This window comes from Barbus barbus, assembly GCF_936440315.1.
Source record: "Barbus barbus genome assembly, chromosome: 33".
Lineage (NCBI taxonomy): Eukaryota > Metazoa > Chordata > Actinopteri > Cypriniformes > Cyprinidae > Barbus > Barbus barbus.
The window spans coordinates 6,412,274-6,473,221 of record NC_136761.1 but is presented as its reverse complement, the minus strand read 5'-3'; the positions used below and the strand labels follow the sequence as shown (position 1 = coordinate 6,473,221).

Sequence of the window (60,948 nt, the reverse complement as noted above, 5' to 3'; positions counted from 1 at the left end):
AACGGCTCTCGTGCAAATTGAATTTGACTACTCTGGTTAGGGGTCGTCTTGCTCGCGGGAGCACTTTGCTTTTGTGAGACATCGCTAGACTCTCTCTCTCTGGATGTCAGCATGGCCCTCCATTTGTCTGGAGAAAATACAAAAATCAATAATTTAATTTCACTTTTCAATTAAGTGAACTAACAGAGGTTAGTCCCTGTGTTCCTTGACCACAAATTCCTCCCATGCCATCCGTCTGAATTAGCGCTCATTGAAAATAATGACCGGCTCCGCATGTCATGCATTATCTGGAAATGTAGAGCCCATAGGTAGGTAACATCGTTTGACTCGTGCTAATTAATACCATGTAGTAGATTTAATGGGCCTTCCTGTCTTTGTTTATCTGGTGATTTATTTCAGGTTAACGGGGCTCAGCGTTGTATTCAATTATCAATTTAATTACCGTTTCCAAAGATGTATAAATAATGTTTTCATCACGGATGCACGGTATTGACAGGCATACCGAGGTCAATCATGTTACATTATTCACTTAATAGATCAGAGGCAACGGTGAATGATATTAATAGGGATAAGAAAGCTGCACTAATGGAATCTATGAGGAAAATGCAGTTCAGATGATATTTCTAGACAAAAACCTTGAGCTTATTAAAAATATGACAGGTGACAGGAAAACTGTCTTTATATAGTCAAACTCTTTAAAGCTGCAGTCCGTAAGTTTTTACTCTTTGTCGCCATCTCTGTTTGAAAACCTGGAATTGCAGCTTTTGGCGGAATTATCTTCCGTGCGTGGGGTTGAGAGTCGGCACGGCTTCAGCGCGGATGACTAATGTTTTGAGGTGAATGTGTAGCAGTCGGTCACCGCACCGGTGTGGATATTTACTGTATTTCACAATCACAGATTCTAGCCTATGTCTTGGAATATATGACCCAAATAAGATTTTTCACCGTATATTGCCATCTGAACAAGTAACAAGTCTGCCACGTTTGTTCTGACCAAGTGAGGAAAAAAGCATTACAATAAATCGCGCTACCAATGGTGAATAAATCTAACAATCAGTTAGCTCATATCACATCTAACCGTGCAAATTATTATTAATGTTAACAACATCAGCATTGCGTGAGTATAGTGTGTATTAGCTTGTAGATTTCAATTTCTGTACAGTCTAATCTAACTGTCATACCATTCAAATTTCATATTCAGAAATTCTTTTAACCCTAAAAGCAAATTATGCTCTCTTCAAACTGGTTGTCTTTAAAATACAAATCTTGTGTAATCCCAAGATATCTGTAATCAACTGGAATATAATTTAATTTGATTCATATGGGTTTCATAAACACATAATCCCTTCTGGATCACAATCTGCCGTCAAAATTATACATTTAATTATTCCAGCTGCTGTGAGAAAAGGCTATAAACGATATTTTGTCCAGACCCCAGTGAGAGGTAGGTTTAGGGGTGGGGTTAGGGATAGGTAATTCGTATGTATTCATACTAATTAGGGAACTTGTAAAATACGTACAATTTAGCACCAATCGTGCAAACGTAATTTTTTCTCGTAAAATATGTATGAATTTTCATGAGATCAGGTTGGAGAGACGTATTCCTTCAAAATTTAGGTTAGTGTTTAACCAGTGTGGTTTTATCAATTGCCAAATGTTAAACTACTATCTAAATATGCTTAGTTACAACATTACACAAGTACCAATAGTTGTTACTAACCCTAAAGAACTGAAATTATTGTAATATTGTAATTAAAGTACTTGCAATTTAAATAGTAAATTAGGGTTGTATTTATCTATTGACATGTATCTAAATAATAATAATAAAACTGAAACAAGCTATTACAGAATGTGAAAATGTAATCAATGCAACACCATGTTATCAAAAAGCCTCATGATGCCAATCAAATTTGATGCATGCCTGAGAGATCAAACAATTATTTAAAGCATTTTAGATCATTTATAAAGTATAGGCTATGTATTTTTATTTTTTGGCAAATTGCTTTGTCCTTCTCTTGATAGATTAATTACAAACTGTAGGCCATTAGTGATTGTGGTTGTAATGTAATCTATTACATCATATTGGATTACTTTTTGATTACTTTTGACCTCGATAAATAGTATAATTTAAATATAGCATAATATAAATTGTAGAAAAGAGAAAGGGAAACATATTCTATTCATTGTTAACAATATGAAGCATATTAAACATTACGTTACATCAAAGTTTCCCAAACTGGGGTTTGTGAAGAAACTGCAGGGGATACGTGAGTTTAATGAAAAGCTAATAATTCAGTAAATAAAAAAAAAATAAAAAAAATAAAAAAAACATTAAAAGCAGTAAAAAAAAAAAAAAAATAATCTGTGCCAGTCAATTCTGCTTTACAGAACTATTTCAAGTCCAGACTATACCAAATACATTATGAGACGACATTCAGACTAGTGGTCAACCAGTGTGGCTTTTTCAATTGTCAAATCAATCCGAAATATGCTTACAGCATTACAAAAGTATCCCAATAGTTATTTACGGTTACTAACCGTAAAGCGCTAAAATTATTTTAATATTACAGTTAAAGCAATCGACAACAATCCAAATAAAACACAATTAACCAATGTCAGAAAACCATGATGCAAATGTTACTTTATTAACTTACAGTAACTTAGGTTAAAGAGGTTCGGCTGAAATGAATGATTAAATGACTGAATGAATATGGATTCCTTGCATTATATGTCGATAAGGAATGCAAATTTATCAATTGTAATGTATTTGAAAGACAAAAGCCTATGTGTTGCACATTAAATAGAATAATAGAGTTACTTTTACATTTAACACTTTTATCCAAAAAAGCATTTTCATTTCAATTTGATCAGTTCTTGCCTTCTCTGAGAATCAAACCCAGGACATAAGTGTTGCTAGTGCATTGCTTTACTGTTTTAACTACAGAAAAGCCTTAAAAAAAGTATATTACAATGTATGACATATTGTATATTACATTGAGCCTACAGTAAGTTCAGCATCTGTGATTCTTCCAGAACAATTAAATCAGTCACAATCAAACCATCAACACCATATCTGGACAATAACTCTTCTAGCGTTCTTGTGTCGCTGTCGTATAAAGAGCATTTTAAAGACGGAGAACAGATATTAAGTCTGTGATGTTAAACCCAGACTGATGGCGCTGGAGAGCGGTACACGACTCTCACAAGCCAGGGGCAACACAGAAATGAGTCATGGGGGACCCAGACAGACAGAGAGAAAGAGAGGCGGGGGCTGGACGCTTCAAAATCAGCATCGAAAAAACAAAGTGATTGCTGCTAGTTACTGGGTGCATCTTTTTGTTAGAGCTGCACTATAAAACATGCTGTTCTTTACATGCTGTACAAATAATGATGTCTGGTTGACCCATAAACCACAAAGAGAACAGAACAGACCATTTATCTAGTAATGGTTATGCAACTGCATGCACAATCATATATATTTTAGTTCTGTCAAATAAGGATGTTTGAGATGATGAAAATAAGAAATCTTGGCAACACTTTAGAATAGGGAACACTTATTTACTATTAACTACGACTTTTCCCTCAGTAAATTCCTAATTTGCTGCTGATTAATAGTTAGTAAGGTAGTTGTTAGGCAGGATTAGGGATGTAGAATAAGGTCATGTAGAATAAGGCATTACTATGTGCTTAATTAGCACTAATACATGGCTAATATTCTAGTAATAAGCATAAGAGACCCTAAAATAAAGCGTTACCAAAATCTTTAATATAGTTATAGTTATAGCATGAAATTAACATGAAACACATCCAGCTTTCAACTACAAATTGTATATAATGGTTCTAAAAAAGCCAGGTGTAACAAAGTAATATTTTCTAAAAAAAAAAAAAAAAAGTGTAGTGTCATAATTTTTAAAGTTTGAAACAATGAACTAATACTGAAAGTTGAACAAATATGAACTTTTTTGCTGTTAAAACATCCTGTAAAAATCCAAATATGACTTGAAAAATCATTTTCTGTCATATAAATGTCTTAAGATCTCTTTAAAAAAAAAAAAAAAAAAAAAAAAAAACCCCACGCTAAAATAAAACAAAAAGCTGATTTTGCCCCCCAAATCAGTGGTTTTATTTTTTTATTTTAGCTTGCTTATGTTTTTTTCTTTTCCAGTCAATTATTTTTAAAGTAATCTTTGGATTTTTAAATCCACACACATATTATTTAATGCAGAATCACTCATTTTGAAAGTTTTGTCCCCCATACTTTATAAAAATATAAAATTTGGGCAACAAATATATTTATATATTTAGGGGGCAAAATTTTCAAAATGAGAATGATACTGCATTAACTACATGCATATAACACAGAAAATATGGTGCAAAAACCCCAAACATTCATTTTATATAAACATTTATAGCACCGTGCCATTTTTACGTAAACACAGGATTTTTCTATTGAATCTTTGCTGTATAGTAACTCAATGTTACATTAATGCGCTATAATTTTGCTTTAAATTAAAGCACTTGACTGGGACAGAGCTGTGATAGATGTACAGCTTCTGTCATTATATACTAATTAAATAGTACTGCAGGCATCATTTTAAGTGTTGTCATTAATTTCCCATGCATTTATTAATGACCGCACAGGGAGAGAAAGAAAGACGGGGGGAGAGGTACAGAAGGGGGGAACAGGTTTTTGAGTGTTGCTTTAAATGAACAAGACAACATGCCAATGAGAGAGAGAGAGAGAGAAGACACAGCATCTCAGGTCACTGTTTGCTGTTCTTGTGGTTGTTAGTGGAGAGGAAACTAGGTCAGTCTGGTGGATCCATCGGGTGGATGATGGCGAGGATTTCAGGGTAAGGGCTCCAACAGACTTTTTTTGGGGTCGGAGGTAATTGGCCCTTTCCTCCTGCAAAAAGGCAGAGTGGCTAAAATTTCTGTCAGCTCGTGGAAATCCAGTGATGCGGGACCAAAATGTTTTTTTTTTCTTCTTTCCAATTGCATTCTGTCTAGCAGAAGAGTGTCAGAGAAGGGAGAGGAAACAGTAAGACATTTAGATAGCCAATGTGGATCCATTTTTAGAGATTCATAGTTAAATACTCCCAAACAGCATGCAGTTCCACCGATGTGGCAATGTGAAACGCAAAAGAAACCTGATGGATTTTGAAAACCTATGATATGTTAAACCTCACAATAAAGCAAGTATCATTGTTACTATTGCTCATACTTATTTTATTAAACGTTAGTGTGCATTCTTCAATTATTTTGTGATTTTTTTCTCCACCTTTCAACATTTTTTGTGCATTTCTAAGCAGTGTGCACATATTTCACATCTCAAAGGTGACTATTGTAAACAATATTACAATAAAACTAGTGCTGTCAAAAGATTAATCGCAAGTTTTTGTTTAGATTATATATATATATATATATATATATATATATATATATATATATATATATATATATATATATATATATATATATATACACACACACACGCATATACATACATACTCCGTGTGTGTGTGTGTGTGTGTGTGTGTGTGTGTGTGTGTATATATATATATATATATATATATATAAAATTTTACATATATATACACATTTATATTCTTATTTTTTATATTATACATAAATATATAAACAACATGTTTCTTAAATATATACATGCATGTGTTTGTATTTATATATACCCACAATAAATATACACAGTACACATACATTATCTAAACAAAAACTTTTGTTTTTGATGCGATTAAACGCAATTAATTGTTTGACAGCACTAAATAAAACAATCATTATGAAATAAATGGTGTTCTTTGTTCCATTCATCAAAGAATTCTGAAAAACAAAAATAAATTATCTATCCATCCATCCGTCTATCTGTCTGAGAATTCAGATATTTGTGGAAATAATGAGCTGTGAGATTATAAATATACACAATTTCCCACATATATGATTTTCACAAAAATATTAAGCACTACAAGTGTTCTCAACATTAATAATACATGTTTCTCAAGCAGCATATTAAAATGATTTCTACATGTTAAAATATAATCAATCAGAAAACAGTTATTGCAAATATTAGTTATAGCCTACTATTTCACCATATTGCCGTTATACTGCATTTTGATCAGGTTTATGCAGCTTTGTTGAGCATAAGAGACTTCTTTCAAAAGGAAAAAAAAAAAAAAAAAGTAACTCCAAACGTTTTTAATGTAATGTAGTCCGATTACACAGTCAAAACATAAACCAGCATCTCATTTTTAATAACAAAAGAAAACCTTGCTTGCTTTTTCTTATGAATTAATGCAGATTAACGGTTACAAAAAAGAAACACTGGTTAAAACAGCAGAATATGCAGCTGTTAAATACAGGGTGAATTCAGGTAATTGTCAATAAGTGTCACCTGCATTCACCCTATTAAAAAAATGATGATGTACCACCAGCATTCATTACATGAACCGTTGCAGTGGCATTATAGTAGGATTTCACCTGTGCCACAATGCCACCAAGTGGAGGAACACAGAAAGCCCAGCGGACAAAACGAGAACCTGCTGATGTTAACGCGATATAATAAAATGCGCTGTCGTGTTTAATGACGGGCAGATTTATCACCACATATGGAATATAAAACGTCCAATTCCCCACGAGGAATAAAAACACTTCAGATTGCAGAGGAAGATCAACCTTTATTTATTGAAACTGCTTGCATACAAAATATATTGCACTATAACCAAACAATGTCAACATAAAACCCAGTCTGTTCTGCTATTATTATGTACAAAGAAATTATTACCCAAAGTGCAGTAACATACAAGGTCAGTCTACCTCAGTTCAGTATCTACAGTATTTCATGTTTAGTTTTTTTTTTTTTTCAGCTCTTTTTCAATCACATTAGCCTACGATGTGTGCAAGAGATGGTTTTACAATTTGTCATTTTAATATACATTCCAAAAAATAAATAACTAGAAAACAGTCTGTTTGGCAACGCTTTCAAAGATTCGAAACAGGTTTTTTTTTTAACGTTTTTTTTATTTTTATTCAGACTGTGGCGAACTGCGCCGTCTTGCCAGTTTTACTGCCCGCCGTGGACGTGCAGGTTTTAAAAATACTGAGAGTAAACCATTTAACACCTTATTTTGAAGGCTAATTATTATTATTATTTTTTTTTTTAAAGAGCCACACAAGAGGGGCATCCGGGGCCGCCTCCGTCGAGAGAGAGTGGTTTGTCTTTCAGAGCATCCTCCGCCAGTCACAGGTTCTTTTCGGCTTTCGTTTCATTTTCACAGGCAAATCACTTCCAAACTGGTGTGTATAAGCTTAACAGGTAGAGCTGGTTATTCGCCAAGGTGACTAGCGAGAGTACAGGAGCGCAAAGAGAACTAGAAACGTAAAGAAAAAGAGCAAAGAACAGTTTTCTTGCTGTACAGTCAAAGGAAAAGCAGCAGCAAATAAAAAAAAAAACTACCATGGCTATCGTCACAGTAGGTTTGGAAAGAATCGTTGGTTCAGAACAGCATCACGTCTTCTCAAATGTAAACTAAAGTTTAATGCACAAGCACTAATCGGATAAGACAGACGGTTTTCATATCAAAGTTAACATCGCCTATTCCCCCTTCTCATCCCTCTCCAAGCAAATTGAGCTGCAAAAGTACAGTAGACTCAAGATTAGCGACGATATCTAAACTTCAGTTTAGTTATGTTGACAGCATACATGTGATTCACCTGCCGAGGAAGTCTTATCACATTCTAGTTTATTATAGGTTTATAGATTATAAAGTACTTGCAGAGTAACACAAACATGATAAGTGCACATTTAAAGTTCAATCTAAAAAGAACAGCAACAATCTCTTAACAGATGACGTAATATACAGTATGCAACCCCACAGTTCAACATTTTCAGTCTATGATGAGCCGCTGTTAGGACACAGACAATGTTACAGAGATCTGATAGAAGAGCTTCACACCTGATGCTGAGAAATACAGCAGGAGAGACGGCAGTTTACTGTGGCCAGCATGAACGGAAACCAAAACGAGCATTTCCACCCTGTTTGTGAGAAAAAAAAAACGTCCCAACAAGTTCACCTTGCGTGGGAGTAAAATGACAGACGTGTTTTTTTTGTTTGTTGTTGTTTAAAGAAAAACTGCATTGCCACCTCTATTTTAAAAACAAAATCAGAATTGTCCTATAATGCAAAGATATGCTAAATGACAAAATTACCTCATTCTCTGATGTTGACGTCACTGAACTAGCATTGATATTTGTCTCTGGGTGGTCGGTTACAACTTATGACTTCCACAGTTGACTAGTTTAGTTAGGTTAATACCTTTACTACACACAATTCAGCTATTGCAAAACATCAGAATTCGGCCGACTTGATAAAATCCTGCTTTTCAGACACACAAAATGTTGGTGAAATACATGCAGCACAGAAAAAAAAAAAAAAAAAGAAAGATTTTTTTTTTTTTTTTTTTTTTTTAAGTCGTCGGCTGAGATTGCAACACGTTGTTCACATCTTCTTCCCTGATTTATACATCCAAATTTATGATACTATCCACACTAGTTAAAGGCACAGATCCAGACAGGAGCTTTTTTTGTTTGTTTGATATTTTTTGTTTTTTTTTATTGATTTTTTGCTAATGATGTGGCTAAGATCTCACATCAGAATGGGCTCGAGTAATCATGGACACCAAAGCACGTAAAAAAACAACGTATGCCGTGAGATGTGGCATAAACTTGGGCCCCGAACGCTTGAGTTCATCCTCCAATGTGTTTCTTTCACTTTTGTTTGGACTTTGTGGAAAAAACAAACTTTAAAAAAACCAATTGCTTGGAAAACATTTCAGGATTCCATTTTGAGAGACATTTAATCCACAGCTTCTTATGTTTCGTAGGTAGTTGTTTAGAAAGTCAATTAGAAAACCTGTAGCTTCAGTTGTGATTTAGAGACCGGTCTCTCTAATCCGTGAAGACTACCGAATTCAACACACCATACACCAAGAGACCTCGTCTTTTACCCCAACTAACAATTACAAAGTGTGCTTTATGTCATGTCTTGCGACAGCCCTACTGACCTGGTTCTCTTTGGCCTAATGTATCTCTAATGAAGAAGCATCTGGATTGGTGGAGCTGAGTGGGAGAATGGGGGGGAAAGGGGCCACGTTATTCTCTACGAAACGCCGTTCACAACGGCTTGGCTGTCTGGGCCATCCTGCTTGTCTTTCTTCATCCCTCGGTCCTTTATGGGTCTCTGCCGGTTCCCTCCGCTGTCTCCTGCCAGAGCCTGGGAGCCTCGGCTGGTGTGGACGCTCCTCTCGTTATTGCTGTCGATGCGGATCTGATGAACAAACAGAAATGCACAAAATGTTAAAATTAATAAAGTTTTAGCCAAGCTATACAAATAAAAAACATGGCCCTGTCCAATGTTTTTTTTTTTTTTTAAACAAATTACATAATACAGCTGTCATTTTTTTATTTACTTAATTTTTTTGTTCAAGAAAACTGCAGATTTTCTTGAACTTTTCATTAATTCTTCTACTGTTTTCATTTGTTCTATCGCATGCTATTTGCTCTTTATTTTATTACTTGCATATTAATAACTTGATAAACCTGAAAAACTAAATTTAATGAGAAGTTTTATTAAAATTTAATTGAGAAATATTTAATGCCACGTAGGCTTCAATCTGAATTTACAAGAATATTTTGAACCTTTTAAATACAAGTAGGTGTTATATATATATATATATATATATATACATACATACACATACATACAGTGGGTACGGAAAGTATTCAGACCCTCTTAAATTTTTCACTCTTTGTTATATTGCAGCCATTTGCTAAAATCATTTAAGTTCTTTTTTTTTTTTTCCTCATTAATGTACACACAGCACCCCATATTGACAGAAAAACACAGAATTGTTGACATTTTTGCAGATTTATTAAAAAAGAAAAACTGAAATATCACATGGTCCTAAGTATTCAAACCCTTTGCTGTGACACTCATATATTTAACTCAGGTGCTGTCCATTTCTTCGGATCATCCTTGAGATGGTTCTACACCTTCATTTGAGTCCAGCTGTGTTTGATTATACTGACTGGACTTGATTAGGAAAGCCACACACCTGTCTATATAAGACCTTACAGCTCACAGTGCATGTCAGAGCAAATGAGAATCATGAGGTCAAAGGACCTGCCTGAAGAGCTCAGAGACAGAATTGTGGCAAGGCACAGATCTGGCCAAGGTTACAAAAAAATTTCTGCTGCACTTAAGGTTCCTAAGAGCACAGTGGCCTCCATAATCCTTAAATGGAAGACGTTTGGGATGACCAGAACCCTTCCTAGAGCTGGCCGTCCGGCCAAACTGAGCTGTCGGGGGAGAAGAGCCTTGGTGAGAGAGGTAAAGAAGAACCCAAAGATCACTGCGGCTGAGCTCCAGAGATGGAGTCGGGAGATGGGAGAAAGTTGTAGAAAGTCAACCATCACTGCAGCCCTCCACCAGTCGGGGCTTTATGGCAGAGTGGCCCGACGGAAGCCTCTCCTCAGTGCGAGACACAAAAAAACACCTGAAGGACCACAAGATGGTGAGAAATAAGATTCTCTGGTCTGATGAGACCAAGATAGAACTTTTTGGCCTTAATTCTAAGCGGTATGTGTGGAGAAAACCAGGCACTGCTCATCACCTGTCCAATACAGTCCCAACAGTGAAGCATGGTGTTGGCAGCATCATGCTGTGGGGGTGTTTTTCAGCTGCAGGGACAGGACGACTGGTTGCAATCGAGGGAAAGATGAATGCGGCCAAGTACAGGGATATCCCGGACGAAAACCTTCTCCAGAGTGCTCAGGACCTCAGACTGGGCCGAAGGTTTACCTTCCAACAAGACAATGACCCTAAGCACACAGCTAAAATAACGAAGGAGTGGCTTCACAACAACTCCGTGACTGTTCTTGAATGGCCCAGCCAGAGCCCTGACTTAAACCCAATTGAGCATCTCTGGAGAGACCTAAAAATGGCTGTCCACCAACGTTTACCATCCAACCTGACAGAACTGGAGAGGATCTGCAAGGAGGAAAGGCAGAGGATCCCCAAATCCAGGTGTGAAAAACTTGTTGCATCTTTCCCAAAAAGACTCATGGCTGTATTAGATCAAAAGGGTGCTTCTACTTGCAAAGGGTCTGAATACTTAGGACCGTGTGATATATTTTTTCTTTAATAAATCTGCAAAAATGTCAACAATTCTGTGTTTTTCTGTCAATATGGGGTGCTGTGTGTACATTAATGAGGAAAACAAAAAAGAACTTAAATGATTTTAGCAAATGGCTGCAATATAACAAAGAGTGAAAAATTTAAGGGGGTCTGAATACTTTCCGTACCCACTGTGTGTGTGTGTATATATATATAAATTTTACTGGTATAAATATGATGTTGATAAATTTGAAAAACATTACCAAGACTTTTATAAATAATTGAACAAATAAACTAAATAAATTGTTTTAAAAAGTGTCTAAACGCAAATATTAAATGATAAACAAATAGGTCAATATTTAGCCATGTTTAGATTTAACTACCAACTGCCTTGTTAATTAAGTTAAACTTTTCTTGGAAAATTTCATTTATTTAAATATTATGCGTATTGTAAATACTGTATTTAAATTCAGTATTTGTTATGATTACATTCACTAATAAGCAAAATAACTCATCATTGGAATATAGAAGACCAGACTGATAGATTGAGTGAGACCTGCAATGTATCTTCCTGGGGTCTCAGCTTCGAGTCTCTGGAACTACGAGAGCGGGACTCATTCCAGTGCATGTCTTCAGCTGAGTTAAGACAAAAAGAAACATCATTAAAAATCCATATATGGTATCAAAAATAAAGAAAAAAAATGTTAATGTAAAAAAAAAAGCTGATTAATGTAGAGTTGACTGACACACTCTTAGGGTGTGTTCACACTTGTCATGTTTTGGTTCGATTCGAGCAAACTCTAGTGCGATTGCTCTGTTAGTGCGCTTCATTTGAAAAAGTGCGAATGCTGCCATGCAAACCCTGGTGTGCACCAAACAAGTGGACCGCTCAAAAGATGGGTCTCGGTCGCTTCCAAACAAACTCTGGTGTGGTTCGAATGAAATATGAACGCAACATGAACCAAATACTTCTAAACTAACCAAAAACAGGATTTAATGACAAGATGTGACGCTATGCGACACGATTTGACGATGCGGATCGAGCGGTGTAACAAAAACTAAATGAGCAGAGTGCAAACGTGGAGCAACGAGGAGGTAAAGTACCTTTCATGAGCTCTTTGAGAGTTCACAGGTGGTAAAGATGAAATCATATGTACACGCAACAATGAGTTGCAGCATTAGTTGTATTCGATTTAAAGCGAAGCCAAGCAGACCGATCGCTAAATGGAATACTTTGATGTCATACACCGATTGGTCTGCACAGTGGCGCTTTAAGTCAAACACAAAGATTGTTTGGGGTGTTCAGTAAGTTCCAACCAAACCAAGTTCAGTCGCGAAATATACGTCATTCAACCAAACCAATCAAGTTGTGAACATATCACTATGCCTTCAGGTTCGCTGTCAAAAATGCCAGTGTGAACGCTAAGTGAACCAGGACCAAAGGTATCGCTTTCTTTTTTGGTCCAGACCAAATTAACTAAAGGCATATTTACACAGCAAAGGCGGCACTGAAACCAAATCTGAAGCGGCATAAAACCACGAAAATGTGCATTTACACAGACCGTTTAATGCTGTTCTGAAGCGGCATAAATGCATTTACACAGGAATTAAAATTGTGGGAAACATATACCTTTTATAATAACTACAATTTTAAAAACAAATGCTATAAAATTAAATAAATATAAAAAAGAATAAATAATATAAAACGAAATAAACTAAATAAATAAAAACAAGACATTTTAAAATGTAATGACATTAAATTTAAATTTCCTGCGCGTGCTACAGTGTATCTTGCGCTGGACGTTTGTCACAATGTTAGCTTCTGCAGAATGTGGTATTGACAGTTATTTTCTTTTTCTTAACAAAATTGTTCCAACTGGAAAAAAACACTTAAAATAAATGATGAATTACTGCATCGGGAACATCGCCGCACGATTAAAAGAGGCCGAAATTTGTTTCAAAGAGCCAGAAAGTCACTCAGGCGTAGACACAACAAACGAAAATTATTGATACTAGCGTTAGCTTTCCAGGGGAGACAGCAGATGTCTCCAGACCGTCGTGTGTGGGTGAAATGTCGTCCGCAAGGAGATGTTTTTTTGGAATGTAATGGTACACAATTACAGTGATGCTGACTGGGTTAAGCATTTTAGGATGAGTCGAGATACTTTTATGTCCTTGGCGAATGAACTTAAACCAGCTCTACAAAAGCAGGTTACAAACTGGCGAAAGCCAATTGATTACAGACGACGACTTGCCGCTGTGATTTGGTGGTTTGCTACACCCTGTGAGTACAGGACTGTGGCTGAATTGTTCGGCATCGGCGAGGCGACATTGTGTAAACTCATTCGTGAAGTTTGCCGTGGAATTAAACTATTAATGCTCAGAAAATACATTCATCTTTCATATGGCCCTGAAATTGAACACACATTATCTGGTTTTGCCAGTCGAGGAATGCCTTTTTGCGTGGGTGCTATTGACGGTACACACATCCCAATCATATCACCGAGAGAAACCCCCGCAGACTCTCATAAATCGCAAAGGCTGGCATTCAATAATCCTACAAGGCGTAGTAGATCACAAAATGTGGCAAGTAACTATACAGGCAGTTTTCTTTCCTTTGGTTAATTAATTATTTAGGCTAGTAATCACAATTTGCTGCACATGATGCTAGGGTACTGGCAAATTCCGATATTTATTGTCTTGCTGAGCATCAACAGGGTGGTTATCTTTACAATTTGTGAACTATAGGCTGGAGCACACATTATCAGTCTTAATTATTTACTAGAATGATTTATATTTAATATTCATGTTTCATAGCCCATAAATGTTCTTTCCTGTAATTCATCTATACTGCAATAGTCAAACAACATCTTTGAAAATTGAACCATCCATTAAATACTATAATATTTTTTATTTATTTGTTTGATTTAGCTCTCAGGGCACATTAATGGCTTGGAGATTACTCTATATGTAATCGGTGACCCGGCCTATCCCTTGAAAAAATGGCTGATCAAAGCCTTCCCTAACAGTGTTACACCCAGCCAAGAAAAGCGACACTTCAACCATCGGTTGAGCTCGGCAAGGATAGTTGTGGAGAACGCATTTGGACGCCTTAAAGGAAGGTGGAGATGCTTACTGAAGAGAAATGACATTAACATTAACACTGTGTCAGATGTAGTGCTAGCCTGCTGCGTTCTGCATAATTTCTGTGAATTCCACCATGAGCAATACCTGGACAACTGGGTTAATTTCTTCCTCTGCTCTTATTAAAAGAAGCTCTTTTACTTTGTCGGACCAGTTGTTTCCCCTATTGGTAGACATTATTATTATTATTAACGTTAGCTAAAAGATATGGAGCTAGCTTACGTGTTTTTGGCTCGAACTGACAGGCGTCCTTTGGGTTGTCATGACAACGACGCTGCTTTAGAGCGGCACTGTTTCGCGTTTCATTTACACTGAATCAAAACAGCATTGCGTCGCCTTTGATACTAGGGACTGAGGTGGGTCAGACCCGACGTATTTTAGGTCTGCTTTTATGCGGCATTGCGTCTTTACACTGAATTCTGAGCAGACACAGATCCGCTTTAGAGCAGCCTTAAATCGGCTGTGTAAAGATGCCTTAAGAGAACCAAACTGCATGTATGAACGCACCCTTAATATCAAATACTCATAAGAAACATTGTAAAAGGCCTTAAGGGAGACGGCTCAAAAACGGACTTTTGTATCCTCCTCTTCCTCTCCCTCCACGACCCCGGGGCCCTCCACCCCTTTTGCGTCCATCAGGGGCCCTTTTGGGGTAACCCATGGACTCCTCATCTGTAGGGGCCAGGGACCAGTCACTGAGCTCATCTCTGTGGTCGGATTCGGTCTCAGATGCATTAGAGGCCTCAGAGTTGGTGCCTGGGACAAATAAAGTCCATAACGAAGAAAGTGATTAACATAATTAACATTATGCTTTAACTAGTGCTCCACTGATACTTACATATCAAACCAATGGCTTTTATATTAGAGAAAGTAATACTATTATATAAACTTTATTTCCGAGAAAAGGTTTAGAGAGAAGGGTGATGTTCCACATCCACCAAGTTGAGGCCGGTCATACCTGAAGCCAGTGTAGGGCCCCGTCTCCCTCTCCCTCCACGACCGAAGGGTTTGCCACCACCTCGTGAGGGTCCCATTCCATTATCAGCCATGAAAGGTTTTTCTTTCTCGGGTCGTCCCGGCAGAGCTCTAGGCCCTCCACCGATCTGTCTGAGCTGTTCATCGATCTGCAGTCGCTCCATTCGCAGCTGATCTACCTCCTGAACCAGACCAAACAAATATGAAGAATGCACCATCACACAAGAACAAAGAGTAGTGAACATCACATGATTATCTCTGGGGTATTTAGTATGTCGCCAATCAACAATTGCTGCTTTGTAATGAGTACTAATGTGCTCTGTGAGGAAAAGCTGTTCAACGTGAAGAATAACTATACTTTTACATTTTCAGAAGAAAATGTGGTGTTTATTGGAGCAGAACTCATACAAACAAATGCTATGGTCACAAAACCAAACCCAGGTGTCATTGGTATATGGGGGACAGATTAAAGGAAATCTTTTGAAGAAAGACGTTTAAGGTAATACATTCTAAGAAGTTTGTTAATGTTCCCAAGTGCAATTCTTTAAAAAATATAAATATATCGGTTCTTGTAGAAAACTTTCTAATCAACTCATTGAAGAAAAGCACCTTAAAAATAATAAGATATTTTACATAAATATTATAAAATGTATTATATTTCCATTGTTCAAATAGGTATATTTTGTTAAGGTTTACTTTTGGGGTAAAAAAAAAAAAAAGAAAAAGCAAAAAGGATTAAGAATATCCCAAGGATTTTTTTTTTCTTTTTTCTTTTTATTTTATTTTACTTAATTTAGAAAATAAGAAGAAAACAGCAGTTAAAAGGAATTGTAGTCTTCAGATTATTTCATGGATTCTAGTCATTCCTTCAATGTAAGACTATGGGATTTTTTTGTTGTTGCCATTTTTTGCCTGCTAAAGAAGAAACTTCAAAAAGAAGAAAGTCAAGCCAGACAAGTTATGCACCAGAGTTTAATAGTTTGGGTTGAAGGTTTACTTTAATCAATAAGTATGCTGGATAATAATGGTCTTAGAAAACTTTAAAACTGGTTCTTACCTTTAGATAATTCAGATGGTAGTCCAGCAGAATCCGTGCATTTGAAATGCTTTCCTTTGTCCCCACAAACACAAATGGGACCATTCCCTGTGGTTGTAATTCAAGTCAGTATGAATGATAATTTGAATATTAATTTATATATATGTGTGTGTGTGTGCGCGTGTTTATATGCATGTACAACACACTGAGCTTGAGTTTTGCTTTTTCATTCTTAAAGCAGGCTTTGAAGTATTTAGTAAAATCAGTATTCCTAAAATTGATTAGTCGGCTATAATACAGTCCACACCAATTACTATGATTTAATGTATTTTTTCAGCATCATCACTTTGGCCGCCCATAAATACAACAACGAGCGTTTTCAGCAACCCACTCACTGACCTCCTCTAATGGAGAAGGCTTTTTGTCATTTTCCGGTTCCACTCGAACTCTGACAACACCAGATTTATCCACAACCTCTTGAATCAGCTTCCCACTCTTGCCAATGACTTTTCCTGCAGGACAGGGTAGAAAATAATTTAGTGATGCACATTAACCATCATGATGCAGGACAGCAGGTCCAGTCCGTGAAGGAGAAAGCGGTTCATTTCGTTGTCCTCACCGACTAAATTCTTAGGTACTTTGATAATATCTTCAGAAAATTCCAGGTAGCTTCTGGCCTTCCGTACAGCCTCCTGGTCCTGGAATTCAAACACGAACGTCAAGCCAGGCTCACATATTCTAACAGTCATCACATTTAATTGTGTTTACCTTTATCAGGAAGTCACCAATAAAGCAGTTACCTCTCCATAGATGTGAAACGTGCAGGTCTCTTCATCGAGATCGATGGTTGTGACCCCAGGAATCTTTCTGGCCTGCTGGATATTCGCCCCATGGGTGCCTATGGCCAATCCCATGAGGTCATCACGCACCACAAACTGCTCATGGAACCTTGAGGCTAGTTGCCGAGAACTCTGGAGGGGAAGAGGTCAGTTTGAATCTTATCAGTGTTCTGATATATACTCGGTTTGTTTTTACTATTCCAATATTCCTTTTTTATTAACCTCAGTTATCATTGAGTTCATATCAATGCACAAATGTACTTATTAAAGGTGCAATAAAATATTTGTAATGCTTTATATACACTTTTTCTGTAATAACATAATTTTTTTTTTGTAATAAAAATTGTTAATTTTGGTAATTCAAACCATAGATAGTCATGGCCAAAAATATTGGCACCCTTGGTATATATGATCAAAGGCGGCTGTGAAAATTAATCTGCATTGTTAATCCTTTTGATCTTTTATTTAAACATCTAAAGGGTCTGGAGTGATTCTGGATGAAGGAATGGTCTCTGATCTCTTGTCAGGTGTTCTCGAACCTCATCAGACATTATAGGAGAAAACTTAGAGCTGTTAAACTGGCAAATGGAGGTTTCAAAAAGTATTCAATAAAAGGGTGCAGTTAATTGTGGCCAATGTGCATTATAGAAAAATATTTATTTCATAATGATATTTCCCCCCCATTTTAAATTCTTATTATCCAATGAAAGGTTAGATTTGTGTGAATTTTTTAAATAAAAGATCACAAGGATTAACAATGCATATTAATTTTCACAGCCTTCTTTGATCATATTTACCAAGGGTGCCGATATTTTTGGCCATGACTGAATAAAAATAAAAAAATTAAATTGTGACATGCTTAGTTCGGTTTTGGCTCAAAAGGAGGATGCACAAGCATGCGTGGTGTGCATTATTAGATTTTGAGCACATCTCCACATGTGAAACTGCTGCGCTGCGAGTTCAAAAGCCATCAGCAGAGTACACTACCAGGCAAAGTCTGTTTATGAACATAGTCCAGATACACAAGTAATGTTAAAACATTACGCTGGCACACATATATTTGCAAAGCATATTTTCCAAATGAAATGCATTTATAACTGCAGCATAACTGCATTAATACAGCCGTTTTGTTAGATTATGGATATTAAGAATGTATTCAATAAAACAGAAGTCAATGGTGAAAACTAAAAATTCCAAAACAAGATAAAAAAAACAAACAAAAAAAACCACACACACACGGATCAAAGACTAGACTTTTGATGATCGCATCAAATTAAATTTACAGAAGTGATTTTATACACAAAGCATATTCAATTCAAGTACAGTGTCTACTTTAAACTCTAATAACTTTTGTGAAAATTAAATGTCAAAATATGTGTGAAATAATGTTTCACTGTCATAATATATTTATGTAATGATACACCACACTTATTCTGACCTGCACTTATTAAAAAGAATAAGTGATCATACTATATTTTATTACATTTCAAATGATTAAAAACATCTGACAAATGGGTAGAACCCATTCTGATTTGAAGGATAGTGGCAAACATTGGTAAAGATTAAAAATGACAATGAATTTGTATTTGTGGGCTACACTGGGATCCTTAAATAGTATTTTAAATGTCATTAATGATTCTGGTTGTAAATATGCCTGACAATATTTTTTGGTATACAAACTATTGTTACACTGAATGATGATTTTTTTCTGTAAATCATGGTAAAAATGTATGATAGTCATTATTTCTTCGCTCAGACATGACATTCAGATGCATGTTTTGATGCTTAAAAACCCTTGTCTTTGAGCCATATGCAGTATACCCACACACACACGCACCTTAGGTGCCCATAATTTTACCATAAACACAGCATTTGCACACACTTTAAGAACTAAAACAATACCTATATGGAACCTATGCATCTGTAAATATAGCTCTGCATATCAACAGAGTATCATATTATGCCAAAGCAGGGATATGGGCTATCGCAGCTGTGCATATGCACGTAATACCCTTTTACACCCGTTAAATATAGACTGTCTCTACTGCCACTCCATGCATTTGTTCCCAGTGAAATGCTGCAGGACATTCTACCAGTAAGAAATAAACCAAGGAATTGATGAAAATACTACCAGCCTTCATCGAGACAGCAATAAAATATAATTACACTACTGTGAAATAAAACAAACATATGTTTTGGACTTGGCATATGACTGTTTGAGAGCACTGTGAGTGAGTGTAAGTGAGCAGGGTGAACCTGACACTAAACGTCAGGCAGTACCTCCAGCTGTCGGGTTGCTTCCTCATTCCTCAGGATCAGCGTCAGCTTTGTGCGCAGACTCCTGAAGTGCATGTCACTCAACATGGATATTCGCTTTGCTGTAACCTCATTAACAGACTGACAGAGAAAGACAAGAATCGACTTAGTAAAACTTACAAACGTGAAATCAGTAATCCTTCAATTGATTTGAAACGTTGCATATTACCAAAATAACCAACTGCTTTTCTTCCGAGTCATAAGTGACGTTAAATGCTCCGATCGCTTTTTTGAAGTCTTTATGTGCAGAGTCTTTCGCACACCTATCAAAAAAACAAAAACAAACTCTGGCTAAAGGGTTGGTTCACCCAAAAATGAAATTTCTGTCATTAATTACTCACCCTCATGTCATTCCAAACCCGTAAAACTCATCTTCGGAACACAAGTTAGGATATTTTTGATGGAATCCGAGAGCTCTCTGACCCTCGATAGAGAGCAAGAATCCTTACACGATCTATTTTACCCATATCCTTGCTATGTTTCTGTGCATCGATCATGGTAATATCATTGCTGACTATGGGCGCATCAGAGAGCTCTCGGATTTCATCATTATCTTAATTTGTGTTCCGAAGATGAACGAAGGTCTTACGGATTTGGAACGACATGAGGGCGAGTAATTAATGACAGAATTTTCATTTTTGGGAGAACTATCCCTTTAAGGCACACATTTTATACAACAGCATCCCAGTTTGAAGTCAAACAAAGAATCTTCCTAAACACTTAAAACTCAGAAGATGAACTTACATCTGTCTTAAGTCTTCAGGAACATCTAGTCTGATTTTGAGAAAGGTGATCGTTGACTCTGCTTTGTTGGGGTTTACAGGTCGTAGCCTCTCTAATGTGACGATTTCATTTAGCGTTGCATCACAGGCTGCGTATTCTATCACATAAAACTATAAGTGCAGGAGAGAAAAGCAGGATATTGGTACAACACAGTAGACGGGAGGGTATATTTTGTTTTAATTTTAACAACCATTTTTATTTTGCTTGTACGTGTGTATAATCTACTAAACTAACATCTACTCGAGTAGAAGGGAATCTGGTTACCTCTCCTTTCACCATGCGAACTTTGGCTAGCCACCATCCACAGGGCTCTTTATCATTGGCCCTGGAGTAAACCTGTGGAAGACGCAGGGAAATTCACAAAAACAGGGCAGTGCATTTGTGTAATATTTGTTTAATTTTAAAGAACATTCTCTGTGTTTAGCAATATATGTAACCCTTGAGCACAAAACCAGTCAAAACAAGTCGCTGGGGTATATTTGTAGCAATAGCCAAAAATACATTGTGTGGGTCAAAATTATAGATTTTTCTTTTATGCCAAAAATCATTAGGATATTAAGTGAAGATCATGTTCCATGAAGATATGCTGTACATTTCCAACTGTAAATATATCAAAACCTAATTTTCGATTAGAAATATGCATTGCTAAGGACTTCATTTGGACAAATTTAAAGGCGATTTTCTCAATATTTATATTTTTTTGCACCCTCAGATTCCAGATTTTCAAATAGTTGTATCTCGGCCAAATATTGTCCTATCATAACAACCCATACATCAATGGAAAGCGTATTTGTTCAGCTTTCAGATGATGTATAAACCTCAATTTGGAAAAATTGACCCTTAAGACTGGTTTTGTGGTCCAGGGTCACATCTGATAGCACCTACCTCCACTTCATCACTCTCGTTGATCTCGTTCTGAAAGCTGGTCGGAGGTGGAAACCGAACATCGTGGAAAGGAATCTGTCGTTCTGGCTGCCAACTGCAAGACGATAAAATATAGCAACTTATTTTTTCATTTTACATTTGATATTTTTCCTTTGTCATAATTGCATAAGGAACCAAAACAATATCCCCTTCAGAATTCATGAAGTTATACATTCATTTACAACATGTATATGTTTATACTGAAGACAAAAGATATGTAAATCTCAAAATAGTCTCACAATTAATGTTTCGGTACTCACTTGTTCTCAAAAGACACTGTGACTGTACTCTCATGAACATCCTTAACAAAGGCCTGTAAGAAATTAATGAACATTTTGGAGCTTCATAGGTGTCTATAATGTCCAACAACAGTCAAAAAGTGAATATTAACTAAAATACTATGAAAGAATTACAATATAATTATGATATATATAGCAATGAATTTACTTGACTTTCACATTATTACTTTAGCGGTCCATAAATGCACCCAGGGTATAATTTATAGTTGATCATTATTATAATTTTTCTTTAGAGTGAATCATAACTAGGAAAAAAAAAGATTTCCCAGCTTTATTAAGTAATTTTTCAGCATTGCATTAATTTCAGTGACTGTTTCCTGGTGTGTTAAAATCCCCTGATATTCCCAGGTTTGCCATGAACATGGAAACGGTGATTTATTATTAGCTGTAATATATATCTCATAACTTCATTGCCCTGAACATATGGATGATGGCATTTGAAAGCATTCAGGAATTACAGCCATTTAGTTACATTAGGTCTTTATGATGTACAATGAAATACATTTTCATCATTAAATAGAGGACTCTGTGTACCACACCAGAACCGAGCCAGCACACTGACACATTCCGGTGTCAACACCGGGTAATAATATGCATGCTATCAAATTATTGCGATGAATCTTTAAAGCCTGTTCATGCAAACCCTCGTCGAAGAGGCCTTGCGTTATAGGCAGACTGGGCCTACTGCACCATCGTGCATTGAGATCTGCGTTTACGGCGGACTGAATCATATTTACCAGACATTATTTCCATCATCCGGTGAGTTAGACACACACAGGAGGCATATAGCACGACATCTGAAACCCACCTTGTAGAAAGCTCCGCTCGCTCCTCGCACTTCCACCGCGAGCTCGTCCATGACGCCAGTAATCTAATACACACCCGATCACAGCTGCAGCAGAGGCGCGCGCTCTCTTAATCGCACAGCGGCGCTACGCTCGGACGCGGTCGGAACTACCGTGTGTGGCGATGATCGTGCTCGTTTTTAAAGAAACGAAAGCAAAACATGGATGTGTAGACGCTCTGCAGCAGCCGCTGTTGAATGCATTGATGTAAACACAAGAGCCTCCCTATTTCCCCCGTCACGTGACACGGGCCCGCTTCCCTTCACTCGAGAGGACACGCCCCCGTCACGTGACAAGCATCGGTTTAATTTCTTCTGGAATTATGTATGGCAGCGGCTATTTGCAAATAGCAGTATTTTTTGAACGATATGCTATTTACACTAAGTGCAAATAGCTATAGATTCTATTTACACTATGTTAAAATAGCAAGATTTTCTGCTATTTATACTACTTATTGCAAATAGTGGCAATTATCTGCACCTCAGTATTGTAGTACATTATAAAACAGTACGTAATAATAATGTACTATGTAATGTGAGTGTAAATTATAATTTTAATTAAAATTTATTAAATGGATGCCACCTTATTGGGACAATAAAGCCCTCCCTACACCTACCCGATACTTTATTTTCAACTTTTTGATTATTTCCTTCATTTTTATTGAAAATAAATGCCTTTCTGATGCGATATGAGATTTTAAAAGGGAGAAAAAAAATGTTTGGCAAAAGGTGGGCTCGAACTCGGGTCGATCGCGTCAAAAAGCATGCGCCTTACGGTCTACGCCACTCACCAATCACACGTTAGTGGGCGGAGTTAATGTAAATAGCCTTTGATTACCTAAAAATACAATTATATTAAAATAAGTGAGTAAATTAATTAAATTAAATTAACTAATTTCCCCCTTTCCCATTACTACTTTTTTTTTTCATTGATCAACAACAATTATACAACAAATTTAAATAACAACCATTATGTAATTTGAAATTTACATACATTTATGCAATAATGGCATTTACCCAAAGTTGAAAAATAATAAATTAATAATAATAAATAAATAAATAAATAAATTTGAAGCATCCTTAATTTAATAGTTCACCCGAAAGTGAAAATTTACTCACTCTCAAGCCATCCAAGATATATGTCAGTTTGTTTCTTCATTTGGAGAAATTTTGCATCACTTGCTCACCGGTGGATCCTGTGCAGTGAATGGGTGCCGTCAGGATGAGAGTCCGAACAGCTATGCTAATAAAAACATTACAATAATCCAGAAGTAATCCACACCCCTCCAGTCCATCAATCCCAAACATGTTGTTGGACTTTGATGTCAGAGGACAATAGAAGATGGACTTTTTCACTGGAGGAAGACTTTGATTATGGGTTTTTTTAGGCCTGAAGCAACGTTTTATATATATATATATATATATATAAGATCTTGATGATATATACATTTCTTACAAAACACACAGATTTTCACCACACAAGATGCTAACTGATGGACTGGATCCATGTGGATCTCTAGTGGATTATTGTGATGTTTTTATCAGCTGTTCTGACGGCACCCATTCACTGATGCACTGGTGAACAAGAAATACAATGCTAAATTTCTCCAAATGAATAAACAACCTAGATCGTGGATGGACTTTCAGATACTTTTAATTTTTTATTTATTTATTTTTCAGTCAACTAGTCTTTTATAAAGCCAAGAAATAAAATTTTACCAATGACTGTTAATACATTTCTGTATTTTACACTATAATGTAATGGAGTGAATGCAAATATTTCATGTCAAGTTTTTTCATGTCAAATTCTGGGATAGTTATATTTTTCCCCCCATAGTTTTTCACTCAATAGGATTTTCAGTGTAATATGGCTAATGACTACTCTTTGAGTAAGGACACAAATGGCTTTATTATTATTTTTTCAAAAGGAAAATTCAAAAGAACGTTATTCAAAAACATCTTCCAACAACATTTTACTGTAAGTAAGTAAATGTAAGTAAATGACCATTTTTGGCCTCCATTGTCATATGTTTTCATTAAAAACCTTTGATTAAAATGATGCATACTATGATGTCATTGTGATATTTGCATACTGAATCATGATCATGATCATCTATCTACAACAGGTTGGTTTTCAGTTAGTAGTGTTTTAAACTCTTCCCCTCTTTTTAAGCATTTTTGAATGTGCTTTAAGGTAATAATGCTAAAGAAATACACAATCGTATATGTTTTAATCTGTGTAATAAGAGGAAAGTCCCTCGTTTATCCAGTATATCTTTAAAACAACATTATTGTAACATTGTAAAAAAAATGTTTTGTGCATATGACTCTGTATGTATGAATGTTAATACACACAGTAATGGCATACAGTTTTAACAGTTTCAAATAAACTCTTCATATGTTGAATGGCAGTTCATGTATACACCCAATCAGGCACATTTATTGCATTTTTATACCTGTAATGTTATAATACACCACTGGATGTCAGTATTGTATAATGACTGTTTCACGAATCCAATCACAGTGTTACACAATTTATTGCTCTGTTTATTATGTGTATATCATCCAGACACCATGTAATAGATTGTACAATATCAGGTTTCTCAACACTTTGATTATAAAAAAATGAGATTCAGTTGTCAAAAATGGTGAGTAATGTTCCCTTCATTTTACTCAAGACTCAAGAGATTGAATAAAAATATTTTTGTTTTAATGAAAAAGGTCCAGAGGCCAGGTGTTACTTGTGTTAATCAACAGCAGAGACAACATTTGGTCACTTCACACTCTCTCTTTGTTCCAAAACAATTACAACACATCCACATTGGTTTGTCCACTGTACTCTTGGACACATAAGAACATGAAATCTGACTGTGTCTGACCACATTACCCTGAAGAGGAGCGAGAATGACGTAGGCAAGAGGAGAAACATGTGGCTGATGTGAGCGATACATCCCTGGCCCTCTCAAGCCCCCGCTGAGCGCGATCAGATCAGCTATGTTTGCTCTTGTCACCGGGGCTCTGGCAGGGTGGGCGGCTTGTAGGTGTGAGCACTGAAAACTCTCTGTGCAGACGGCAGGTGGCCTGCCAGAATACATCAAGCAATCATGTCTGCTTGATACAGGAGGTGAGGAGGTCTATCAGAGAAAGAGCCACAGTGCGGGATGAAATATACAAAATGTGTACTTGGTCTAAAAAAAGAAGAAAAATTACTCCAGGAAAAGTAAAAGCAGAGGTAAACAGGAATAAAAGCCACCTTTAAAGATTATTTATTTTTTGTTTATTAAATAAGAAGAATTTATTATTATTATTATTATTATTATTATGATCTTTTGAAACAAATATATGTTTGTATTAAAAATATATTTACAATCAAAATATATGTACTACAACAACAACAACATCAATAATAATAATAATAATAGCAATTATTATTATTATTATTATTATTATTATTATTATTATATGCTGTTTTCAAGCAAATATTTTTATTTTTAAAATATATATTTGCAATCAAAATATGTATACAAAAACAACAACAACGATAATAATAATAATAATAAATATTATTATTATGAAAGAATATTCTAGGAAAAGTAAAAGCAGAGGTAAACATGAATAAAAGCCACCTTTAATTTAAAAAAGAAAAGAAAAATAATGTTTTATTATTATTATCATTATTATTATGCTATTTTGAAACAAATATATGTTTATATTTAAAATATATTTGGAATCAAAATGTTTGCAACAGCAGCAGCAGCAACAACAAAAACAATAATAATAATAATAGTAATAATAATAATAATAATTATTATTATATGCTGTTTTGAAGCAAATATGTTTGTAATTAAAATATATATTTGCAATCAAAATATGTATACAACAAAAACAAAATAATACAAAAATAACTATGTAATAATAATAATAATTATTATTATTATTATTTACATATTTATTATTTAAATATATGCACTATTTTTTTTGTTATAATTATAAATGTTGTAATAACCCCCCCCCCCCCCCCCCCCCCCCCCCCGTTAAATTCTTATTATCCAATGAAAGGTTAGATTTTTGTGAATTTTTTAAATAAAAGATTAAAAGGATTAACAATGCAGATTAATTTTCACAGCCTTCTTTGATAATATTTACCAAGGGTGCTGATATTTTTGGCCATGACTGTAGGAGGAAATGTTACTACAGTAAAGTAACATACTGAATATCTACAAAGGACAAAATATTTTTATTTTATTTTGTTTTATTTTGAGTTGAACATGGACAAATTAGTAAAACACGTTGTTAGTGTCCACAAGATTGGACAAACTAAAGTATTTCTTTTATTTATTTATTTTATTTCATTTTGAACTTACTGGATAAGATTCCTTTGATACATTTAATAAAGCAAATATCAACAACATCACACCAATGAAATATTTATGAAATATTAATCAAAACAGGTGTCCAGCTGCAGCCTGACTTTCATCATGTCGTGTTTAAAAATGCATGAAGGCTTTTTGCACAGATATTTTATGTTACATCTCCTCCAAGACATAGCTAACGTTCATCCCTTACTACAGCCTAACAGCAAATTTAATATTTCATTTCTAATCCCGTCAGACGTCAATCAACCATTTCAAGATGAGAAATTGGAATGATTGTCACCTCGATAGATGGACAGACCTTTGAAACACGGCTGAAGTGACAGACACCCGGGGACAAAAAGAGCCCTTCTAGACTGTTAGAATGGAGCAGAAATTGATGTCCAGTGTCTAATTTAGCTGACTTGTCCATCACCGGACTGTGATCAGGGCAATGTGAGGCCAAGGCCTTGTCATTTTTCCCTTTGTTGTCCATCTGATTTGCTTCATAGAGCTCGTCTGCCACTGTCACACATGTACAAGTGAACCCGGTGAAAACCTGTCCACCAATGTTCGAGAAGCAGACACTTCTCAGAGCTCTCCTGGGGACTGAAGGTGTCTTAGCAGAGTGCGACTGCTCAAAGCTTAGCTTTTCTTAGCCATTTTTGAAGGTGAAACACCTTTAGATCTGCTGGGGATCAATACGGCATGGAGCAGAGTGGATATCGACGGAAGAGGTTATTTTGTAGCTAGGAATATCAGAAAATGGACAAATATCTGGAGCAGGCTATAAATGGAGCACACACGCACACAAATACACAGCAACACTTGAAGCGTTGCGTATTGTACCTATACAGAAAAAAACGACGAAAGAAAAAGGAGAAACCCTGGAGCTAGCAGTAGTCAAGCCTGACTTCTCAAAATGTGTTAACACTGACAGAAACACAAAAAACATGGACTTACTGCACAGCTTCACATGGTAGCAAATCATCTAAAACAGTTTTTTTGTTTCCATATTGTAGACAGAATAAAAGCAATATATATCCTTTGTAAAAAAAAATTTCAAGTGCTCAATTGTACTTCCGATACTTGCAGATATTATAATATTAATGAAATAAAAGGCCATTTAAGTGTACTTAAGGAGAGACACTTTCAAGACTATGTTTCTTAACACACTTACACTTTTAAAAAGAGCACTTTGTAATAACATCAAATTAAAAGTATTACATTCAAGTGCATTTTTAATCATTGTTTTAATAATCATTTTTGATGTTTTGAACTACACTTATTATGGTGCACATGCAAAATACCTCTCCTCTTCATGTAAGTTATGTTTTCCTTACTAAATGATGCATATCCTACATACAACGTCTCTAATTTGAATATACTCATAAATTGATTTGCAGCCCAGCATACAAATTAGTGCATAAATTTTATTTAAATCTCTGCCTGGAGAAAAAAACATAATGAAGGATTTGATTCCAGGACTTTGAAATTACAAAATGTCTTAATATGGTATCTCAAATTTAATGTGTACATAAAATTTCACATTTTGCTTGAAATCAAGGTAAATAAAGTAATATATGCATAACATCCAATTTCCCATTTATGATACATGAAGGGGCATTGACATATTTTTGTACATTTATTGATACTGTGTCTAAATGTGCGTATGCAATTCTAAAGTAGCAGACAAATGTTTAACCATTCCAGAAAAGCATGCTTTTACCGACACAGTGCATGCTAACTAATGAAAAAGGCTGCTATTTTACCTGAGGCAAAACATGAGCTATCAGATACATAGATTTTAAGCTACAGCCGAGTAGATGCCGAGTAGATGCACTCAATGAACACATTTTTGAGGATATCAAGAATGCATTATTGATGTAAACTTGGATTCATAATTGAAATGAACAATGTATTATGATTGCTATGTGCTCTGTTACCCGTCTTTTGCAAGTGGCAGGCTGGAGCCAAATCAATTACTGTGCAGGAGACATTATGATGTGGATTACTGCAGTGAAGCATAGTGCTTGACCACTGTCCATATTTATGCCAGCACAAATTCAATCACAGACAAGAATACCAAGTCTAGTTTATCCCAAGGCCTGCATGGAATCTGCAGCAGCTCGATTTCCATAGAATTCAATCAACTATTCACAAAATTCTGCAGATCTCCACTCCTTAGGCGTTGCTCTGCTAAATATCTTGGCCAAAAGAGCTCTTCTGCCACGTCATTTTGAAGGGCAACACAGAAAACTAATTCATCATGGGTTCCCTTTGAAATTTCTAATGGCTTTATAGGATAGTGGTTTTTGATTTATGAGTAAAATAAATTCTGTGATTAAAATTACGTTTTATAGTATACAGTACCACCTTGGCACACCCATCCAAAATCAATCATAACCTGAGTCTATCCTCATCTATTTAAACATTTCAGAGAGCTGTTCTTGCTACTGTCAACTTAGGTTTACTCACTGAAGGTTATTATGTGCTACATGAGCCTATCACACTCGTAGCTGTGCGATATGGCTATCTATTAGCATGGCTGTGATTCGGTCGTAGGTAATCACATCGTGCCGATACACAGCCGAAATACGGCTACAAGTGTGGTATTGCGTTTGCGTTTGACTGCACGAGTGTGTAAATACATAAGAAACAACAACGGAGTGTCTTTAAAAAAACTCTCTTTTGTGCAAACTACTTCCTTCCGCCACGGATTCTAATCTCAAGTTGACGATCTGTGCCAGTGTCAATGAGAAACATGGCGGAATCGATGGATGCAACGATATTCCACAATACTTACAGGTAATAAGCAGTGGCATTGTCAGGCTTTTTTATTTAGAAAAATAAGCTGTTTGAATTACATGTGACAGGATTATAGCATAACAATTAATGACAAGTTTTTTTTTTTTTATACGATACAGTTTAAAGTTGCTTCATAAATGAATCAAAAATGAATAAAAACGCAAAACACTCCTGATGTGCATTCTTTGCTCTTCATTTTCTATAAGCAGTGTTAACAAACCTTGCTGTATTTTTAGAGTCATTTATTAAAAGAAGGTACACCGCCATCTTGTGCCGACAAAAGTGACTTTATTGCACCTGATGTGGTAATTAAGCACGATTTACTAGTTTGAAAATAAAAACAACTTCCTTGTTTACAACTCTGTTTCAGTCTCTTTCAATATAAAAGTCTTCACTGCTGACTCATTCATAAATACAGTCTAATGGCGGAATAATGTAACTAAAATCACCAGCACGAATAAACACGTTTCCCAATGCTAAATACTATTATTATTTATATAAGATATTATTTGTTGAATAAAAATATTTATTAACAACAGCCATCATAAAAGTTGCTAGGCAATTCTGTCAAGGGCAGCACTTCGATATAAGGCATTAAATTTACATAAAATATAACGTGATGAGATTTTGCCCTCAGCCAAAACTATTTGCTCTTGAATAAATAATAGATTCATGAGACCAAAGACTGCCCTTTAGATTTACTCAAAACAAATTATATCTCATTTGAACCACTATTAAGAAATCAAAGGCAGCGCCAAATTCCTGAGGACCTAGCCAAGGTGAGGCTGCTCTCGGTGGGTTCATGAGTGCTGAGCGGCCGCTGATGCTCTGGAGCTCACCGCTCCGAAAACATTGAAGCAAATTTTTAAATATACTTAACCTTTATTAACAAACTGGATATTTGAAGTCTAAACAAGAACAGTCTCATCTAAAACTGTACACTTACAATTATGTAAATGTAAAACTACATTCCAGGACACAAAAACAGTATTATTTATCAAATTATAGTGGATTTGGGTGTCTGCCATGACACTCGCTGTGAGAAATACTGCAAGTGGAGTGATAAAAACGGGGAAACTGTTGGAGTTCCGTTATCAGAAAAATAACGCATTCCTATCAGCCAGTCAGATACAAGGACCAACAAGAACTGTTGTATAAACAAACATTTTGAACTGAGATTGAAAAGCATTTAAAACACTGTATAACAGGTTACTATATGAAGACAATTGAAAATATCTTTCCTGCTGACAATCTAATCAAACATACAATTTATTGCAGTTTCCAGGTGAAACGAACACTAGAGGCAGTAAAACACCAACAACTTTTATTCCTTTTCACACAAATTATGATTACAGGGAAGATTAACCATTAATAAACCTTATTTTCACAAGGTTCCTTGCAAAATACAATGTTATCAACTCAAAACTCTTTCACCATAGTGCATGATTTATAAACTAATACATTTTGACATTTGCATGAAATAACCCGACTCCGTATGTATAGCTTTTTGATGTAGTAAACTTGCTCAGTAACTCACCCGGTACAAATTTTCACTTATGTTGTAAAATGCTCAAATAGTCCTGTGAAAGAGTACGAAAAAAGAATCAAGATAAACTGGCCTGGTTGCATCAGCAAATGCAGTTTTATATCACTTCTGCTTTTGTTAACACCAGATCAGGTATGGGGTTGGGTTTAGTGTATGTGGTATGTTATTTTCAAATGTGATTAACCCCTTAGCACCACTCACCGGAAACTGAATGAGCTTTTACTGCTACTCACTGGACATCTTTGAAAGTGTTGTGAAAAATGCAAGAAGCAGCGTAATATGATTTTGCAGAAATGTCGCATAGGCACGTCTTTCCAGTGAGTCTGGGTTGATTGTGTTTTTGTTTAGCCTTCCAATGCAGGAGACTCATTAGTTGGCAATCTGAGAACCTGTCTAAGCTAATTGGCCCAGAGAACACATTTACAGATCCATCCTAGGAAATGATGTTTCCTGTTTTTAGTGTGACTTAATGGGAGAGCAAGAGTTAGTTTTGTTTTTAAGGCAGTGAAGGTAGATGAAAAAGCTGATCTAGAAGAATTTATTTTGGTAAAATTGTGTGGATGAGAGTTTATTTTATTTATTTAGTTTAATTTAGGTAAAACACAAGGCTATAATCGCACAAGGAACTAACGACACAAGACTAATGAACAAAGAAAAATGGACCACAAGAATTCCACCCACCATTGACAGAATTGTCCAGCTTTTCGTGTTTTCACTGTTATACAGAAGAGGTGCTATTACACATCTTCTGAAAGAGTATTGAATGTCTGGATGAAAACTGGTGAAGAAGAAGCAGATACAAGCAAGTGCATATGTAAGCATATGTAAAATAACAGAATCATCAAACATTAAACAGCATATAATTCAAAATCGCCTAACGTGATCCACTTTATTTTACAATGTGGAAGCAAGCTGTTTTTTGTGCATATGCAAGACTTCCTGTTCATTAGCCACCATAGAAAAGTCTCAAGAAGAATAAGAAAGTGCAGTAAACTGTAAAACTGTTTTCGCTACAAACCAGTGTGTTCAACCAAAGTTTAGGTTAAGGTGAATGGAGGCTTCAGGGCTGGTTTTTGAGGCAAGCCTGGACTGTGGTGCTGAGTCTGAGGTACTGAAGACACAGGCAGGGTAACTTGAGCAGACATGGCAAGTGTGTGAGTGGCTGAGACATTAAACTCAGGGTCAGCCTTCAAGACAAGACCCAACAAGAGGAGCCACCGTCACAGGACTTAGATCAGCAGGGGCCTTCTGAAATGTAGGGCCTTCCCTGACAAGACTCGTGACTGAACACTCGGGGACTGCAGGGGTCTTTTGTTGATGTGAGGGTGCTAATGGCAGCCCCCGGCGAAAGCTGATTCTTGGTTGAGGGAGTGTGGTTCTCTGAAATCACAGCCATCGTGTAGGAGGAACCACTCAGGCATAGAGTGAAGTTAATAAACTTGACTAATGACCATTCTACTCGTGGCAAGCAAGACTTTACCGGATCATTTAATCCTTTCCACAAAAATCAATTGCCATGGAAATAAGAGGATAAAACACAAAAATTCTTCACATAAACCTCTATGGGGTTGTTTCATTGACAGAAAGAAAGGTACTTGAATGCTCACTTTATAATTAGTTGAGTATTCTGTAACATTGGGCTCAATAAAGAGTGGAATGGACCCAAGTTCAGGGCAGTTGACCAAAACCAAAAGCCTTATGGTTAGGAGGTTCCTAAAGCCATCACGAACTTTGCTGCTGGTTACAATTATGAAATTGTCTCATAATAACAGCTGTAGAAATTGTGTCCCATCAGAACCCAAACCAAAACATGGAGGATTTTTTTTACAAAGCAGAGGTCAAACATACCCTTCATCTTCTGTCTCAAGGGAACAGAGAATGCCTTGAAGACCTTGTTTGACCACTGATGCTCCAGGCTTTGAAGGGTCACTGCAGGGAAATCATTAAAGAATATGCCAAGGTGAACAAAGATGGATCGGGTCATCATGCTGAGCCACTGGCACAAAGATTGTTTAGATCAGTTTCTGACTTGTCCGTCTGCTATTATCCAGTCTGTTTTTCAACCAGAGGCTTGGAGATGACGACAGAATGTGGATCTTAATACTTCATTTTGAGTTTATGTAAATGTACTTTTTTTTTTTTTCTGTAAGCGTGATCTCTTGAATTATTCATCCACTGAATCTATTGAAATTTGGGCAAATTTGCTTTTTGGAGGAGAGAGTTGTATTTAAATCAAACTTCAAGTTCCTACAAGCTATGAAGTTTTCTATTATGTCCAACATTTTTATGGCAGCAAAGTATTTTGAAACACATATTCAAATGCACCCACTTAATCAAATGCCTAAACACTTGGGTTTATTTTTAGGCTACTGAGCAACTGTCTTGCAATGAAACAAATGTCTAGAGGAGCAGTGATAATCTGAAATCAGTCTCTTTGTTTTCCAACAATCTGCCAATGGCGATTCAACACACCTGCAGTTTAGCATCGCAGCATGCGCAATCAGAAAGCGCAGCCATTAAACACATGGTCTAATCAGTGCAGGATAATCAAAGGCATTGATTTAAAGTACCGTTGAGATGAGAAGAGTGGCCTGCGCTCAGCAGACCTCTATATTTGAGCGGTTGATATATTTTCAGTAGCTGTGGTTTATAGTGGTTGGAGAATATCTGGGTTCATAAAGTTGGATGGTATTTAAGGTTACGTTAGCTTTAATTCTCTGTCCTCACAGTAAGCTCCCTTAGGCCCTTGGGGTGTGAAGGCCTCTCTTGATGCTTCATTGCTTGTCTAATTAAAACTGTTGGTGCAGGGCCCTCTGCTTCATAGGAGGAAAGAGACTCAAAGATTGGCTTTGTAAAAATTTTATCATACTAAACTTGGTAGAATGTCATTTATTATGCATCAAACGTACTGAAGTGATTCACAATTGAGACTAAATCTAGAGTTTATAGGCAATATTACTAATGAATTGGTACTTCATAAATTAAAAAAAGCCTCACATCCACAGTTTGTGATTGTTTTCTGGAACAATTTATGTCATAAGTATATGAAAAATTCAGAATGAGCTTTTTATACAAAAAGTGCCTCTCGGAAAACAAACTTACACTGCAATGTTTTTATATGCTGCAGTATGAGTTTCATGATAAACTCGAACGAAGGTCAAGTGCCTAATCAAAGGTGAAGTGTGCAATTTCCAGAGCAGAAAAATACAGACTGTTTACAAACCGGTTTCATGAAGGTCCTACCCAAAACTCAAGCGGTTGGTTAATACAACTTTTCTGTGTCAGGTTGATTGATATACTTGAACAAACAGGGATTTGTTTTCTGTTATGCTGTTTAATACATCCAGATAATATGACATATACCAGTTCTTGTAACTGAGACAATTGCTCTCTGGTTTATCTCTCTAAGAGTGTTGTTTATAACAGCTGTGCCTCTACATAACAAGGTGCATTTGTAAGAATCATTGACCCAAAGACTGAACCCAGAAGTAGGCCAAGTTGTGTATGTATGTCACATTTATAGAAAAAAGAAAATTATATAATAAACACTATATAAAAATGACACTATGTGCTCACGCAAATTACATAGCAAGCGCAAATACCTTTTTTTGTCCTGAAAACTTTGCTATAACATTTTCATCCTTTCTGCTTGATACAACAGATGTTTAACGAAATACATTTTTCACTGTACAGAAACATTGATGTGATGATTGTGATAATAATTTTTAAATAATTTTTAATTGTTCATCTGTAATTCTGTGGTACCAGTTAATTTGTACTATTTATTTTGGTAAATAATTAGGTCAGGTAAGTTTCAGAACTTTATCATTAATTAATTAATATTGATTTAGTACAGGTAAGTTTTTGTACAATTATTTTAATTAATTATTTTGTATTTATTTATTTATTTATTGCTTTTGCAAGGATTGGAACATTCTAGAAGTCTCTGTAAAATTCTGGAATATTCCGGAATAAGGAACATTCCAGAACATTGTGGGACTAGCCATAAAAGACAAGATCATCCAGGGTACACTTCTGAAGTGTTCACTTTTGGTAACTGTTTATGTTAAAATATTGGTTGGTAGCTCATGCTAGTTGCATGTTCCATGTAATTTGTATGCATGAGTAATAACAGGTTAGCTTGTATAAGTTTTCAACACACACACACACACACACACACACACACACACGCACACACACACACACACACACATACAGTGGTGTGAAAAAGTTTTTGCCCCCTTCCGTTTTTTTTAAAAAAATATTTGTCACCCTTGAATGATTCAGATCATCAAGCAAAATGTAAAATTACACAAAGATAACCCAAGTAAATACAAAATGCAGTTTTGAAATAATTATTTAATTTATTAAGGGAAAAAAAAGCTGTCCAAACCTGCCTGGCCCTACGTGAAAAAGTAATTGCCGCCTAAATGTAATAACTGGTTGTTCCACCCTTTGCAGCAACAACTGCAATCAAACATTTGCAATAACTGGCAATGAGTCTTTCACATCGCTGTGGAGGAATTTTGGCCCATTCTTCTCTGCAGAATTGTTTTAATTCAGCCACATTGGAGGGTTTGAGCATGAAAGGACTGTTTAAGGTCATGCCACAGCATCTCAGTCGGATTTAAGTCCGAACTTTGATTTGACCACTCCAAAACCTTAATTTTGTTATTCTTGTGCCATTCAGAGGTGGACGTGGTGTGTTTGGGATCATTGTCCTGCTGCATAACCCAAGCGCGCTTGAGCTTGAGGTCACAAACTGACAGCCAGATATTCTCCTTCAGGATTTTCTGATGGAGTGCAGAATTCATGGTTCCATCAATTATGGCAATTCATCCAGGTCCTGAAGCTGCAAAACAGCCTCAGACCATCACACTACCACCACCATGTTTGACTGTTGGTATGATGTTCTTTTTATGAAATGCTGTGTTGGTTTTACGCCAGATGTAACGGGACACGCACCTCAAAATTTGTCTCATTAGAATATTTGCCCAAAAGTCTTGGGCATAATCAAGATATTTTTTGGCAAATGTGAGACGAGCCTTTGTGTTCTTTTTGGTCAGCAGTGGAGTTAATTGTTCACGCAGGGCCAGGTAGGTTTGGACAGCTTTTTTCCTCATTTAAAACTGCATTTTGTATTGACTTGCATTTTCTTTGTGTAATATTAAAATTTGTTTGATGATCTGCATCTTTTAAGTGAAACAAATGAAAAACAAAAACAGGAAAGGGGCAAAAAAAACTTTTCACAGCACAGATACAGTAGATAGATAGATAGATAGATAAATAGATTATAATATTATATATACATTATATATAGAAACATTACAAATCAAAGTAAAACCAAAAATGTTATAAAAATTGTACTTTCCTGTGTGTACTTTATCATAATTGTTTCACAACATAAACATCATTTTGTTCTGGCTACCCAAGGTCCAAAAAAGACACTCTGCTGAAGTAGGACAGAGTTTTATGTAAAAATCATACCGAGGTTATTTTAAATGATACCACACATGATTTAGAATTCACACTGAACATTATATATTGACTTAAGAAACTTAAGGTGACCCTGGTCTAGTAGATGAGGAGGAAAGTGGAGGGATATGGGAAAAGCATGAGAAGGACTATTAAATGGGAGCTCTCACGTAATCCTGCCCAGTGGAATATAAACCCAGGCGTAGGTTTATTCTTTTATTGAGTAGCACTAGTTTCCTCTGAAACTTCTTGGGCCCATGAGACTCCAGCCTTACATATTTCTTCGCTGTTCAAAGTAGACCTTGATCAAAAGATGAAGACAGTGAAGTGTCAAGAAAGAACAGCAGCTGTGCAAATCTATGACTGAAGTGTACTCCTATTTTATCCTGAAAATCCTGTGGAGTATAACATCCAACCCTACCACAGGAAAGAGGTCAAGGTTTGATTAGCTGGCATGTTAGCTTTTAGCCCCTACTGATAGATGTCACAACTACACCATATGGCTCAAAATGAAGAAAAAATAAGAGACATATTTTGACCACAACAACCAGCGAATTTACACTGCCCTCCAAAAGTTTGGAAACTGATAAGGGACAAGACAAACTACGAAAACATAATTTATAAACAGTTTATACACAGAAAAAACTAACATTTTCGATTGATCAAAATATCCACCATTAGCAGCTATTACAGCTCTGTATAATCTGGGCATCCAAGCTGTCAGTTTATTCAAACATTGACTTGATACTGTATATTACTCCAAGCCTCCTGAAGGATTGCCCAAAGATGATTCACACTGGTTGGACACTTCTTACGGACATCACGGTCCAGTTCCTCCCACAGTAGCTCAATTGGGTTGAGGTCCGGTGATTGGGGAGGCCATTCCATAACAGACATGATGCCAGCTGACTGTTTCCTCTCCAAATAGGATTTGCACAGCTTGGAAGTGTGCTTGGGGTCATTGTCTCGTTGGAAGGTTTAGGAAGGTTGGGGTGTTTCCAAACTTTTGGAGGGCAGTGTAAGCCTATATTTAATCAAGTCAACAAGATGCAAATTTAACCAGCTGCATCCATGGGTGTTGTGATGTACTATTTCAATAGGCTTTGGGAGTTTGTCTGTATACCAAAGAGAATATGTTCTGTGAGTAAAGAAAGCAATGATAGCCATGCCACAGGATACTAATATGCTGAGGCAAGCACTCTGATAGGGGTTAGAGGAGGCTGTAGGTCTGGTCATGCCTGTAGGCATAAAGAGCCCATTGGGTCACTAACATTAATGAACATTATATCAGCAGAACAAGAACAAACCTTCATGCACCACTGTTGCTTGAAGACACATAAGGATTGTGGCCACTCAGCATTTTGAAACATACATTTTCTGACATGCATTAGTGAAATAAAGTGGTGGCCAAAATGATTAGAACAGTAATATTTTCAGCAGCTAAAAAATGCTTTTAAGTCAGTTATGTCTATCTTTTGCTTTATTGTGTCAGTAGGAAATATAAGTTTACATTTCCAAACATTCATTTTGCCATTAACTGTACAAATCCAGTGAGATTTTTGTTTGCTCCACACAGAGATCTGATCTCATCATCATCCTGTCTCTCTGGAATGACATGAAGAAACGTCTAAAATCCAGAAGAACTGTGGCAACGTCTTCAAGTTGCTGCAAGAAACCAACCTACAGATAATTATTTGGATTAACGGCGTTGATTTTGTTGCAGTTCGAGTAAAACATGTTTTGGAAAATGTATATTTTATATAAAATTTGAAAATAGTATTTATATGCATTTTTGTTTATTGTATAGTTCACCCCGAAATGAAAATTTTGTCTTGTTCCAAACCTATATAAGTTTCTTTCTTATACTGAACACAAACTAAGAAATTTTGAATAATTTTGAAGAGCCAAATAGTTGTTGGCCCCCATTGACTTCCATAGTATGGAAACAAATACTAAGGAAGCCAATAGGGACCATCTACTGATTACCAGCATTCTTCAAACTATCGTATTGTATGTTCAACATAAGAAAGAAACAATATGAAGGTGAGTAAAGGATGACAAAATTTTCATTTTTTTGGGTGAACTATCCCTTTAAACTTCTATAACCGTTTTTTTCAGTTTCACATAACTACTGTATACATATAACTCAGTGCCATAAAATCCCCTAAAACTATAAAATATTAAATAAAAACATTATTAAGCTAAAATATAGTGCCTATATTTCATCGCCACACAAGGTGCATCAGAAGATTAACAGTATTTTACTGTAAACTTGCATGAAATAAGTTTGTCTCTATTACAGTTTTTTCTCCATCCATACTAACAAATCCAAGTAATATTCCAAGTAAGCATCCTACATGTGTTGCTGGTCTGAAATAAAAAAACAAAAAATCAAAAAGATGCGTGAGCTCTGTGACGTAAAGCATCAAGCGAGCATCCTAAAGCATATTTTGCTGACACAGGGCTCAAGCCTGTGAGAAATGAGATATTGGGGTCCACTGAAGATGGTAGACTTAATTAGGTGTATCAGAATAAATGCTGTGTTGTTAGCACAAAAAAAGTGTCTGTTTGGCCCAGAAAAAAAAACAAAAAACAGGAGGCAATCACTTCCACTGCTATTACCATAAACTGTTTTGAATTATGCAAAGAAAGGAACATAATTAGTTCCTCTGGAGCGAAAGCAGAGACAGAGGTGGATATACTGTCCCACATCTTTGCAAACAGAAAAATAACTGCTCATAAAAATAGACTGCTTTCATGTGTGTGTGTGTGTGTGTGTGTGTGTGTGTGTGTGTGTGTCTGTTTGTGTGATGCACAGACAGCAGTTCTCTGGTGCACCCAGAACAAAGTACAGAACAATAAGACTTTTTCTGGATAGATCAAGGGGAATAATTTTTTTTAAGAAGCCTGACTTCATATGCTGATTTCTCTGATACATTAGTCATTGTACAAAGATCCCCAACCCCTCATGTTTTGAAACAAAAGCTTCCCCAGCTTAACCCAGAAAAAGGATGACAAGCATTAAGTTATTTATTATTTGAATAGAGAACAATGGTTTTGTTTGCCAGACTTGCACCAGGTTGCATCAGTTTCTGTTATGCCATCTGCAGTTCTCACCCTTTGTAGACCTCAAGAGCGAGACCTTGATAGTCAGATCGGCGTTCCGAAACTCTGTTTTACTTTGATACCTCATACCATTCTCATAACGCTCAACAAACTTCACAGTCTCAAACTTTTAAATATAGTCTTCAGCCAGGTGAGGTGAGATACCTGACAGTGTGTGACTGAAAAACAATGGTGTCTGTGATAAAAACATAGAAAAATGTTTGTAAAATCTGATTTTAAACACACGTGGTGTTCATTTGGGTGTTTTCATAAAGTTTCAATTTAATGACTCTAAAAGTTACTGTGGTGTACTTGTCAATCAAATAAAAAGTACACAATTTTCATTATACCTTGAATACTTTTAAGTGTACAAGTTTTTAAATATAGTTTATAGGTAGAGCTATCTTTATTCAAATATTGTACATTATTCATGCTTAAATATCAACCATTATATTTTATTACATATCCTTTTTAGTGAAAGTAAACATAATAATATTTACAATTAGTGGGTTTAGAAATGTATGGACATGTGTGAATGACGCTAATTCTGGCAGACATCTGTAACATAAAACTAGATTCCTAAAAAGACATCAAAGCGCACAAGAAAAGCATAATGCAGAAATGCTGCAATAATTTTTCAACAATTTATGGACATAATATTACATGTAAACATAATATTACATGGGTGGTGATGGCGCAGTGGATAAGACACATGCCTTTGGTGTGAGAGACCCGGGTTCGAATTCACTGTGAGACACCAATGTGTCCCTGAGCAAGACACTTAACCCCTAGTTGCTCCAGAGGCGTGCGACCTCTGACATATATAGCAATTGTAAGTCGCTTTGGATAAAAGCGTCAGCTAAATGAATAAATGTAAATGTAAACTTTCAGTCCTTCACTGATATTCACATTTGTATGTGTGAGAGTTGTTCACATGTGAATGATAATTCACTTGTTGAACTTAATTGCATATTAGCATATATGCAAATGTATTTAACTTAATGTCCCATCTGGGTTTGTTTTATAATAAATTATCCATAAGAAAATCTCAATACACATGCTACGCAGTTAAAAATTAATGGCCTTAAAGATATTCAATTAATCACATGCTTAAACATGCTAACTTTTACAGCCATCCTTCTTTCATAAAAAGATTAACGGATGATAGAGTTTTATCATGCACATAATATGAGTTTCTAAAATCGGCTTGTAAGATCAGTCTTTCAGGATTATACATTTGAAACTCTATTTTAAAATCAAAGTTTCAATTCACCCGAGGGATGAACACTGTGATGAAGAGAGGTGGAGCTTTAGAAAGAAGTTATATGCATGGAAATAACATGGAGATCAAAAAACTGAAAGGGGGTCATGAGCAAGTATAAAATAAAGTTCAGTAATGTTTTACATTTTATCCAGTATTTTTGAGATTTTAAAAAAATATATATATTTGTTTGTCGACTACACTGGTTGCACTATATCACAACAAAAATACACTGTCTATTTATTGCATTGTTTTGTACAATATCTTATCTACTTGTCTTATCCACTAAAAGGCATAAAGACCATAAAGGAAGTTTTTAAAAGAAGGGCCACAGTGTCCTTAAAGTCATTTTGGGAAAAGATTTCACGATCACTTATCAAGTTAAGGAGCAGGAGCAATAGTCATTTTATATTGTATGGCTAGAATGTTAGTATGATCCTCCAACAGCTTGACAGTCTTTGACAATCTGTGATAACTGACATGATAAGATGCAATGCAAGGGGAAACCAACTGAAACCAAAAACCACCAAGATCTCCCCTTTTTTCACTCAACATCAACAGCCCTGCTGAACTGAATACAATAAAACCACTTACTATTATTCCTGAAAAGGCCCAACGTTTGGTTATTTGCCAATTCACAAGACTTGCACAGAACAAAACTGTGCAGAACAAAAAAATAAAATAATAAACATAATACTTTTTCCTCTGCAGGCAGAACAGTTCTTCCTTCTTGTCAGAAGCTATTCTAAAAAGCAATTATGAGAAACTTCCCACAGGTCCAGTTTAATTTCCATCAGTCATAGTTCCAAAATGAATTTTAGCAGACTGAAACTCAGACATGACAAGCAGTCTGGCCAGCTGTGTTTATTAACATTCATTCAAGTGTGCCCAACGGAGACTAACAGCTAATCTTTTTCCAACTAGTTGAGTTAATTTCATGCCTGTTCCAACTGGTCCAATATCACCTAGAACTACATAAATCACACTTTTGCAGCAGCACTAAGTTTAGATGAATATAGCAGCTGCTCTGTTTCTATTATTGGCACCATTATAGGTACATAATCATTTTTAGATGAGCAGGCAGAGAGGGAACAAAGCGAAAGTTTTGGCACAGTTTCAAAACAAGAAAACTGGCACCACTGTGGTTCATTTTGATGCCACTTGCTTTAAATGCAAGTCAGGGGGGTGAAGAAGAGGGCCCTCTCAATGCACATTAACAGAGCACTGTTTGTTTTCGCTTCCCCGTCTGACCTTTGGAAAAGCATTTCCGAGAGCTAATTGAATAAATCCTAAATACTTTGTATTGCCAAAGCCCCCCAAATCCCTATAGACAGCGCACTGCACTACCCTTGAATTATGTCGAAGACTTCCTTAATTGAATTTCTGCAGGGGCTTTAGTTCAGTTCAATAGTTTTCTTGAGGAAAACTGTCTTATTTCAAATAATTCAGTCGGTATAATAGGTTAAATCTGAGCAGTGTTCTCAATAGCAGCAGCGCACTGTGACCTGCACACCTCGTCCAGGAATAACCTGTACGCTCCGGCAGAGGCTGTCAAAATGCATCTGGATCATGATGATCCCGATGTAAGAGCAATGTGTAGCACAAAAGCTGACAGATGGAGCACTTTGCATTTAAACAGCAGGTATTCCCTGTTAGTGATCATGCAACAATGTTAAACACGACTTTATGTATATTGTTTGGCCTAATAAGGAATTCCACAGAGGAATTAGAAGCAGGTTTGCTTATTAGTGGTCTTTTCTCTTTTGTTGTTTGAAAACATAAAGATGCACACTACGTGATTGAAAAAAAAAAAAAAAAGTTTCTATGGGGTTTAAAAGAAAGCATGTGGTTAACCTCAAGGTCGAGAAGATTCTTGAAATATCATAGAGGCATTCTCCACAGCTGCATTTACTTACACATTCAGATTTTCTATTCAATACAGAGCTGGGAGGTGTGCAAGGATCAAAAGGAACACTGTCATGCTCAGTTATGATTTATGGGACCCCTAAGGTCTTTATGTCACAACCAGAGTTAAGAAAATGTAGGCCATCATCTTTGAGACTCTTCACAGAAGACATATTCTCAAGGTTACAATGCAATTATACAACAAATAACCAACAAGTCTTTGAAATTTCATTGGATATTCTCGGAAGCAACTTGGGTGTTCTGAATAATGAGCTACAACTCTGGCCCTCCTGCTTGCATGCCAAAACATCCTCTCAGTTTAAAAAGATCAGTGACTGTGCACAATGACTGATGACCTAGCCTCAATCCATGAAACACGTCCCTGCATCCCATGAGTAAATTATGCGTTTCTCCACTTTAGATCCGTGTTTACGCATGCCCTTCCTGCTTTCTGAACACCATTTGATTCTGCTAAAAATGACTAGAATGATGACTAAAGCTTGCAATCTACTGAATGAGACTTTTTTTTTGTTTTGAGGCAACATTACTCAGATGTTTGGCTCAGTCATGGACCCATAGGCTCATGGATCTTATCCAGTCAAAGTCTCTCTGAGCATTGCATTTGCAGACTTATAATTCATGTAGACAGTAGAGGAAGCAAATAAATGTTGTTTGGCATGTTTCTGAATCCTCTGCATAGCTTCTACCTGCAACAACCCCAGGCACTGCAACTCACAATTTTTGCACAGAGTTTAGCTACGACCCTACTTAAACACACCTGAACCAGCCAGGTAAGGACTTCAAGACTTTTTAAAAACTACAGGCAGGAGTGTTGGAGTAGTGTTAGAACCAGACTCTCCAAGAGAGTACCCCTTCAGGAGCAGAGTTTGGCACCTCGTGTGAAGAGGAAGGGGTATACAAGTACAAAAGTGGTGTCCAATCCTGCTCCCAGAGGGCCAACTTCCAGCAGAGTTTAGCTCTATCCATGATTAAACACACCTAAATCAGCTCATCAAGGTCTTTAGAAACTCTAGAAACTTCCAAGCAAGTGTAAAGGAGCTAATCTCTACAGGAAAGTGGTCCTCTTGGAGCAGGATTTGACAACCCTGGTGTACAAAGTTGCCAAGAGCCCTCAGGAGATCCCATTTTATTTAAGTCATGATATTCCCCATGGACAATTCACATCTCCCTTTTTTGTTTGGTCATTTTTATATAAAACTGATGTCACTTCAAGGCCTGATGCCACACCCACTCTGACTGTTTTTGGCTAGAGCTTACAAACTCCTGAATGAGTAACAAGACTTTTTGTTCTGAGGCATCATTACTCAGTTGTTTGTCTCAGTCATGGGCCCATAGGCTCATGGATCTTAGCCACTCAAAATCTCTAGGAGCATTGGTTTGTAGACTCATGTGATTCATGTTGACAGTAAAGGAAGCAAAGAAATGGATGTTTGGCATGTTTCCGAACCCTCTCCACAGCTTCTTCAACTATCACAGCCACTGCAGGCCCGACATGCCCAAGATTCTTGTCAGTTGCTGTAGTTATTGTACATAGGGGCCCAGCAAAGGAAGAGGTTGACAGTGGATCGTACTAGTAGATGCATGGTGCATTGCACCACAATATCAATGAGAGATTGGCTCTCTGCTTGTGTTCCCTGCGACTGTCAGTAACAATGAGCTCTCACTCCCTCATACTGCCAGGGCTTGATACAGAGGATTGAAAATCATCTAGTTGTTAATATTCAGCACTGTTTCAGACTGTTGCACTCAACTATAAAGCTCAGGCGTTAACATCTATTCGATTTGTTGAACACTGTCTGTTAAGTTTCTCAGGGCTATCAGGTTGTCACAAAATGTATGTAATATGCATCGCATTAAGCCAAACAATTTGGACATTTCAATGTGTTTGCATATTTCAATGCATGGAATACAATGATTTTTGTGTTTACCCTCATGTCAAGCTTTGCAACTGATTGATTGTGCCCATTAGCAATAAAGAGCTAGAGTTTTAATGTCCTTTATATTCTAACCAAATTATATTATGACACTGACATCAGAGCTGTAGTGCATTATGAGCCTGAAGAAGACCTTGAATAAAACAAACCAAATCTCGCCTAATTGCTCTCCATGGATGCTCAAAGCAAGAATCCAATTGCAAGCCATAATTGAGTAATATGGATAACTTTCTTTGAAATGAAGGCTTCACATGTGCAGGTATGAGTCAAAGCAGTTCCACAACAAAAATCGATATCAGCATGATTAGATAGAGTTCTGAGCTCCATCTGGCCGCAGTGTACTGTGGCCCTCACCTGCAGTCCTGAGGGACGAGAGAGTTTACGAAGATTGTGTCTTCACTAACGCAACTTTCTGGTTTGTAGTGAATGCCAAATGAGACAGATATTTTCATGTTGTTGGAGGCAGAGTGTATGTTGCAGCATGTAAGTTGTTAATTAGTTTATTTTTTTCTAGCTTTGGGAAAACAGGCATGAACAATTGCAGGGAAGTAATTAAGTTCTCATCTTTGAGATTGAAACGCTTCAGTGATAAATTGTGAGGAGAACTGGTAAGTGGTTGTCTATAGGTCTAATGGGAATTGTAATCCCGTAATCATTAGGAAAGCCAAAAAGAAAACATGCTCAGCTGTGGAAATGATGGGAGTTGAAGTGAGTTCATAAAGTGGAAACATATAAAAACAAATGTTTTAAGAGATAATGTTGTAGAAATTGTATTGCATCCAGTGAATGCACCACATTTTTTTAGCTGCTTTTAAATAATTATTTATATTCGTCCAAGAAAATAAATAAATATTGCAGATGGTAGTGTATTTGTAGCTTTTCATTATTTCTCTCTTTATAAACATATACAGCTTTTGTGCTTTATACTTAATGCTCACAAATTTAATTAGTGTCCACAAATAACATCAGCTGTTTTAACATCAGTTTTAATGTCTAGAATCCCATAAATGTGATTCGGTGGTAAGTAGCTTATCATTAGGCAACTAAGTGACGATGCTGCACTCTAAATAAATGGAAATAAATGACTTTAGGCTTTGTGTAAACTACAAACTTGTTTCCCTTTTTAGTGCAGTAAAACTCCACACGCTCTTAAAAGAAGAAGAAAAAAAATCCCCAAAGCATAATGTACTACGCTAATATGAAAGAATGTTCTAAATTCATTTGTTTTCTCATATTTTGAATGACATATTTCATTGTATTTCTTTTAGGATTAAAGAAAAGTCTGTCAGCTTGACAGTAAATGTCCTCATGAACAATCACCAATAAATAACTCGTTGGCTGAACATGATTCAATCATGGACAGTGGTTCCACGTGATTCAATCATGTTATTTGGACATGTCTAATTATAGATGGGATTACTCAGTGTGCTTTAGCTCATCCTACATTAAGTATTTGAGTAGCGATAACATGTTTCAATCATGGAGAACCACTGTCCATGCAAGTCCAGCCCAAGTGTTACATAAAGTCTTTTAACTGACATAATAGAACATTAGACAAAAAGTCTCCTTATTTTCTCAAATAAATGCATAAAAATGCATAAAATAACACTTTATTCTCCCCATATTCAGTCATGTGCAAAGCATGATGGGAAGTGTAAAACTTATTTTGAGCTGCCTACTTGACTGAAACATGTTCTATTAAAATGAAAATATCGAGTTAAGTTTCAAGTCAGTTTAACATTATGCAATCAGAGTGAAAAACCTGAAAATGAAACTGAATGTAGCAGACCTGGCTTCAAGTGTGTACACCTCTTTAGCAAACAACTTTAATATGACCAGATAATCGTCATGTCTAGTTCACGATCAGTGCATGTCAATGTGACAGAAAACAAGAAAATTTAAGTCTTTAAATAAATCAAATGAACTCAGTATTTAAGGTTTGTGACTGGCTTCTTGCCTGTTCTCTAGCCATGTACTAGTGTACAGCAGTGCTAACATTTAATGCACTTGACTGTCAAGAGTCAATACTAACATTTGACTTTCTGCCCGATAAGTCTGATAATGATCAAAATGTAAGATATTAACATTTTAGTCAGATGCAGTAAAATATCCTGCTTTTTTGAGGCACTATTCTTCTGTCTAGGAGAACCCTCCTGTGCTTTATTTCTCTGAAACGCTTATAGGCTGTGTGTATGAGCGGTGAAGTGTGAACAAACAGCCCACCAAACAGCCAATCAGACATTTACAAATACGATCAAATGAGTGTCTTTGCATCTAAACAACAGCATTTCTTGTTATATGTAAATCTGATATGTCTTACAAGTCAAATGTGCACCATTACCTGCCACTGCACAAAAAGTACCTATGTTTGGCTGTTGGTGGGTGTTGATCTCATCCCCTGCTTGCAGTCCTCTAAAGGCTAGCATCTGCAAGTATTTCTCATTGCCTACACATAAACCTGTGCTGTCTTCACATCCCAGTATGATCCTTCCTGCTTATAAATTCCTCTCTTCATCTCTGAAGCACTAAATTACTAAACTGGATCATATAACTAAATGAGAAATGAAAAACAGCTCTGTACCTAGAGGATGGAAGCCAAAGTACTGACTCTGTCTGCACCTCCACAAGCTTGAATTATCAGTGAATGTCTGTGTGCTAGTCTCAACATTATGTAATACCACAACCTCTTCTAACATGACTTAAGCACCTACCAGCAATTCTTGTACTGCATACTTGAATACTGAACTTTACACCAACCAAACAAGCAGAAACAGTTAACAAAATACTCTTTTGTGGGCGGAAAACCATATGTTGTTATACCCAATGTTTATCAGTGGCTTTGTTTATGGGAAGAATAATTTGCATTTGAGGATACTGATTTTATGCAGTAGTCCAATGAACAAAAAGTTCAGGTCCCACTTTATATTAGGTGGCCTTAACTAATATGTATTTACATTTAAATTAATCATTTGATACAATGCACTTATTGTGTACATACCTGTTTTTACATTGTGTGTATATATTTAAAAATACCTATATGTAATAACATCTGTAATTAATTTATGTAATTACATTTATAATTACACTGTTAACCCATCCCTTACACCTGTCACCTGTAACCCTTACAAACCTGTCCCTAACCTTAACCATATCCCACCTCAATAGCAGCAAAAGTGTTTTGAAATACAATATGACCACAATAAGTACATTGTACTTATTTATTTATTTATTGTAAGTACATAGTAGTTAAGGCCACCTAATATAAAGTGTGACCAAAGTTCATAATAATTTGTATTTTTACAAAGTCGCAGATGAACTCTGAGTTCAACACAAAATAATGTTTCATTCCTCATGATTCAGTGTTTTGAACAAATCAGTTAAGTAAATGATTCAATGGTTCCATACACACTGCAGCTAAATTCAGTTGTCAGTTCACCTTTAAGTGTATAATCCTGATCATTACACACACAGTTCAGTCATTTATGGGAGTGACAACTGCATTCTACAAACAAATTAACTTTTGAAAATTCAGGCAGTGACAGCAAGATATAGAAAACATATGCAGTATGAACAATGACATACTTAAACATGTACTGTATCAAATCACAGGGAATCACGTATGTCTGGTCTAGTGTTGCCAAATCTTGCTTGGAAACAAAAAAGAACCAGCCTATAATAAACTTAAATCCAAGCACTTGCTTTATAAGCCAAGACAAAAGATATTAAATAAGCATCACTTATAATAAGTCACATATAAACATAATGACTCTTTGGTCACTGTAATATTAATAAAAAAATAGCAGATACTAAACATGCAAGATACCAGAATGTTGCTGTGGTTATCACAATGTCAGTCATCACAATTTGGAGTGAGTCCTGTTCCATACACACACAAAACAGTCATTTAGGGGATTCACTTCGGTATTTAAATGCAGTTGTCAATCCTGAAACTTTACAGTGTGCACATGACCGATGGCTGATTAATAAAGACAAATATCATTTCATTGCTTAATGACTTTTAATTAATTGTTTAATAATACAAAAAAAAAAAAAACACTCATTTGCTGCCACCTACTGGCATATCAATGTGACCTGCAGAAATGTTTTTTTAAGAAGACTGACAAAGTGAATTTAGTTTGCATATTAAAATTAAATCAACATTAAATCATGGCTAACTATTAAATGATCATAAATTATTTCAGTAATCATATCCCATGTCCCATACATGCATTCCATACTTATTAAACATTAGAGCAAATCTTATATGCCATTAACTGGTGTGCTTTCTTTGTTCACAAAGTTTTTGACAACATAAAAATAAATATATAAATATTTGTTTTCTTACGACAAAGCCTCACATAAAGATGAACCATTTCTGAACCCACTTATGTGAACAGTGTGAGTGGAATCTCTGAGGCGCATGACTACAGTAATTCTGATGACTTGGTTTTCCCAAATATACAGTTTTGAAAGTACTTGTTTAATTTTTGAACTATGGCTGAATCTTTTAAAACTTCCTAAGAGTCCTGCTGTGCTAATAGTGACTGATGGCCCCTCCTGAGCACATGACCCATGTCCATCATGAATATGCATGAGCTTAGGACAGGCGCTGCCTCAAGAGTGGAGCTGTAGGAGGTGAAAAAACAGAGGGATGGAGTGATTGATGGCCAAGTTCTGGGACATAGCGTCAGTTGCGCTACTGAGCCAGAACGCCCCCCCCCCCCCCCCCCCCCCCCCCCCCACTAAACTAAAGGTCATGATTTGAAGCTTGGGAAATCTAACACAGCCCTCTGACTCAATAAAAGCTGCTGCATAAAGCGTTCTCCCTCCTCCATCTCTCGCTTTCTCTCTCTCTCTCTCTCTCTTCTTGTAGGAAATGGTAGTTATCGCTCAGTCGAGTTGCTTTGAGGCAGAACAATGTAAAGTAAACACAAATACATATGGAAGAGTTTGTCTGCATGTCTGTATAAAAGAACGGCATTGTATACAAATTATATTTACAACAGAAACCAGACCCCCCCCCCCCCCCAGTTCATTTGTATTCCTTATAGGAAGAACTGCTACATTTTTGAATCTGTCATTTCAGCATTTATAGATAACTAAAAGCATTGATTACCAGAGATTAAGCAGAGATTCATAAATCTAAAGGCTTGTAGCAGTTGATCCACTACAAGAAAATTGAATTAGAATTTCTAGAATGAAATACAAGTGCTTGTCCTTCAGTATCTTAATGGCATGAGGCATGAGGTTCAAAACAAACCCAAATCTTAATGTTTGAGGAATATCAATAAAGCTCTGCCTTGAAAACAGTTTAATATTTGATACATATTTTAAAACATTAAAAAAATGAAATATTCCACATAAAAAAAATAAATAACATTCCACATTATAACCATCACAGAGAACTACTGTAAATGTACTGAAGGAACAGAGCAGGAGGTAGTGCTTCGCTCAGCGTGTCATGAGCTGTGCTTAGCAGGTGAATTCCATCTGTATTCCCTCCTCATACGCCCCGCACAGCAGTAATCTATTTACTGTTAATATCTCAGCAACTCTTTCCAATACGAAACGCATTAACATTCTTTATGCAGAGCCATTCTCTGCCACCAGCTGAGCCGTGCCTAACATATTCTCCAAATACATGGACATCAAGATAAATACATTATATGTTTGTTGAGGACAAAATGTTTCTTTTCTTTTCTGAAGGTTCAGAGGGTACAGAAGGTTCTTAATTGAAACATGCCATACAGCATCTATCTATCTATCTATCTATCTATCTATCTATCTATCTATCTATCTATCTATCTATCTATCTATCTATCTATCTATCTATCTATCTATCTATCTATCTATCTATCTATCTATCTATCTATCTGCTCTGTTACTCAAGGAATTGAACAGAAGAAAACAACACATTGGGAACTGAGAAGAGACTGTAAATTGTGGGGAAAATTTAAATTTAAAAGAGTGTTTAGTTTTCTCCGAAACAGTTGAACCTGAATCTGGCAACATATTTTGTTGATTGTTGTACTGCACTTTGATAAACGAGATGTCCGGTGAGTGGTGTTAAAAGCTTGCTCTGTTCCATTGGAAAGTAATGTACTACCCACCCACTAAACCTGGCCCTAAAACTGGCTGATAGCAAAACAAATGCAAACATAAGATAAAAATTTTAGCTTGCTTTTTTGCTTCTTTTATCATAACTCATGTTTCACAGGACTTTAATCCAGCATCACAAGTACAAAGCTGTACCAGGTAAGCTACCTTTATTATTATCTCCAAAAATTTGATTTGAACGTGAAATTGTATTATTTTTAGGGCTGGTAAGTGATTAAAATTTTTAATCTAATTAATTACATGACATGAGGTTGCGTTGTTTCTTTTTGATAGGTGAGTAAGGCTGATTTTGCATTGTTTCACACAACTTATCTGTGATGGTTTTGTTTAAATATGCTTGTGAGTCACTCCTCTAAACATGACACGGCAAAAATGAAACATGAGTGGTTTCTTTACCTGTCAGTCATATGGGCTCTTGGGCGGGCCTTGGCCATTCAAAGGTTCCCAGACCAGTCAGTCTGAAGGTCTGGCTACACAAAACTATATCTATCCATCTGTGAACCTATATTTTTTCAGAAATGTTACATAGTGAAAATGGTGACACAATGTAGAAACATGATACAATGGGATATGATGACTTTCAATGCATTCCAGGCATGAATTTCTAAAATCGAAATTTTTCTGTGAATAATAAGACCTGTTCTGTCTGTTGTTATGCTCAAAGCACCACAAGATTTCACAGTATGTTTAAAAGAGAAAATTGTTTTTCTTTCCAACAGCCCAAAGACACATTTACTGAAAACTATAAACCACAAACTATGCCATGCAAACCTCAGACCTCTTTCCAAAATATATGCAACTGAAATCAGACTTTGCTTTCAGATGGCACACCATCAAATACAGTTACACGGACACCCCTCACACACAATAAGCCCTTACTAAAAGACAAAAAGGCTTTTCAGAGTGAACTATAGTATATGCATTTTGAATATTTCAATATCACACTACTATAATCTACATAAATTGAAGGAGACAGAACACACATATTTCGAACTTTATCTATATGCAGAATGTCTTTCTTTCTTTCTTTCTTTCTTTCTTTCTTTCTTTCTTTCTTTCTTTCTTTCTTTCTTTCTTTGTCTGCAGGCAAATTCACTGGTTTAAATTAGTGTTTGTTTCAGAGTTAGACTCATAGGCATCACAAGAAATTGTTCCGAAAACAAACAAACTGCTCTTTGAAATTATATGGCTCCCAGACGGGATATTGGTTTTACTGTAAAGGCGAGGGACCCAAAGACTGTATATCAGTATGTGTAATGCTTAAAGAAAGCACTTATTCTCCTAACACCGGCCTTAAATTATTTAGGTTTGCACACAGTATGTCAAAGAGAAAAGCTCTTTAAATAGATAATTAAATTCCTATGCTGATGCTACGTGTCTCCCTCGTGGCCGGTTCCTCTGTTGTGTCTAAATGTTTAACAGCCACAGGCGTCTAAATCTCATTGAGTCTGATGACCTCCTCAGCCTTGATGGAGGGAAAATATGGATTGTTTTTCTCTCCAATCTTTTCATTCACACTGAGTGTTTATATTCAAGCTGAAGCCCAGCAACTCAGTGACCTGAGCTGTGAAGCCCTAGATGTCAATTAAGAAAATGGACCCATGAGTCACCGTGCACCTGCATTAACACAGATAATGAAGCTGAGGTACTTAATGAAGTGTATTGTACCATACGTCTATTGAAACAAATAATTGGATGATGTCTATTTTTGGAAGCTTTTAGCATGTCGCATGCTTGAAACCAGTTTGGTTTTTGCATACCCCATTCCTGTGTTCACTCCACATGCTTAACACACTTTTTTCTGTCTTTTTATATAGAATTTGTAACAAATGCTGAGTTATAATGGTTCCTTGTTTGGATGCACCAAGACAGCGTAAAACTGTAAAAAAAAACTGTAAACCCTCAAGGAGACTGTCAAGATATTATATTTTGCTTAAAAAATGTGCTTTTTGGCTGGTGAAAGGTTGACAATACCTATTTTAAGATCTGCAGTGCAATTGTAAGTATACTTAATGGTGGTATTTATTGAACTGAATTATGGTAATGAAAAATAATTGTCTAGACAGGATGTTTTATATATATATGTATGCACTTATAGGAGGACATTCATTGATGAGGAAACTGAGAAGGTGCTTAATATGTCAGCCCCAAAGCTATAAATACTGCACAAAAAAAAAAAAAATAATGCTAAAATTTTTTTTTGATTTTTTTTATGAGACCCACCTTTGTTGAACCTGTTGCAAAAGTTAAAGTATAGTTATAGATTTAGTTGAAAGTTGATCAATTATACATGTATTTTCTCATTAATCTGAAAGTATAGTTGGGTAGTAAATATCATGTTGGAGTCAGAAACAGAGTTCTGATGTAGGCTTTGAAAACAAAGAGTGGATCATGCACTATGGCAGTAATGTCAAGAATCATAAAGTCTGCTGTTATGCCATGCCATGCATAAATGCTTCATAAAGCTGTCATGTTTGGTTAATGCATGTTTCACTGTCAACTGAACACACATATATAATTTATGATTGAGGTTATGTCCATGCCACGCTTCACAGAAGGAGGGAAAAGAGAAAGGGCCAGTCAAGACTCAACAATCTATAGAACAGCATGAGAGAACATTATTTATTTATAGACTGATTATTTTCTTTAATGATCTGTACACAGCTGAGTGTACAGTATATTTGGTCACATATTACATGCTATAAGTAAGTAAAAAAGTAAATAAGAATGAATTTGATTCCATTTAGATTAGGTTTTTTTATTCATTGGAGTGTAGAATAATGGTTCTCTCTTTTGTTCTTTGTATCTTACCAGTTTATCGCTTTTCCATTTTGAATGGGAAGTGATACAGCTATGAAATATACACTGATCTCTCAATTATCATACTGATTTTACACTGCGACATTTTACTCTTGATATTAAAAGAAATATCTGCGATGACCAATCAGAATCAAGTATTCCAGGGAGCCACGTAATAATATTATTAAAGAGCCATGCATACCTCATTCCAGGTCACTGATGAAGCCTCATTAGTCAATGCCATTCAAGTGCTTGTCTACTTGTCTTGATATAATTTGTCCTCAATTATACGGTAGGCGTTTTGAGCCAAATTCATCTGTTCATCTAAACTGTGCTGAGGCTAATCCTTTTCTGTCTTCGTGCCTTCAAAATGTGTTTTGCTAATTGATGAAAGCATGGAAATTTTGCGGCCAAATTGTTTTCCTTGTTCAGGAAGCACCAGAGGCGATTTAAGCACGAGGACTCAGTCCCCTGCAATCTCTTGATACACCAGCGCATAATATGTTTTTTTTGTGTGTTTTTGTCTTTGGGATTCAGTTTCCTCAAAACTGTCAGCCCAGCGATGAAAGACCAAATCAGCTCTCTTGGCTGCCATCAAAGCAGAACAGCCAACATAAAGAGGGAAGGAAAGAAAGAAAAGGAAAAACAATAGAGAGTGATTTACTCCCAGTGCTCATTATAAGCATAGATTTGTTCACAAACACAGTAATTCACTTACCGTGACTTACCATATAAATGCAAGAGGGGCTAAAACAAAGGCCAAAACACTTGCATATTCACTTGCCTATTTCCTTTTTTTGGCAAGCACAGTCATTCTACAATAAAAACTACAAACATGCACTTTAAGATAAATAGGCAGAGTGACTGAAATTGATGTTTCTATTTATCAGATCTGAATTTATGATCTCGTAACTGTTGTAGTCCATCTGAAAGCATTTCACTTTTCTAAAATTTACTGTAAAGGTTTGTTGGGCTTGTTGTTTCATCAGTCTTTTCTTTTTGGCATTTATTGTGTTTTCATTTTCATCCACTTACAATGCTGCATTACTGTCATTACTGGCCTCACTTACAAAAAAATCCACAATGCTTTCTGTCTTGTACGGTAGGAGTGGCATGTGTAATATCTATGATGGGCTCCTTCTGTCATGGCCTTTAGTAGTGGACGAGAGTGGAATGATGAAATGCGGGTCGGAGAAAAGCCGAGGGCCATGGTCCCACGAACTGGCATATGACTTGTGCAACTTCTTGTTGCAGTGAATCCTAAATGCACACGCAGACAGCGAGCAGGAGAGAGACTGTAGGGAAATCAGTGAAGAAGAGGTTTATGAATAAGAAATGAGAGACAAGCAGGACCTCAAAATACAGTATGCAATTTGGAGATGTGAGAAGCACATATAAATGTTCTATATTGGTGACTGTTATTTTGCCATGTAAGACATATTCCTGGAACAGCATCCTAGTTCGCCCTGAAACAACCTTCCGAGTCGGTGAGATTTTTGGTTCAAGTTAAAGGAATAGTTCATAAGCTGTTATAAAAGTAGGAAGCTTAATGAATGTACAAGCTTCCTCCAAACAACATGAGTTTGTAGTGAGTTATTCTGTATGTTGTAGTCCATGACTTGTGTGATACTGTCTCTTTTTGGATGAAATATTCTTTTAAAGGGATAGTTAGCCCCAAAATGAAAATTCTGCCATTATTTAATCACACTCATGTCGTTCCAGGCCCATGAGAAGGTTAATCTTCGAAGCACAAATTTAGATATTTTTAAAGAAACCTGAGAGGATTCTGTCCTTCCATTGAAAGTCTGGGTAACCAACATTTTGATGCTTCAAAAAGTTCATGAAGAGACCATAAATGCGATCTATATGAATCACACAGTTTAATTCAAGTCTTGTGAAGAGTTATGATCACTAAATGATGAACAGAATTAATTTAGGCTTTTATTTACATCTTAAAAACGATCGACACATACATAGAGCTCATCAAAAGGTGAACACAGAAGAACAAACGTGCTTGATAACCAATGAGGTTTGTTCTAGAGCATAATGTACCATATGTGGAGTTTAAATGTAAATAAAAAGCCTAAATGAAATCTGTTCATTTAAAATGATAATATTTGTGCATTGCCACCTCAGGGGAAGTCGTGGCCTAATGGTTAGAGAGTCGGACTTGTAATCCGAAGGTTGTGGGTTCGAGTCTCGGGCCGGCAGGGATTGTAGGTGGGGGGAGTGAATGTACAGCGCTCTCTCCACCCTCAATACCACGACTGAGGTGCCCTTGAGCAAGGCACCGAACCCCCAACTGCTCCCCGGGCGCCGCAGCATAAATGGCTGCCCACTGCTCCGGGTGTGTGTTCACTGCTGTGTGTGTGCACGTTGGATGGGTCAGAGCACGAATTCCGAGTATGGGTCACCATACTTGGCTGAATGTCACTTCACTTTTTCACTTCACTTTCTTCACTTTTCACTTTCAGTGATTGCATGTTTTTGAAAATTATTGACAACAATCCTATATGATGGATGCACACTGCACAATTTTAGCCCCGCACTTCACTTGTGGAAATCGGTGACAAATGGCTAAAATCTAAAGCAAAAATCGATGCTCGTTCACGTAAGCAATGATCGCGTAGTGTGTGTTATCAAATACCCGTGAGATATTTAGCATGCTAAATATCTGGACCTGTCTGCAACTGTGAAATGTGTTTTGATTGGAAATGACATCGGCAAAACCTACAGCCAATGAGAGCACAATATCAGGTAAGGGTAAGTTCAAGGGGAGGAGTCATAATAGACCTGCAACAAAACATGATCAAGCATGGCTTAGGCCTTAATGCCTCGGAATTATTTTTCTTTTTCATTGCAAATCAGCATACAGACAACTTGTATTGCTTTTTGGAAATGCTTTTTGTCATTTTTTCATCTCCTTGCTTACCCCTCAAATCAAGCACTGGAATCATGACCCAGACAGTGAGATGTTTTGGATCAAATGTGGAAGATATTTGCACTTTATACCTGTAAACACATATACAAATCATACCTGGGGCTAATTTAACTTATCAAACTCTGTGTTTATTTTAGTCAAACTTTATTCAGTACTTTGGTGATGCTCAATGGTTGCTTACACAAATTTCCCTCTCTACTTTTGATTGACGTTCCCTTATTCTCTATGCCATCAACTGTGCTTTTTAAACTGAACATAGTTTGGAACCTCACTTATGCATACCATATACAGTCCACTTTGCAGGGAATTCAGGGGAAGCTGACAGTTTTCTAATGAGAGCACTACTACGAGTAACGCTGTCTGTAAACTCATGGACAATCAAAGATTGGGTCTCTCCTTTGTGATGCTTTTCCAGGCCTTTTCTGCAGCTGTCTTCAGTTGTTGTTTGTTTGTGGGTCTTTCTGCACCTAGTTTTGCCAGAAATGCATTTAAGATCAGGCAACTGAGATCAGGCTATTGCAGAACGTTTAACTTTTATACCTACAAAAACTCCTGGGTTGCTTCTGCAGTATGTTTTTGGGTCATTGCCCATCTGTATGTGATCTGATGTGCTGTCCAGTTAACTTCTGCATTTGGTTGAATGGGCAGACAGTATATACCTATACACTTCAGAATTCATCCGGCTTCTTCTTTTTTCACCTCAGCAGTAAACACCAATGAACCAGCGCCACTGGAAGCCATGCACGTCCATGTCATCACATTGCCTCCACCATGTTTTACAGATGATGTTGCATGCTTTAGATCATGAGCTGTTCCAAGCCTTCTCCATACTTTATTCTTCACGTCATTATGCTACAAATTTCATCCGTCCAAAGAATGTTTTTCCAGAACTGCTCTGGCTTTTTAACATTTTGTTTTTGTCAAAGTCAAATCTGGCCTTTCTACTCTTGAGGCTTATGAATGGTTTGCAGCTTGTGGTGAACTTTCTGTATTTGCTCTTACTTGGCTGAATGTTGTGAAAGGGATTTTCTTTACTGTAGATAGGATCCCACAATCATCCACCACTGTTGTCTGTGGACATCCAGGCCTTTTTATGTTGCTGAGCTCAACAGTGTGTTCTTTTTTGTCGATCAGTCCTACTGTTCCTGTTATCTGTCTGTGGGATTTGTTTTTGAAGCCTAACAATGTCATCTTTTACTTGCATGGAGAGCTCCTTTGAACGCATGCTGTGGATTCACAGCAACAGCTTCTAAATGCAAATGACACACTCCAGACCTTTTACCTGCTTAATTGATGAAGAAATAATGATGGAATAGTCCACATCTGTCCAGAGATTAGCTTTTGAGTCAACTGTCCAATTTTTTTTAGTCCATATTAAGGAGCTGCAATTCCTAAACCCTTCCACATTTCTTCTCTCTCTTCATGTTTCGTCCATTTTCTCCACTGCTAAAGAAACTCTTAAGCCCCTTAAAAGTCCTCGTCCGTACTGCTAACAATTTTGGACCTTAAGACCTCTTTTAAGGGTTTTAAGGGTTACTTTTTTCTTTACTAGGATCTTTTCTTTAATTGTAAGAGGAAACACCTACATTTCTAAGAATTTTCTTAGAATTTTGTTACTAGGAGCAACTCTTAGCATTAAGATTTTTCATGAATACGGGCCCTGATGTTGGTGCAGCGCTCTCAGAGGAAAACAGTTTGAAGGAAGTCATCAGGATTCATCATCTGTGCTGCAGGTATCTGATTCAATAAAATACAAACAACCAAAAAAACAAACAAACAAACAAAAAAACCCATTTGTGAGCATGTTAATATCAGGAGCATCTGTATATCTATAGGTTTTGTAGCCATAGACTCACGCATGCTTTGTACTATCGTAAAAAAATAAAAAATAAAATAAACTGATAAACTAATTTTTATTGTTTAGTACGTTATTAAAATCTATTTTTGAAAAGAGTAAGCTATTCATCATAAACATGTTCTAAACATACTTAGACTCGTAGCATTCATCATGTCACAGTATACACTCATATTACTTTTATTGTTTTATATAGAGCATGAAAACATCATCGCGCCATAAGAAATTTAGGAATTATAGTAAAACCCAACTATGATTTTGTAGTCATATAGCCTAGCATGTATGATTTTATGAATTACCCATATATTAAGATAAGATTATTTATTTTATTAACGTTATTTATTTATTAAATATTTTTTTTTTTTTCAGTGTATATGGACCTAACTTTAGGTTCAAAATAAATGTGAGTAATGCATATGTATGATTAATTCTAAAGTGATTCTGAAGGAACTACTAATTATTTGGATCAAGTGAAAAGCATGCTAACTCCATATTAATGACTAAGTTTTTGAGGTTTTTATAAATTTTTAGTAATCATTCAAGCATTACCAAATCCTTCAGAAGGACATACTAATGATCTGAAACAGTATTCTAAAGTGAATATCACGTTAACCCACTAGAAATGATTCAAGTGTTACCAAATACATCAGAACAAATTACTACACAAAAACCTCAAGAGCTTACAAAGACTTCACTCGTTACAATTGGGCTATCATGATTTTCACTTTAGAATACTGATCCAAATAATCAGTGATTCCTTCTGAAGGATTTAGTAATACTTAGTTTTCACTTTATAATTATGTATTACGCATTATTTAAATGAATTCGTTCTCAATCCTCTGGGAAGCAGGAAAAACACAGTGGTTATTGATTAGTTAATAGTGAACTACCTGCTATTACTGTGTTATTACTTACTAATTAATAATCAATTAACTAAGTAATAGTTTCTTGTTAGTTATAGTTCCTTGAATGTTAATATTACAACATTTGTTCTTGTGTAGCTATTCATTAATGATGGACCAGTATTCTAAAGTTTTTCCAAAAAATACTGGCTGAAGTAACTTGAATGCTCCTGACATTGTAATTATGACTTCCCAATTTGTAAGTACAAACCTCCCAGGAGGACTTGAACGCACCATATGGTTTCTTGAAACAGAATTATTGAACTATGTTAGTAACGAAAGAACTTTCAACTATAGCTGTAGTTGACTATCAAGGCTTTTGACTATCAACCCCCTAATCCCCCCCCCCCCCCCCCCCTCCCCATCATTTGAATGTATTGTACCTTGTCACATCCTTACCTGTTTTTGCATTTCAATATGGACAGACAAATTAAATCTTTTTGGATCTCACCTGGTTAGTGTTAGGAACATGTTTGTTTGACAAGAAAAGCCTGCTGTTAAAAGACCAAAAACACAGTCCCACTTGACAAAACCACAACCACCTTTTTTACACAATGTTTTTAATTTTCTTCAAAAAGACTCAAGTTTACCTCCAAGGATTAATCCATTTTCTTTTATTTGCATCCTGAGTCTTTAAATGCTACTTTTATAGACCACAAGGTGACACCAAACACTCACAAAAAATACCCTTGAGATTAATTTGGCTTCTGCTCAAGAGTTTATATTCACTGCATCCTATAGATTTAGTGCTTCACTATATTTAGCTTGGGCAAAAACAGAGAGAAAATTATGAACACTTACATGGGAATGCTGACAATAAGCTCTTAGTTGCTTTCCACCCAAACCACAAAGCTATTTTCCCCTACACCGCAGTTAAACACGAAAGCTCGGCTATCAGTGTGTGTGTTTGTGTGGAGAAAGCCTTGTGTCAATACATCAGTTATCACAGCTGACTGCCTCCTCAGCTTCCCCTTTATGACTCCATGCCATTTTCTGACTCTCAGCTGCTGAAAGAAATGAAAGCCGCAGATGGGAAATAAGGCATTGCTGCAAAATGCATAGGATCCTGTAATGAGTGTTTAGCACATTCCAAAATCAAAAGTACGTAAACCCTACCAATGGGCCAACCCTATTTGTTGTGCCCCCTCCCACCATTTCAACCCAAAGTAGAGAAGCTTGCCAGCAAATTCTCATTCGCAGATAATGAAGATGTAGTCCCTGCTCACCTGGAAGTGCCTGGAAGGTGGGAGGTGACAGACGGGCGACGCGAGCTTCCATATGGCCACCCTCGCCTCACCTTCACCGCTCCCATCAGACACTCTGATCCGAGACCTCTTCGCCTCCTCCCTCTCTAATTGCTCCGCTAACTATTACAGCACAGACGCTGTTCCCGGATCAGCAGAAAAGGCCAGGCTCTGCTTGAAGCCCACTCCATTACAGGTCTCAGGTGGAAGTGTGGAGGTAAATGAGAATCCGATGATGGATCGGGGTGTGTGGGGGGATGCTGTGGGCGGTATATCACAGCCAGTGTCCTCGGCATATCCGTGTCGCTCCACCTCTCATTACTGTAATGAACTCAAG

General features: G+C 36.4%; 1 protein-coding gene across 4 annotated transcripts; it reads right to left on the bottom strand.

The window, feature by feature from the left end:
* Window positions 1-6,671: 6,671 nt before the first annotated feature.
* LOC306853420 (fragile X messenger ribonucleoprotein 1 homolog) lies at window positions 6,672-22,620 on the bottom strand. 4 transcript variants are annotated; one of them, XR_013782737.1, is made up of 17 exons: window positions 22,311-22,620; window positions 21,464-21,516; window positions 21,165-21,258; window positions 20,544-20,615; window positions 20,241-20,389; window positions 19,666-19,759; window positions 19,461-19,577; window positions 17,142-17,312; window positions 16,961-17,039; window positions 16,741-16,853; window positions 16,363-16,449; window positions 15,289-15,487; window positions 14,904-15,086; window positions 11,743-11,822; window positions 9,076-9,338; window positions 7,968-8,047; window positions 6,876-7,382 (listed from the first exon to the last, which is right to left on the bottom strand). XR_013782737.1 is itself a non-coding variant. In XM_079390813.1 (15 exons), the coding sequence occupies exons 1-15, from the start codon at window positions 22,359-22,361 to the stop codon at window positions 9,171-9,173; spliced, it is 1,710 nt and encodes a 569-aa protein (XP_079246939.1). In that variant the 5' UTR covers window positions 22,362-22,620; the 3' UTR covers window positions 6,672-9,170. The 4 variants fall into 4 exon arrangements, 1 of the variants encoding a protein (XP_079246939.1); XR_013782735.1 differs by having other exon boundaries at window positions 6,673-8,047; XR_013782736.1 differs by lacking the exon at window positions 7,968-8,047 and having other exon boundaries at window positions 6,673-7,382.
* Window positions 22,621-60,948: the final 38,328 nt, after the last annotated feature.

What these genes read in the sequence shown, in the direction of transcription:
- LOC306853420 (XM_079390813.1), bottom strand. Translation starts at nt 22,361, where the DNA reads ATGGACGAGCTCGCGGTGGAAGTGCGAGGAGCGAGCGGAGCTTTCTAC. An exon ending in ACCATCTGAATTATCTAAAG is followed by an intron (nt 15,488 to 16,362) that starts GTAAGAACCAGT and finishes GGTCTGGTTCAG; the next exon opens with GAGGTAGATCAGCTGCGAAT. An exon ending in AGGAAGAGGAGGATACAAAA is followed by an intron (nt 11,823 to 14,903) that starts GTCCGTTTTTGA and finishes GTCTTAACTCAG; the next exon opens with CTGAAGACATGCACTGGAAT.